The sequence below is a fragment of the Beta vulgaris genome, chromosome 5, assembly GCF_026745355.1.
Source record: "Beta vulgaris subsp. vulgaris cultivar EL10 chromosome 5, EL10.2, whole genome shotgun sequence".
Taxonomy (NCBI): domain Eukaryota; kingdom Viridiplantae; phylum Streptophyta; class Magnoliopsida; order Caryophyllales; family Amaranthaceae; genus Beta; species Beta vulgaris.
The window spans coordinates 51,775,652-51,847,740 of NC_079206.1; the positions used below are offsets into that span (position 1 = coordinate 51,775,652).

At 37.4% G+C, this 72,089-nt stretch overlaps 2 protein-coding genes across 5 annotated transcripts; one reads left to right on the forward strand and one right to left on the reverse strand.

The window, feature by feature from the left end:
• Nucleotides 1-4,222: 4,222 nt before the first annotated feature.
• On the reverse strand, nucleotides 4,223-39,969 carry LOC104908221 (transcription initiation factor TFIID subunit 2). 4 transcript variants are annotated; one of them, XM_048644407.2, is made up of 25 exons: nucleotides 39,612-39,962; nucleotides 37,251-37,584; nucleotides 34,529-34,674; nucleotides 34,372-34,438; nucleotides 32,409-32,608; nucleotides 32,017-32,170; nucleotides 30,969-31,053; nucleotides 30,798-30,889; nucleotides 29,898-30,023; nucleotides 29,739-29,792; nucleotides 25,995-26,063; nucleotides 25,665-25,762; nucleotides 25,220-25,564; nucleotides 25,052-25,139; nucleotides 22,586-22,711; nucleotides 22,448-22,504; nucleotides 21,002-21,081; nucleotides 20,862-20,904; nucleotides 18,009-18,095; nucleotides 10,444-10,533; nucleotides 8,909-8,967; nucleotides 8,730-8,820; nucleotides 8,475-8,640; nucleotides 7,621-7,804; nucleotides 4,223-5,844 (listed from the first exon to the last, which is right to left on the reverse strand). In XM_048644407.2, exons 1-25 carry the CDS (start codon nucleotides 39,734-39,736, stop codon nucleotides 4,281-4,283), a joined length of 4,530 nt encoding a protein of 1,509 aa, XP_048500364.1. In that variant the 5' UTR covers nucleotides 39,737-39,962; the 3' UTR covers nucleotides 4,223-4,280. The 4 variants fall into 4 exon arrangements, 3 of the variants coding, with proteins under 3 accessions (XP_048500364.1, XP_048500366.1, XP_048500365.1); XR_008969552.1 differs by lacking the exon at nucleotides 4,223-5,844 and adding an exon at nucleotides 7,405-7,478 and having other exon boundaries at nucleotides 7,557-7,804; nucleotides 39,612-39,969; XM_048644409.2 differs by lacking the exon at nucleotides 39,612-39,962 and having other exon boundaries at nucleotides 34,529-34,691; nucleotides 37,251-37,389.
• A 5,729-nt stretch (nucleotides 39,970-45,698) lies between these two features.
• LOC125497707 (uncharacterized) lies at nucleotides 45,699-49,004 on the forward strand. Its single transcript, XM_048645371.1, has 2 exons — nucleotides 45,699-45,923; nucleotides 48,357-49,004. The coding sequence occupies exons 1-2, from the start codon at nucleotides 45,699-45,701 to the stop codon at nucleotides 49,002-49,004; spliced, it is 873 nt and encodes a 290-aa protein (XP_048501328.1).
• The last annotated feature ends 23,085 nt before the right edge of the window (nucleotides 49,005-72,089 follow it).

A 72,089-nucleotide genomic window follows, 5' to 3' on the forward strand; every position in this document is an offset into this window, starting at 1 on the left:
ACTTTCACTGAACTAAACTTTAACCATCTTTTTATTACTTTAATGGAATAGTTATTGGACCGAGTTGTCTCACTAAAAACAGCTTTCACCTAGGAAGATGAAATACGGGCGCGATTCCGTATTCCAGAATGACCTGCGATATCGAGGAACCTTTGAATAAAAATAGGAACGGTGATCAATCCAATTTTCCAGAAAAAGCCATGGCGCGCTCACCATGTACCCCAACTCATGATTGTCCAACTTCAGACGTGCACAGTCTAAAATTTATTACTATCTACGTTGCATTTTTCATGATTTACAAATTATTACTTGTTTGACACACAAGCAATACGACCACATATAATCAAACATTCACAACTTAATTCTTTTTTATCTTAGGATTAAATAAGTGATCATACAATTTACAACCCAAGATTAATTCCTTCTTATTTCAATCCTTCTTATTTGTTGAACCTAACCAACAACCAACTTACCTTTCGAAGATATATTTTATCAACTTACCAAATAAGGCACACAATCCTTATAAAGCAATGAAAATAATAATATAAGGGAACACATGATTCAAACATGATCCAACTCAATAAATATATTAGTTTCCCCATGTGAATCAATAACTAAAGTTCCCAACCAACATGCTTGCATCAATATTCCATACAAACATGATATTCAACTCATAATTAAATCTGATAATCAACATGTTCGCACACATGCATAATACATGTAAAATCCAATCATAATAGAAATCACATATGAACTTACAAAGTTCCTATACATGATACTACAATTTTTCCTTCATAAAATCATGATACTACATCACATAACACATAGGTATGTATGTACCTTGTGTAAACAAATTGGTAGGCCACCTTTAATCACCTTAAATCACCTACTGAGTAATTTCCATCTAAAACAACCAATATAATTTGAAATCAATACTCAAAATAAATTCCAGGAACTTTAAATTACGTTAAATCCCCTTTAAAAATATTTAAAAGTTGCTTTTATCATTAGAACTTCAATTATTACTTATTTTACCCAGCATAGTACTACTATATTAGTCAATAAAATCCATAAAACTCCATTAATGACAACCTTTCTGAAATTCCAACAACTTATAAATTATTATAACTCCCTTTAAACTAACTTAAATATGCTTAAATTCATAAGTTAAATCAATTTCATAGTTTATAACATGCTACTATGATTCATGCTTTGATAATTAAAAACTCAATCTAAATATAATAATCAAATCTGAAATTTTATTCTTTCAATACATAATTTATGTGATTACAGATTCATCATCAAAACAGTAAATTAGAGTTACTAATCATAATTAGTACTAAAACAAAACATAAAAACATTATTTTTAACCAAAACTTGAGGAGGAAGAAAAGAATTAAACCAACAAAATCAAATGGAACAAGGAAGGAACAGGCGCCGGCCTATGCAGCAGCAGCAGTAAACAGTCGGCGATGGTGTGGTGATTTCGGTGTTGTGAGATTTCTTGGTGGAGAAGAGAGTATTTCTTGAAGAAGATGAAAGTAAATAGGAAGAAGAAAAAGAAAACGTGAATGGAGGAGAAAGGAATAGATGACCCTCAGTTTGGGGAGTATGAGGAGAGAAAAAATTTGTGTGGGTAAAATAATTGGGTTCAAGGTATTTATATGTAGGCTTTCCTTTTGGACTTAAGAAAAGGTAATTGGGTTTCAATAGAATTTTATGATGAATAGTGTTGTAGTCTAAAGATCAACGACTCTAAAACGAACATGTGGCTTCATCTAGCCCGTACACGTGTCCCTTCCCTGCTGCAGAAAGTACAGGGTCCAAAAGGCAGATGGTTGAAAATACAATTCTCAGAATAAGAATTGTACTAGCCCACCTTTCTGGCCTAGTTTATACTTAGGCCCAGCATCTCAAAAGGGCATTTGCATAAAATTAGATGATGTGTACTCTCCAATAAATGCTTGCCAAGTATCATGATTTTATTGCTTAGCCAATCAGGTGCTCCCAAATCAGGTACATCAATTATTTCAGATACTATAAATAGTCCTTGAAATCAGGAGAAAAGTACGTTTTTCTGGGTAATGTACTATTATTCTATCATAAATTCTCTCTATCTCTCTACTTTCTCTCTCTAAAAGTTTCCTTTTCTACTCCTTATACATGACTTAGCTTCGGATGGGGATATACCACCCAAACCTCCAGGGTGGGTCCCTTTTTGCAGGTTAGGAAGCATAGCTCAGGTTCGGGTTATTTGAGTCTGGGTGTTGTTCCACAAGTCTCCTATTGAAGAAGCTATTGTTGGGAATATAAATATTTTACGAAGTTCAGCAATATGTAACATTTGTCGCCGTCTTTGGGGAGACGCAACAATGATTGATTGTCACTCATCTAACGTTGCTAGAAACAGGAGTTTCGAAATTCGAGTAGAAAATACGGTGGACGATGAAAGGCCACCGAGAGGAAGAGATAGGCCCCCAGCTGTTGTCAATCTCTCTAGACGGAGCAGGGAGCCTGTCATCCAGGAAAATCTAGAGCGTCTAGTGACAGATGCCCATCTGGAAAACGTCTTGAATGACTTTCAGGCTAGGATGGCTGCTGTCGTTAAGGAGGAAATTAAGAATAACGTTGTTTTCCAGGTTAATCCAGACCCATCTGCTGTAATTCCGCCAAAGGGACATTCCCAAGAGGGTCGACCAGGAACAAGCAGGCCTCCTCATCAAGAAGTGTCTAGACATGTATCGAAAGGAAAGCAGTCGGCGGCTGGTGAGGAGCGGAGGAAAATGGATTGGAAGTTGGTGGTCTGACCTGGGGACAACTTACCTCCTAGTGGTCGCAAAATGGAAACAAACGTTAGGGATTATCTAGAGGCAAAGAAGGCAGCAACTCTGCAGCGTTCAGCATCGGGGTCCACCCCCTACATGAGAGACCCTCCATTGAGGCTGTATTGCAAAATTGCAGGAAGAAATCTAGGACCATCTGCCATCCAGCCAAGGCAAGAAAAAACTATATTGCAACCTATGGTGTATAAGCGTCCAGGCCTTGCAAACACCTCTTCTAACCCTGTCTTACGGGAATATCATTGGGAGCACATACCCATCGAGGGACCGTTGGGGGCACTCATGATTAATTGGCCAACTCTATTCTCGGCCAACTCCATTCCCAAAGGTTAAGCTACCCGCGATAGAACAATTTGATGGGACTACTGATCCAGACGATCACCTGTCGACATACAAGCATCAAATGTATGTTCAGGCACTAGATGATGCTACCTGGTGTAAGAATTTTCCAACTACTTTGAAAGGGGTGACGCAAAAGTGGTTCCATAATCTTCTCCCTAACTCGGTGAATAACTTCACGGAGCTTTGCTATTTGTTCACCAGCCATTTCATAGCAAATCGACAGGAGCATAAAACTAGCATGCACTTGGGGAAGGTCATCCAAGGACCAAAAGAGGCTTCAAGAAGTTTTGTCAAGAGATTCAATCTAGAGGCATTGCAGATTCAGATCTGAATGTAGGAGTGGCCTTTGACACCTTTATCACGGGTTTGAGACCAGGAAGTTTCAAGTTTGATCTTGTAAAGAAAAAGATCACCACTCTTGCTGAAGCCTTTCAGGAGGCTGAAGTGTTTATCCACGCAACAGAAGTATGTGCAGAGGCAAAGCACCTAGAAGCAAAAAAGGATGAAGAAGTTGTTCAGCCAAAGAAGAATAATCCCAAGAAGGCTGAAACTTGAGCATTGACTTCCATGACGACCTCATCCAGGAGAAGTAAAAGAAGTGAACCAAAAACTGTGGCGGAACCTATAGAATTCAGTAAGGATCAATACTCATTCTTATGGAGATAGATACAAGAGTAAATATTGTCACTTTCATGAAGATTGTGGCCATGAAACAAATGAAAGTAAACATCTGGAAGATTTGGCTCGCAAAGGGAAAATGAATTCATACGATATAAGACGACAAACGCATCCTCAATGAGATCACCAAGAAGAAACAATAAATTAAGATTAACTTGCCATTGACCCAACAAATACTGATGGCCAAGGAGAATATGAAGCCACTTAGCAGATTCATATTGTTACAACTAGGGACAAGATGCCATGAATTATCTTCCATTAAAGCATTAAATTCAACTGCTAATGCATTTTTTCCAGACGAGTATCTAGATGCATGAGCGAGTACTACTGCCCTTTTGAATAATCGAATTGCATCACGAGAGTAAGAAACAATACATCTAATATATTCAAGATTTTATAATGATACAAATTTTAGAGGCTTTATTTTCGAGTCTTTATCTTAATTCTTAGTTTGTGGCCTGAACCGCCGGAAGGCGCTCCTGGCTTACTATCACTTGTCTTCAATACTAATTTTGGCCCATTCAGTTCATTAGTTTTAAATCTTACAGTGGCCTCCCGGTGTTCATACTCATCCCTACTCGACAATATCGGCTCTAATGGGATCTCCTGATCCAAAAGTCTATTCTGAACACTATCATTCTTAGCCATAGACACCGTTGACATGGCCATTCTGTCATTGTTGAAAAACCTTTTCTCACTTGCTATTCTGCTGCGGTCATCACCTGACACAACATTCTTTTCCTCCAACAATTTTGCCCTTTCCTTTTCCTTTTGCTTCTTCTCTTTCTTTAAACGCTTCCTTTCCAAATATTCAGGATCATCTCGCTTTCTTTTCTTTTCCCTGTCTTTCTTCTTCTCTTTCCGCTTCCCACGCGATTCAGGATTTCCGGTGCTATGTGAAACGACATCAACATCATCAGCTGCAACTGACAGTGTCTGTCCTAATATAGGTTTCTGGACCTCCTTCTTCAGGAGGTTATGTTCATCAATATTTTTGGGTGATAAGCAAACATCAGGTTGTTTTAATGCTGGAATGTTGCTGGAATCAGCAGTGCAAAGGAGCTGTTGTAGTTCTGGGATGTTGCTGGAATCAGCAGTACACAAGAGCTCTTTCCCAAACTCATCACCTTCTCCCCTAGCTATTTTGGCACTCCCAATACTGGCTGTCATATGAGACCCACGACCCTGGCATGAATTTACTTCTTCAGTCATTTGATTGCTTAAGCTGACAGCTTCTGTTAAATTTCTTTGAGGTGCATCAACAGAAACAGAGCTGCTAACCACCGGATCGATTTCATTATGACCAGCCTGAGATCTTTCAGGGGCCAAATTGTCAACCTTTTCACTTCTGTTAGAGGCTGTTGTTTGCTTGACCCTGATTTTAACAACTGAAATCTTTCGCTCCTGACTAATGGAAATCGTATCAGCCTCTCTGGAAACTTCCTGAGTAGGCATTACATGCACCTGACTATTGGAAAGAGTATCAGCGTCCTTCAGAGCTTCCTGAGCCGGCAATAAATCAACCTCACAATTTGAATTAGTAACTGCAGCTTTGATATCTTCCTGAGCTGGTACTAAATACACCTGACCATTTGAATTAGTAATCACGGCTTCAACAGCTTCCTGAGCCGGCATTATGTCCACCTGACTATTTGAATTAGTATCTGCAGCTTTGACAGCCTCCTGAGCGTCTCCTGAAATTTCTGGAGCTGGAACAACATGCACCTGAATGTTTGAAACAGTATCTACATCTTCAAAAGTTTCAACTAGCATTTTTTGCTCCTGGCTGTTAGAAATCGAATCATCTTTGCACAAATCTTGAACCACCAAACTATCCTGGAAAGGGCTCTCAATTTCAGGAGGCAGATCTGTAGGCTTGATTTGATTGATAAAAGCTAGGAAATTATTTCTCTGTTCACTGCAAATCTCCGCATAGCCAGTTTGACGCATGTGATCTCTGGGAATAACATACAGAGTCGGGCGCCTGAAAGTAACCGAAAGTGTTAAATGTAATTTAATTAACAGATATATATGTTCGTAAAGAACAGCCACCCCCTCCCCCCTTGAGGGAAAAGAAATGACAATCATATCAGATCCAATGCAAAATGAGTAGATATACAAACTGCAAACATAAATTGCTGTCAGTGGCAAACTAATTGCTCCAAATAACTTTAAACCTATGTTACTCCGACACCCTCTTCCACCTCGAGTGTCGCGTGTAACTCGATACGACGCGCGACACGCCTGGGAATGGGTGTCGATACGCGCATCCATAAAGTGTCGGCAATTAGAGTTTGGCAAAGAAGGAGAGAAAATTCCAGATCTAGGGTTCAAATGGTAAACCCTAGATCTGGAAATTGGATATGTAATTCACCAAATCAAGAGCTAAATTGTTGGGGCTTTTATTGAGGATGAGGCGAGTCGCTTGGTGTGTTTTCTAAGTGTTGGATTGCCTGAAATTTTTTCCGGCGAGAGCAGACGGTGGCGACAGTGCCACTGGTCATGCAACTTCAGTCTTCACTCCATATTTTCTGTTTCTCGAGTGATTGAGTAATGAGTTGGTGGGTGATTTTTTTTAATAAAAGTTAGTGGCTGAAATACAGTTACACTTTTCAACTTCCTCTTTCTTGCTTTTCTCACTTCTTGACTCAGTAGTCAGTCCTTTAACTTTTGCCAGTAAGTTATAGGCTGATTTTCAAGAAAGTACAAGTATAGGTCCCAAGGTACAAAAAAAAAAGAAAGTCAAAAAGAAAGGAAAATAATAAATGTTTCAACATTATTTACATTTTATAAGAAGAAATTGATTCTTAGTCTTATTTTCTTCTAAACTTGATACTTGTAATAATTTCTTTTCCTTTTTTTATGGAAAAAATAAAGTGTCCAGAAATTTTTTTTCGACACTTTAACTGATAAGACGTGTCGAAAAAATTGGTCAAGACACTCACTTGACTGTGTCGGAGTATCGACCAAATTTTTGGAGTAGAGTGTCGGATCCTCCGATCCCTACTCGGATACGACACCCATATCCGTGTCGGAGTAACATAGCTTTAAACTATAAACTGTAGACACAGTGAAGCCTGATTTCTAGCGTAGCAACATTAAGACAAAGTTGCTCAACGCCGTCTAAAAAGGCTTTTGCACAGGAAGAGAGACGGAATTTCTAGTCAAACAAGATCATGCAGGCAAATGCCAGTAACAAAAAGTGAACTCTTATCATAGTTGATACAGAGCACCTCTAAGCATTTGCAAAGAATGATAAGTCCAATGATATTAGTTGCAATTTACAACAAACTTAAATGTACAGAATATAAGGCAGCAGCAACTCAAGCAACAAGCAACAAGCAACAAGCAAAATGCTTGTAGTCAAATCAAGATGAAGTCTTGCACAAATCACAGGCAAGTAGAGGGATTAATTACAATCTAAAATTATGAGATGTGGCATGGTACTGAGACAATCAGAAACTGAGATGTGAGAAGTAGCTAATGCTGAAGTCAGTGACAAAAAATGATTAACTGATGGGAAGAGACAAATCAAGTCACAGATGGAGAAGCAATCAAAACCGCAGGATAAAGGCAAAAAAACAGTAGGCTTGTGGTAAGCTGACAGGCCTTGTCAAGGTTAGATAATGTTTTTCCTGCACTTGCACATTTTGTATGACTAGAATTGTTGGATTTTACTCACCTCCCCTTGTCAAGGTTAGATAATGTTTTTCCTGCACTTGCACATTTTGTATGACTAGAATTGTTGGATTTTACTCACCTCCCTGACAGGACTTGTAAAATGCAGAACAAGTGATGCCGCAGAAAGACATTGCGAAATGCTAGACGGCTTTCCAGCAAGCGAAGCAAGGCCACAAGAGTTTGGCTCTTCACATCATCACTAGATCCAGACCCGGCACTGATTTGGCTCAACCGAATCATATGTATACCCAATTTGGCTTGTCCTGATATTAAGAAACATAATAATATAAAATTAAAAATTGAACGTAAGAAAAAGAAAGAAAGAAAGGGAACGTGAATGGAAAAATTTGAAGCTCAGAGAAGCACAGTACACAGAAAACATGCAAAACTCAATGTCATACCGAAACGCATAACAAAGATGGATGGATTAACCAATAAGATATACCCACCAATGCTGTAATGAACTAATGATGTCATACAGCACTCTCCTTCGTCCATAAGTCTAAAAAAATCAATTTTTGGCTCAAAAATGCTCGAAAATGATAGTCATGAGTGATGTGACTGCATTGGTAGCAAATTTTAACCTACTGAATATTATAAAATAAAATCAATTATGTCTGTAGACGAGCTTTCTCCAGGATCATAAAACAGATTCAGTGTCAAGCTACTGACTCAAAAGTGATAGCCATTCCTAAAAGCTCTAAATCCTGATGCAATACAATAATAAAAAACCCACCTTTTATACAATTACAAACAATAATGCAGTGGATAATAATATGATAGTTTATCCCACCTAGAAAGTATGAGAGCTAAAGAGACTTGCAAACATAAGTCGAAAAAAACAGAGTGAGCAATTAAATTACAAAGTGACATCCAATAGAATCTAAAATGGTTAAGTGTGAAAGCCTGTCTGAGAATTAGAAAACATATGACCTCTTAAGGATGATTCTTCCTCCAAAAATCTGATGAACAACAACAATGCTGCATCTATGCCTTTAGAGTAAAACTCAATATCGAGAAGGGCTCTCCTAGCCTCAATCCTTACTTGCCACGTTGCCTTGCAATCCTCAAATGGTTTGATCAGTGCAAAAACATTATCCTGTATTAAGTTCAAAGCATTAATTAGAGCTGGGGAGTAATAGGTAGGAAATCACTATTACACAACAATACACATGTCAAATTACTCACAAGAGGAATGAAGTCTGAAAGCTTCAACGCCATTTGCGTTATAGTTCTAATGCAAGTGATTGTCAGAATGCCATTATAGCTTGGCATCAACCTGATGCATTTCATTGCATAGTACAATGTTAAAACCAGGTATTATATGCACAATACCAGCACCGAGGATAAGAGCAAAAACAAGTTACCTATCATATTGCAGCAGCCGGTCAATCCGCTTGAGCAGAGACGAAAGGCAAGCTATGTTCTAAAAATCAAAAAAGAGCTATAATTATGATCTTGATACTGAAAAGAACGTGATAATAAAAAAACGAGATCGAAACTATTTGCAAATAGCAAAAGAAACAGAACTAGGTCAAGCACTCAGAGGCGGATCCGGGGCAGATCTAGTGCGGGTTCAGTGGGTTCAACTAAACTCACAAATCTGGGGAAAAAAAAAAAAAAAAAAGAGAGCGACAAGAGAGGTAAAAAAAATCCATACAAAAATCCGGCGCCTCGTTTACTCAGTTAAAACACATTTGGTTTGATAGTATGCTGGCTGCGTCAAGTATCTATCACAATTTGGTTCAACTCCTACAAAAGCTATCTTCTATTGTTTTCCTTTTCCTTAGCTTGTCTTTGTTTTTCCGGCAATCTCTATCACGCACAGGGAGTTCACTTTCCTTTTCTTTTCTTTTTTCCCCTTTCTTTCTATAGCTTAATGTTTTAATTCCCCTAAAAGAAAAGGCTTACCTAATTTTGTTTTCTTTTCTAGTTAGTTTTAACTTATATGGAGCATTTTTGCTCATTTTGTTGAATTTCTTTTTTGAAAAAATTAAACCTGAATCTACCTAAATTTCACCCATCTTTTAAAGTTCAGATTTATCATGTCAATTTTTTCTTATCTTTTCGGTATTTTGTTGTCCTTTTCTACTTCTGTATTATTGAATGCATAAAAAAAATTTTATACAATTGCTAAATACAGAATGAGAAACATACGCTCATGTGTTTATGGTCAGTGCTAATCTACTTAAAATCTGAGATTAATCTTAGCTCTTGTCGGATAATACTGACAAATAAAATGAAGGATAATATATGTTAGTAATTGATTTTAATATTTTTAAGTAATAGTGGGTTAACTTACTAGTAATTGGTTGTAATTTGGAATTTGGACTAGTGTATTGGAATACTTAATCAACATATCTTACTTTTTTCTCGAATGATTCCGAACCCACGCGGGTTGGATCCTGGACCCACTACTTCAAAAACTCCACCAAAACAATCCAGCGACTACATAAAGTGATAAAACTAAAAAGCAACCACCGAATTTGGCAATAATGATGTCTACTAACAAAAGCTTAAATTATTTTCTATGGACCTAGCAATATTGACCTATTGCTATTTTCTGAACTGAATTACCCAAAACAAGAACCAACCTTGACCTAAATTCGATGGATACCCAAGAAAACCCATAATGAACAAAAAGCAAGCTATAGCTATAAAAGACCATAGCCAATAGTATTTCCCTCCGGCCCTACAAGGATGCTCCATTTACTTTTTTGTTGTCTACAATAAAATATGCTACCTCCATTTCTCAATACATGCAACATTGGAAATTTTGCACGAATCAAATGCTAAAAAGTCAATAGTGCACTGATAGTAAAAATCGGGAGAAATAATGGAATGCATGCAGAGGCATAATACAAAAACAATGATATTACAAGGTGGGAGGGAGGAACCAAACCTGTTGTCCAAATTCAAGTTCTCCAATTGCTTCGACCAGAGAAGCCAACCAGAATACATCTGAGTAAGGATTACCACTGTTATCATTGTACTGCAACAGCATCAGAAACATTACGAGTATCAGAAGACACATCAAAACACATTAGCTGCAGTAGCTTGTAGGCATGCCAGTGTGATCATTCTAGACAATCATGGATATGGACACTTCGGCACTTCATTTTGGGAAAAAAGTATGGAAATTGGTCATAGAACAGCTGAATTGAACACTAGGAGTCTAGGACAAACTACGTTGAGGACAGCATGCTAATTCATCTTTGGGCCTTGATTTTTTTACGATAACAGAGATGACGACTTAAAAGGCCAGTCAACAACTCACCATAATATTTCCAGAATTACTTAAATTTTCATATTCAGTAATTTACTGCCTAGTCTATTTCTTTTCTCTATTCAGTTATTCACTGCGTATTATATTTCAGCTCAGATTTATGTTTCTATTTCATATGCATGCTTATGCTGCTACCTTCACTCCAAATTTGCCAATATTCTCAACAGCACAGTAGTCCAACAAATTTCTCAGCATTCATAAGTTTCTACAACAATTTCCTCAAAATTGCATAGCTGGAACTATAGAACAGAAAAGGTCAAAGCAAATATGGAATTCTTACAACTTACAGGCACACAGCAAGGATATACAATCATACAATCGATAGAAGTAGTACTATAAAACTGTAATAGCCTCACTTAAGCTAAAATTATTTTATAAATAAGGATTATTAATGTTATTAGCGTACTAATCAGTACATAACCTATTGTGACTTTCGGTGGAATAAAAAAAATTGTGAATGGCTTCTTATGTGGATTTTTGTCCATATTGTGAATATTATATATTATTCTGTGTTAAGCTACTTGAATTATGAGTTAGGAGAAGTCATTTGTGAATTATGTTAAGAACGTCAAACATCATTCTAAAGTTCTGAGATTTTGAGCTAATACGGTATTGTGTTTGAGATAGATTATGTAATTATGATTTAAGGGCTAATTGAGCCAAAATGACTTTATTCGGGTATGATACATATATTGGGGATCTATTTTATGAATACTAAAGGATTAGAGCATAATTAAAGAGAAATTAAGGGCTAAGAGAAACTAGAGAATTCTAGAACATACTACAATTATAAAATGACTAAATTAGCCTTGTTAATTAAGCCAAATTACAAAAATAAACGTACACCTAATTTTCGATAAATACCCATGAGGGGAACCATTGTTTCCTTCACCTAAAATCATCCAAAAAGATTGAGCCCAAATCACTTCTTCCCTTTCCCCTTCATCACGCAAAAGTGGCGAGCAAGATCCTCACCCTTCTTCTGCCAGTTTTCTTGCTTTGCTCTTCTGTAGTGTATGATACCGGGAAAGAGATATCTCAAGCCATCTAGGGGGAATTTAGCTAAAAATCCAAACAAAGGTAAGCCATAGTAAAACCAATTGTTTCTAGGATTTTAGCTTAATGTTTTTGGGATAAATCTTGACTTACCTATACATGCATATCATGTCTAAAGTTGTGGAAGCTCATTTAAGGAAAAAAATTAAGTTTTGAATGAGAAAAGCTTGAGCTGTGATCATTAGTTTAAGGTACACAAGGATCATCCCTTAAAACTCTATTCTTTTAGTTTAAGTCTGTAGCAATTGATTTGTTGAAATTATGTGAATCTTCAAATATATAATGTGATATAAACCCAATGATTTATACATAGATTGTAAGTGACTACTCTCGAAGTCTTGCATGTGAATTTTTTGTGATGATTTTTGAATTACAACCCTTACATGTTAAGTTCCCCTAAATTGATCGAACCTTGTTGTTATGAGCCTTGATTATTGCTTATTCATGACATGATTATGAAACAAATTCTTGTTTTGTTTTCCAATCATATGCCACGCACAACCTAAGTTTAATTGGTAAAGAGCACCAAAAGAACTGATTTTGCCTAGCTGTTCTTCCAAACTAATCAACCATTGTTTTCTTACTTCATGTTATTCTTTTTAACGTCTACTACACACTCTACAGACCCAATAACTTATCCACATACCAAACCCCTAGCTAAGCATATAAATTATAATATAATCTCATGACTAAACCGTTACACTTTGACACAAAACCAAGAACCATGAATTTGATATTCTAGGATGCTCGGACTCAAATACGTGTCGAAGTGTCGGACCCTTCAAATTCAAATTTTAAGGATTCGTAGACTCGTTTTTGAAGAGTCCAAATTTTGGATATGAACTTGGGGACACGAGATATAGGTACCCCAATAAAACAGTCCTCTTTCTAAAGGGAAAAAAAATAAACCCAACAGAAATGCAGAAGTATCAACTCTCTACGTGCCAGCTGGTTTCAAATTTCAAACCCCCCTAGTTGTCCCCTGTTCTCCCTTATCTCTTTTTCCTAAAGATAAAATATAATGACCAGTTGTCCTCATCCCCCCTTTCTCTCTCTTCTTTATAAAACCTCCATTTCCATATCTTTTTTACTTACATCCCTCCTATCCCACTGTCGAGCTGTTCAATAACCCCTCAATGGCTACCAAAAGCTTGAGTGACACTCTATGCTCAGAAAATGCCACGTCCACTTTCTCTTCCCCGCGTCGACACTGGTACAGCGGGGTGGCTGGCCGAGTCGGAGCTTCCCAAATGATATTTGGTTGTCTTCAAGAGTCTCAGGGCCCAGAAGTGCATGATAAATACCACCAAAGCCCAATACGGCCGATGAAATTAAGTGAAGTACTCCAGATACAAAGTATGGAAAAGTATCTATAACTTCCCCATATCATTAACAACTTCTTTGTGAAACCTCTACATATAGCCATATTGTGTTAGTTATCTTTTCAACCATCCTATGTAGCGATGGTGTTTCCCTAAAACCTCTATTGTTAGTCACTTTCAAGCAACGGAGAGACTTGACATAGCAGGCTTTATTTTCCGGAAATTATTTTGATAAGTTAAAGTTTAATATACAAGTTGAGAGAGTTGGTTATGAATAAGTAGTTAAGTAAAGTTTTCGAATATAAGTATCTTATTTACATAAAGTTTCATTTTATAAGATAAGTAGTTGCTTACCAGTGATGAACAACATTCATTCAGCGCGTATTGTTCATTGTGTGTTACGGAGTGGGTATTGCTTATTTGATTAGAGCCATGACCTAAAAGTCTTGCAAACAGAGTTTGAAAATGTGGGTAGATGTCCCTCAAAAGTCTAGAGATGTGGCTTATCCCTCTCACCCGTGTTCCTTCCCTTAGAGCTACGTCTTGTGATAAGTTTTAAGATTATTATTTGTGTTATGTATTGAGAATGATATGTAATATCTTGAGATAAATCTTGGAAATGACTCTCGAATATATAACGTATTGTTATAGAAGTTTATTGAAAAGAATCAATGTATTTCTGAGCACATATAAACGTAATTCTGAATAAGTATAAAGGTATCTCTGAAGACTATGAAGCATGGGTACGGCTCCCAGGTACCGAATCCCGTACCGGGGACGGGGACGTCCTGGGTACGGTATGGATTCGCCTGGGATTCGTACCCAGAACGAATCCTGAGGCTGGGTACGGGGGAATCTTTCGGGGACGGCTGAGTTAAGTTTGGGGACGGGGCTGGGGACGTGTATTTCAGGGGGAGCCACGTACCCAACTGGTTTAATGAACTTTGAGAGGCCCAATTTTATTTTCTAGGGTTTTAGAATTTCGAAATTTCCAAAATTCTCTCTCAACTCACCTGAACTGGGAAGTGCGAAGTGCTTCGCCGCCTCGCCGCGCCTCGCCGCCGCGCCGTGCTCCGTTCACCGGTCTTCTCGCCGGTTTATCCTCTTTCGTTTCTTCTCTTTTGAAGCACTCGCAGAGTCGCAGTGGCCACTTTATTCTCTTCTCTCGTTCTTCTCCTTCGAAGGTCGACTCGCAAAGTCGCCGGTTTTCTTCTCCTTCTAACCTCGACTCGCCGGATTCTCTGTTCTAGGTAAGCTTTTTCTAGTTCTCTCACTTCTCTGTTCTCTTCGAGTTGTATGAATTCTACTTGACTACTTCTGCATGTTTGTTTTTTTTTTTTTTTAATGTGTTTATTAGTTATTAGACTTATTACTAGCATGTTATGACTTAAAGTTTGGGTCTGTTGTTTTTTCCTTTTTTTTCTGTTTTTGTTTGCTTTTTTTTTTGGGAAGAAATGCAGTAAGGCAGTAAGTTGGTGTTTTGGTGAGTTGGTGACTTAGTGTTAGATTGTTAGTTTATTTAGTTTAATTGAGTGTTGATAGTTGAATTGTTGTTGTGTTGATTCTGTTTTGATTGTTGAATCATGAATGGGGTTGAATTGTTGTGTTGAGTGTTGTATTAGGAAAAATATGGCATCCCAATCTCAACAACAAAGTACTAATATTGGTAGCAGCACGGGTAGTGGGTCTGGTGCGGAATCAACGCAAAGTGAGGGTTTGCCTCCATTGTGGAGGTTTGTAACAAGACTTGAAAAACAAGGGGCGGTTGGTGGAACATGGAAATATAGATGTAATTTTTGTAATGAAAATCGAACGTCTAGTTATTCTAGAGTTAGAGCCCATTTGCTTCAAATTAAGGGTCAAGGAATTGCATGTTGTAAGAAAGTGTCTCGTGTTGATAAACTTGAAATGCAAAAACTTGATGATGAATATGAGACTAAGAAACAAGATTCGGGCCCTAGGGAAGTTCCTTTGCCTAGTGAATCTCTTTCTCATTTGGACTCCGATTCTACATTCAAGAAAAGAAAGTCTGAAAAATCACCTATTACTAGATGTTTTGGGATTGAAACTAGGGATCAATTAATCCAAGAAATTACAAGGATGTTTTACACAGGAGGGTTGCCATTTAATCTTGCTAGGAATCCACACTATATGAGGGCCTTCACTTTTGCTGCCACCCATAATATAGGAGGTTACAAACCTCCTGGTTACAACAAGCTTAGAACTACATTACTTGTACAAGAAAAAGCTAATGTAGAGAGGCTTATGATACCATTGAAATCAACTTGGAGAGAAAAAGAGGTAACAATTGTGACTGATGGATGGAGTGATCCAACAAGAAAACCTCTCATTAATTTCATGGCTACTTCTGGTAATGGTCCAATCTTTCTTAAAGCTGTGAATTGTTTTGGTGAAGTGAAAGATAAGTATTTCATTGCTAATCTTATGAAAGAAGTCATTCAAGAAGTAGGCCATCAAAATGTTGTGCAAATCATAACTGACAATGCAGCAAATTGCAAAGGGGCGGGGGAGCTCATTGAGAGTGAGTTTCCTCACATTTATTGGACACCATGTGTTGTTCATACCCTTAATCTTGCTTTGAAGAATATTTGTGCGGCAAGGAATGTGAATAGCAATCATGAAACTTATGAAGAATGTAGTTGGATCACAGAAATCCATGGAGATGCCATTCAAATTAAAAATTTCATCATGAACCACAACATGAGATTGGCCATGTTCCAAAGATTTTCTCCTCTTAAGTTGCTTTCCGTGGCCGATACTCGCTTTGCCTCCATTATTGTGATGCTTAAGAGATTTAAGCTCATCAAACGAGGTCTTCAAGCCATGGTTATAAGTGATGAGTGGACTTCTTATAGAGAAGAAGACATGGGGAAGCAAACTTTGTGAAGGAGAAGATTGTGAATGATGATTGGTGGGACAAACTTTCTTACATTGTTGATTTCACAAGGCCTATCTATGACATGATTAGGCATTGTGACACCGATAAACCATGCCTTCACTTAGTGTATGAGATGTGGGATTCCATGATTGAACAAGTGAAGCTTGAGATTTACAAGAAAGAATGTCGTCCTCATTCGGAGTTTAGTCCCTTTTTTCATGTGGTTTATGAAATCTTGGTAGCTCGTTGGGCAAAAAGCAACACTCCTCTCCATTGTTTAGCCCACTCCTTGAACCCGAGGTATATATATTCTTTGGCATTCTTTTTATCTTGTTATATTTATACACAAATTTATAATCTTTTTTTTTAAATATTGAAGGTTCTATAGTGATGAATGGCTACTTGGAGCTCCATCTAGAGTTGCTCCTCATAGAGATGGTGAAGTATCTCGAGAAAGAATGAAGTGCTTTCGTAGATTATTTGCACTTAGTGATGATGTTGGTAAAGTAATGGATGAATATGCACTATTCTCTATGAAGAGTGGACCTTTTGAGGATTTACTTGTATTGAAAGGATGCATTCTATGGATCCTAAGAGTTGGTGGGCAAACTTTGGAGCTCAAACTCCTCTCCTCCAATCTTTGGCATTTAAAGTGCTTGGGCAACCTACTTCATCATCTTGTAGTGAGAGAAATTGGAGTACATATTCCTTCATTCACTCACTTAGGAGGAACAAGCTAAATCCAAGTCGTGCACAAGATTTGGTTTTCATCCACAACAATCTTCGCCTTTTATCAAGGAATTCCGAAGAGTATTGGGAGCTTTACACTAAGATGTGGGATATTGGTGGAGATGCATTTGATTCATTGGAGGATGTTGGGTTTCTAGAGTTTGCGGAACTCTCACTAGATGAGCCGGATTTAGAAAATGAGTTGCTTCTTGAAGATTGATGTGTTGCCTTATCTAAGCTTTATCTAGTTTAAGACATAAAATTTAGTTGTTGTTTTATGTTATTTTTAACTTTGAACTATTTATGTATGAATGTTTAATTTAGTTTTTTTTTTTTTTTTTTTGCCGAATCCATGCCGTACCCGTTTTTTGCAATTTTGATTTTGCCGTTTTCCGTCCCCGTACCCGTCCCCGTACCCGTTTCCGTGCAACCTAGTCTGAAGAAGTATCAATGAATTTTTGAGCACATATAAATGGATTTATGAAAATTATGAGTTTTCTGCATTGAGAGCTTGAGTACAATTAAGAATTGGTTACGTAATTTCAGACACCTTATTGTTTTGGAACCGGTGGGACTTATGTACCACTGTAAGTTGACTCATTTTCTTCTTTGAAACTGTCATGATGGGAGCAAATTCATCTGTTTGCAGGATTAAAGAGAATGTTGAGATTAGCTCTGTGCAAATGTGAAGTCGTGATCAATGTGTTCAGTTTCGCTGTTATGAGATAATCTAATGTATACAGTGATTATGGCAGGTCAAACTTATGTACCACTGTAAGTTGACTCATTTTCTTCTTTGAAACTGTCATGATGGGAGCAAATTCATCTGTTTGCAGGATTAAAGAGAATGTTGAGATTAGCTCGTGTGCAAATGTGAAGTCCTCATCAATGTGGTTAGTTTCGCTGTTATGAGATAATCTAATGTATACAGTGATTATGGCAGGTCAAACATGTATTTTTGAGTTATACTCTTAGTACTAAGTTATGTTGTAAATTGTAATAGCTACTTTTACTATAACTTACTTCCGTAATATGCTTGGATACTATAGGATTTCCTAACTTTCCCTAGAAGGGAAGGTGCGAAAGTCGCCCTAACCGTTTTTCTATTTAGTAGTTTAATTCCACAATTTAAAAGTATTAGGTCTTATATATCATAAACCAAAGAAGAAACTAACCTTCAGGACTTGCAAGACAAACTCCACAGCTTCTTTTGGGCTTTTCTTGTCCGCAGTTCTCACTGTAGCAACAGCATGAGGAATGGCCTGAAGAAAAAAAGAAAACCAAGATGTTTAAAAATGGAAACAACAATCTGTTTATGGGCCAAAGCGTAACCAACCTTCTGCTATAAATCATTAGTAATGCAGGTGACAAGCAAGACCATGCAGCTTTGGCAAGAAACTGCAAATATCTGGGTGTAATTATAAATTTTTGAATTGCGAAATTTGGAAGAAGGGCTTCAAATAAAGATTTAAACATGGCTCACTCCTAAATTAAGCAAAATTCACATGAAAGGTTCCACATCCAATACCATAATGCATGCAAACTCGTAATATGCTGTTAATATCAAACATTACAGATGAGGAGAAGAGTCAACCACCTAGTTATAATGTAAAACATCTATCACCATCAATACTCACTACCTATAATATAAAACGATATCATGTTTGATGTAATTCGTTCTAATATGTTTCTTCTAATACATTCACTTTTGATGATTCTATTTACATGTTACAAAAAGAGAGATAGTAATGGTTAAATAGGTATATTAAAGACTGTCAGATGTCAAATAGAGCAAACAGATTGAGATGGAGGCGGAAAAACTCCCAACACAATAACATTTTGTTTGGATGGCAAGCATAGAAGTAAAGGTAGGGGAGCAAGCGAGAGGGAAGAGAGAAAAGTGATCTTGCATCTTCCTTCCATCTCTTTCCCTTCCTCTCCTTTACCCTCTGGATTCCCGTATACAAACAGACTATAGGACTCCTACACTAACCTACTCCATTTCTGACCAAAACATATTTAACCAACAGATACTAATATTTTGCAAGGAATTATCCCAAGCCACCAGTTCCAATTACATACTAGAAAGGGTAAAAAGACTCACTAAGTGATAGAGGGGTAACGAAGAGTTACGATAGAAGATTCTTAAGAGTTGGACTAAGGAGCAAGGTAAGAAAAGATTCTTTAGCACAAAAGAAGATTGTAGATAGAGAGGGAGCACTCAAAATTTGTAGAGAGCATAAAAAAATACTTACAGAGAGCTCACCTCTCGAATGGAGCATTTGTTTTGAAGTAGTTTCCTTGATTAGTAAAACAAATCTATTCTCTTAGCTTCTTTTTTCAGTTTTCTTTTGTCTTCTGAAGTGGGATCTAACCCCTTAGCATAACTGAAGGACTGAGTTACTTACAGCGTTCTCAACTTCTCTCCCTAGCAGAATACCTACCACCTGATTTGAACCTAATCAGTCCCGCCCTTAGTTGCATCAAACTAACCAAAACATACAAGAATTTAACCAAAAACCACCCCTAACTAAGAGGTATATTCTCAATCATATGCGATACATTGTCTTGAACCACCCTTGAACAGTTTTGATTCAAAATCGTTAATTTTAATAAATTAACATAATTCAATATCAAAACTTTTAATTTACATTATATGCATACATTGAATCCTCATTTAATCTCTAATTTAATCAAAGGGATATGAGAAAGATAAACATATTTGGAGGTAAGAACACAAAGGTGTTGACGATAATATTCATTTAATGAGAATTAGAGACAAGGGATGTTTAGCCATAAGTTGATAGTTTAGCATGATATCAGGAAACTTTGGCCACAAATTCCTGGTTTCTATATCAGATTTTCATAAGGTTGGCTTTCCGTAGATATAGTAGTTTATTGAAAAACAAAAAACATGGTAGTTTATTAAATTCCAAACATTATTTTAATCTTTCTCTAATTTTCAAAAACATGGTGCTTTATTTTAATTTATTTTTAGTTATGGGTGGCTATGGGAATAGACTCTTCACTTGGGGGTGGTTTTTGGTTGAAATTCCAAACATTATAGCGTTCACTAAAGCATCTAGTTGTTGCCTTTATAAAGTAAAATCCCAAACAATTGCTGCTTGCATTCGAAGTAGATGCCAAGATGTTCAAATATGCTGTAATACTTCTCTCTTTCTAACTAATCCATGGAATACACCAATTAATCTGAACTCTTGATGTTCACAAACTAAAGGCTTTGAAAATTAGATGTTCCACAATCAGTGGAAGTTTCACATATACACTATAATTCTATGACGATAATAGTTTTCCATAAACACTCTAATCCAATATGATGATGATCCTTTTCTGATTTGATTTAATATAACTGTTTGATTCAAACTTGTTAACTTTTTCAGGAAAGTATATATTATTCTTTGGAATTTCTCAATAAGTTCCTTCGTTAGTGTATATAAATGTATATATGTTGCATATAATATAAGTATATTACCCATGGATCTTATTTTAAAGTATATTTTTCAAATTGTAAAGCCAAAATTACTGTCAATTTTTGCAATATATTAAAAAACAAAAAACATGGTAGTTTATTGAGATCCAAACTATTTTTTTACCATCTCAACTCTAATAATCAATATTGTTAATACAAAGGAAATTTTATATTTATAATTATATTCTATGACGGGTTTATACTCCAACAGAAGTTCCTCATTTTTTTTAAATAGTTGGAAAATTTGTCCATTGTCACTTTTCGACTGGTATCCTTTTCAAACAAAAAAAAAAAAGGTTGTATAGTTTATCTTTTTACACATTTTAATATGTGCTATAGCTACCTCTGGCCAAATTTCAATGTATTTTTACTTCATCAAAATGACGTCATGCCAGGCCATCAGTTCCTGACTACAGAATAATGGTAGAGTGAATGAACAAATAAAGCCTCATTCCAGGCCATCAGTTACCGTGTAAATTATTGTTGTAATCAATACAAATATTGGAATTTGATACATCATCCTACCTCATAGCATTACCTCAAGAACAAAGTACTCTGAGAAATCATGAAAGTCATTAGGCCTGCCATGATGTGAAAAGGAAATTTCTGCAGTTAGTAGCATTTTAGTTACAAGTAAACTATTACTGCAATACTGAACAGCTGATGCAGAAAGCTTACTTGGGCAGTCCAGTGGAAGGGTCAAACCTTTTAGCTTTATAGAGATTAAAAAGATTACGCATACCAGCCCAACCAGTCTCCTGCAGGCAAATGGCATGTTCGAGATCAGCAATTAAGAAAAAACTAATAAGAGTAATAACGGTAACGGTAACGGTAAGGGTAACGTTAGCGGTAACAATAACAATAACAATAACAATAACAATATCAATAATCTGAAATAAAACAATATGCCCCTCTTTGGAACAATGGCCAACTAGAAAGAAAATCATAGCAAGCAATATAGTTCTTGGCAACAAGACGGACAAGAGACCGTCCATAGAGTCACAGTCAAGACCAAGCTACAGTAAGCTAGTTAACACGGACTTCAAATAAGAAAAGACTACTAAACATAACCCAAACGGCAGGGCACACAGGGCATTCCGTATCTTGAGCAAGCTTCAAAGCTGCTGAAGATGCCATATCAACCTTACAAGTGTCCCCCATCCCACCATGGTGTCAAAACAAGGCAGCATCATATAACCATATTGCATAGCCTGAGTCGTAAAGGTTTTCAAATCTACCAAAACAAGACTACCCACATTATAAAGGTGTAAAAATACCACATTTTAGGCGGGTTCAAGGGTTATCTCATGGCCTAAGCTGATATTTGGTGGTACGAAAACCACATCATCCCCGTTTCCACGTCACCGTGACATTTACCGCGATCATGACCTGATGACCATATCTGCATTTTCAAATTATGCATCCCACAACTCTCTCCAATGCTACATGAGCCTTTATTGACCTCAAATCCTCAATTACGTCCAACAAGTCAATCAATAATGATAAACATTTTTTTAAAACCTAAATCTATACTTATTTAGAAAAAGAAAAAAGTTATAAATTTAGGAAATTATATTTTAAATATGTATTTAATGTCAGAAAAAATAGTGCTTACTGCGACCTCTTTCTTATAGAAATTCTATTGTAATCGAACAAAAGCTACACTAAAGAAGAAACTACGTAAATGTCAGCTTTGGCTTGTATGTTTGGAGGTTTCTGTCATAAGAATATAAGTACAGAACTCAGGTTGTGTTGCATTCGTGTAGCACGAATTTTAACAAAACGGAGAACTGTGGAAAAGGGGGAAGATAACTTTGTCACATGCTCTCAAAAAAAAAAAATGCACACTCCTCTCAAAGAAGTACAAATATTCTAATACAGAGAACAAAATTTGTGAGGGCTGAACAACATGGCAATAAATAAGATCATTGAATATACAGATTGCAAGCAACTACTGCATAATACCACATATCTAACTATACCTTTTGAGACAAAAGTCAATAAAAAATTCCTAGAAAACTACTTCAGAAGAGAAGTAACATTACAACAGAAAAGTAATCCAGCCTCCACCAAAATTCCACTTAAAGAACCCTTAATTTTTGTAAGAAGAGAGGGTCATTGTACCTCTGATGCAACCTTTGCCACTACAAATGCCGCTTCTATTCGCACTCTCCAGAAGGCCTTAAAATCAGGTAAAAAAAAAAATGATATTTATGAATATAATGAAGCTAATCGGAGATGGGCAGTAAGATAAGTATTAACCTTGGTGTCAGCAATGAAATTAGATAGAGCATTGATAACAGGAAAAGGGATATATGGTAACTCCTCCAATGTTGCAATTGCTTGAGCTTGAGCGACAACATCTCTGTCCTTCTCCAACTGATTAATCTGACAGAATATAAATCTAAATTTCAGACTTCTCACAATTCCGAAAGAGTCAATGATTTACTATTCTTTTTTTATTATTATAATGGACTAAATTGTATTTGCTGACTAATGAGCTTGTTATCTCTAGTGAAGTAATGGATGATGATTTTATCTCACACCACAGGAAAATCAAGGTTATACACATCCCACCCCCCCCCCCCCCCCCCCAATACCCCCGAAGAAAAGAGAAAATAAAAATTAAATATAGAAAAAGCCAAGCAAAAAACTTCTATATAAGCATTAATATCATGTTGATATTCAAGAAAAAGTTGAAAAGTTTCTACCAGGAAAGAAAAGCGAACACTCCCTCCCTGTTCTTTTCACCTTAAAGTGCAGAACAGTGATGAAATATAGCAAATGAATTAATTTAGTTGACTGTGTAGAGAGTGGTTGACTATAACTAGGATCATCTAAAAGAAGCAACCTTAATGGTATTCTCCTATCAGTAATGAAAATCGGTCAAAATAACTAAATTTGGTTGACTAAGTCATTCTAACACATGAAACTAATGAAATCACTGGTATAGCAATGTTCAATGACTCTTGTGTCACACAAACTCCACCAAACAATAATCCCTTGCCAAAAGCAGACTACAACTATACCTCCTGCTATTTCCAAAGGTTGTTGTGATGAAATTAATGTTCCAAGTTCTATTACTTTTGAAGACATTATCTAACTAATCCGCCAATCCAGGAGGATAGTTTCTTTGATATCACAAGTATGCTGATCTCAGCATCACAACAATAAGGGTTTCACACCCAATTACAGACATGACCGTGCCACACGATAATGGGGACATATCGTAGAACCGTAGTTCATTGCGCTGTTGTGTAAAGATTCTCAAATTACATGGTATGAATTTTATCTTGGTAATTGAATGTACTATTGGCTTCTATCTGGCGCATATGGATAATCATGTGACATCATTTTACGATTAAGAAAAAATTTGACCCCAAAATAGAGTTCACTGGGAGCTTGAAGCCAAATTCTTGAAACTTGGGAGTACCTCGAATAAAATCAGTCCACTGCCTTGATAAAAGTAGAACTAACTTCCCCAGTAGAAGAATAGACGTCTTTCATTGCTCCATTGTCTTCAAAACAAACAACACTTCCAAGTTTCAGATATGCTCATGGAATTAAAACTCTCCGGCTCCGTTACAGAACGGCTTTTCTGTAACGGAATTTGGATTTGCCGTTCCGCGAAATCTCGTTATGGAACGCCATACTAAAAAATAAAAATCACATACTTCTCACCGTGTTGTCTGTTCCGTAACGCGAACTCTCCGCGCTAGAACGCTTTTATCCCCGTTACATCCGTTCTTTTCAAACATTAGCCAAAAATATTTTATGATTTAATTATATAGCTGATAAAACAGGACATTCTGATAGATTTGATTATATTATGTTGTAATAATGCTTCATAAACTAAAACAACGCAAACAAGGTTAGAACTTATTATTGTGATTTTTTGAGAAAATTCACGTGCGTCAGCCGCGAAACGTTATATTTCCCCGTTACAAGCCGTTCCCACGACAACGCGAATGCAGGCGAGTTTTTTTCCCAGGATATGCCTGCCTATGAAGCTCTATTATGATCTACTGCACAGGATACTACCCTCCCATATCCATTGCAAATCTTGACCGAAGCTAAAATATTACTCGGCACCTCAGTTGATACACAAAATTATCTGCCAATCCAAAGTTTTCATAAACAATGCATGACAGATTGAAGGATTAGTCAATTGATTTAGTAGCTCCAAAGCAACTCCATAAGTATACATAAGGATAATTGAGCATCCTTCTGGCTTTTTTAAGATGCCTGTGAAGTGTGAACTTCTTTTCTTTTTAGAATTTCAGTACACGAAAATAGATGAACAACCTTCGATGCCAAGTTGCACGCAGGCAACTGTTGCTACTAACTATTCATTTTTGCACCGACTAAATAACTTGAATGAAAATCAATCAAAATTCAAAAGAAATTAAAGGTGTGTTTGGTTGGGAGGAAAAAAATTTCCAGGAAAATTATTTTCCTAACTGTCCTTTGTTTGGTTTGGACCAGATCAAGGGAAATATGGGTTGAACTTCATTTTACAAGGGTGAAAAATTACTTTCCCTAGGGATGCAAGGGATGCCACACTTTCCCCAACTCTACCAAACAATACGACATAAACAAAGAAAATTGGGTTCAAAGGGAAGTTACTTTCCTTGCAGCCTCTGGAAAATGGTTTTCATGGAAAATAACTTTGCATTGGATATGTTTTCCGTCGAACCAAACACACCCTGAAGCTTTCAAAATTCTTACCCACATCTGTACAGGCTGGTTGAAGTGAATTTCAGCAAGATATTCCATCTCCGGGTCTGCTCTGACCCATAACAACGGTGATTCTGTACTGCAAGAAGCAAATCTATAATAAGGCAAAAGGGTAACTGATAATCAGGTCACTATATCAGAATCAAGTAAATAAAGTACCCAGAGCGTATGTCCACAGTTGTAACTGTATCACCATTTTCGTCAGAGCCATCAGGTTTGGAACCCTTTTTAGGCTTTTGGAGACGTTTAGCAGCAAGTCTCGAATGACATTTTATTTCTAATAGCTGCCATGCATCACCAGCCATAGGTAAGAGATGGTCATGTGTACCATCAAGCTCGTGAACCTTGATTGTCATCATACCAGGCCAGCCACCATCACCTTCCCTACTTTCAGAATCGATGTTATTGCTAGGAGCAGGTGTAATTGCACTTAAAGTAGCCGTGCAGTCACGAAAGGCAGCCAATTCAACCATATTTTTGCGTTTATTGTACGAAAATCCCATCCTTCAATCATGAAACATTTGCTAGGGCTCAGAAAGACTACATGCAAAAAGCACTATTATTCAGAGAAAATAATAAAAAAGTTAACAAGGAAAATATATACCTTACAATAGGGCAGCCACAAGTCTCGACCCAGCGATGGAAAAATTCCTTAAGAAAGGGGCGCTCAAGATTACCAAGCTTATTGGCAAAATGCCGAAACTGCAAAAACAAAAGCATAAGTAAAAAATATTAATCATCATAATAGCAACTCAAACAACATCAACTACCACACAATAAATGGACGAAAATCCAACAGGTAAGTACATGTAAAGTATCTACACATAAGCTAGAGGTGATAGCCTAAGCCATCACAAAAAGAATGAGGTAGATAACCAGAGTAACTAGGCGGACAGGTGATAGCCCATGTTAAATCACAACCGTGTATGATTACCTCCTTCGTACTCAGCGTCCTCAATGAACGTGTAGCATCTTGAGCACGAGAAACTATTGTTCGCAATATCTGCAGTAGTAATTGCAAAGCAAAATTAGGCCAAGACTCAACAAGTTGGCAATAAATCACTTAGCAACTCCGTCTGAAGTAAGTAGGATGTAAAAATCAACCTGCAAAATTTAAATTCTCAACAAAAATGAAACGAGTTACCCAATGTACACTAACAAATACCATTCTCCACAAGTGCTTTCAAGTTTCAACCAAAAAGACAAAAAACTGCATGCACCACATTAAAATTAGCACAAGACAGTGGCAAGCCAAGACATTCACAGACATAACTGGTTTTACTGTTTTAGACAAAGCTGCAAAAAATTACATCCCAAGTAGAGATTATGAAATAACAGAAAAAGAAGGAAAAGGAAAATGGTGAAAATCATAATTTGCGAAACAGTTGAAGAATGATCATCAAAGTCATGCTCAAACACCTCATTTCCATTGGGAATAACAATGGTTGCAGTAGCAGCTTCAAAAAATACCAAAGTCTGAACCAAAAAAAAAGCTACAAATAAATTACACAAGTACATAATAGAACCGATACAAATGGACAGAAATCCTTGACATCATTGATCTAATAATTTACAACGGAGGCAGTCCTAATGAGAAAGTACATAAGAGAGAAACAGTTTCTTAATGTGCTCTTTCAGGAATACACAAATAATGATTTCAGCGGATGATATTGATCGGTTTTGAGGCGGGTCATGTCAATTACCAACTACTGCAGGTTTAGGTTCTTCCTGGTCATAAAAGTATTTGGTCAGGTATGGTCGAGTTGGACTGAATTGGGTATGTTGCTTTATCAAATTCTGGGTCACTTCAGTATAATATAGTTCGGATTTTTCTCAAGTAAACTTGCTTTTCCTCAGCATTATTGTAAAGGACACTTTATTGTACCCTCTTGGTACTGTACGACTCCGTTTTGAGTCGACCAATGATCTTTTGGGTCAACAAATCAGTTATATTACTCCTATGATTCAAATTCTATCATATAATATTTGAAACTCTATCATATATGCAGTATACTTCTCCCTTCATTTCTTTACAACCTACACACTTTACACATCTAGACTATTCACATACTTCACTTCATTGAAAATTTATAAATGAAAAAGAAGTAATGGGATCTTGTTAGATTCGTCTTACTAGATATTCTGGTAACAGCCAAATTTTGTTAACATTACCTTATCGACACCTAAAGACATTAATGTCAAAACTCTGCATTGGCAAGCGTAAAATTAAACAATGTAGATTAACAAGGAAAAGAAAAAACAACAAAATTTGTATTAGTTAACTGATAGTAAGAATTATTTTAGCTTAAGCAAAACTTCTCTCTCCCGAACCCTAAACACTATCTCAAACCCTAGTCACTATCTCCCAAACCCTAGCCTCCAATAGTGTTCTTGTAGGGGGCTTTTGCCCGTTGTTATACTGGTGGAAAGCCCTAAAATTTGTTATTTTCATTGCTTTATTCTTAGTTTTATTAGTTTGTAGTTTAACTCTACAAACTGAGAATTGTCTCTCCCTCGTGTTGTGAGGGTTGTCTTTATCAATATGATAGTTCTATCTACTCTCCTCTTGAGAGTCTTGTTTGTTGTTTAGCTTGGAAGTTTGAAGATGTGGAAATCGTACTGATTGATTGAAGATCAAAAAGATCAAGATGAAGGTCATATTTGAATTAATTATTACAAAGAAGATGGTGAGTCATCAAATTTCGTTTATGATTAGAATATTACCATATTAACAAAGTGGTTCTAAAGCGTTTATATTAGTGAATTGGATCAAGAATCTCATATTCTAAAATATCTTTTACATACGGGTTATTATTTTTGTCGATATCATATGGCGATTATTTAATGGTAATTTTTCCTATCCCCTTCAAATAAAATAATTTAACTTAAAGAAATGATATAGTACAAATCAACCCACTTATACCATTTTAAAATAATTATATTGTAAGTAATAAATACAAGCTTATAAACCATAAAGTATAAGACATTTACGACTTTAGTTGGTCGGTAAAATTCCATATTTTGTAAAAATAGAAAAGGTAAGGAAGGTTAAGAATTTATGGAGAGAAAATTCATTTCATATCCGTTATGGAAAAAAAAAAGGATCTCTTGAATTTCAAGTATTCTGTTATACCAAAAACGATATTCGAGTGGGGGGGCCAAGTATGTGGAATTCAATGACTATAAGTTAATTCTTTCGGAGTAGATGTCTCAAAGAAGGAAAAAGAATTCTCAGATTGATATCAGGTGTAATAGAGACTCGAGGTAAGTTCGGTGTTAAAATCAGTTTCTTGAGTTCCCATCAATCAAAAGAGCCCCAAAATCAAGAATAAACATCAAAGCATGAGGATGTTAAAGAAAGTACAACTGAATAAACAAGAAAAAGTTGAAAAACAGTACGAGAGATGTTAAAGAATATAAAACGAAATAAAAAATTGAAAATCAAATATGAATTGAGAAACTGAATAACAGACAGCTAAAAAATAAATCACAGTTAAAAAGTAAAGGACAGCTCAGCATTGAAAGGGTAAAAGCAAAGGCCAGATTTATATTTACTTCAACAGAGGGTTGGGCAGACTGCAGAGGGTAAGTAAAAACTAAAAAACTATTAACATGTGATTTTTTTTCTCACCTGCCTCTAGCCCCTAGGAAGGGAGACAGCGAGAGACAGGTTAAAGAAAACAGAACATCGAAGGAGAGAGAAGCAAGGGTACTAGGCAAATCTGAAGAGGGAGGTCGGAATGCCGGCACGGCATTTGTCTAGTTGTCTAGACATTTCGGCAACCTCTGTCATAATACATGTAATCAGCGCCGTCCAATTTTGACTGGTCGCAAATTAGGGTTTTTTTATTTAGGGCCCACTGGCCATAGTATAGCAAAAACATGCAATTACTTGAGGGGTTTATGTCGAATGAGAGCATTAAAGCTGCATAGGACTTAATTAGTGAAAGTTGATCAAAATTTCTGTTTTTTCTCAGATTTCCGCTGTTTCTCTCGTGTTTCTACATAAAGCGACCAAGGCGTTGCGCCTGGTGCCTCGCCGGAGGCGGTCTGAGGTGCGAGCCTTGAAGCGCCTGCCGTAGGTTGTTACCCCCGACTCGGATGAGTTTTCCTTAGCACCTGGACTTTGCCCTGTGCCTAGGTGCGCCTTGGGCGTGCTTTTTAAAACTAAGGATGTCACCTTGGGTTATCCTGAAAAATTCCGATGATTATGGTCTAAAATGGGAAGCCATGTGCCGCACACCCATGTAAAAGTGTACAGTACCCAAAGAACAATGAGGACTCCAAGTAATATAAATTAGATCTGAGCTAGATGCTCTGAAAAGCTACACTAGTCCATGTGTCCAGAAACTAATAACTTGAAATAGACTAGTAAGCTGAGTTGGTGACCACATCATGACAAATCAATACTCATCAGGAAAGCTTTTTACAAATTGATGTGGCAGCAACTCTAAATCAGCAACCTCATTCATCTCATAAGCATCAAAACGCTAGTAATGGCAAACATTACATAACTCAAAAAAGGGCAAACGTACATTAGTGATAAAATTGTGCAAAGTGCAGAACCAGCTATACTACTGCAAAAAGTTGCTCTAACAACATTAGGGCAATGCTCTTCAATGTAACACCCTGAAAAGAATACTAGAATATCAATAGAAAGATTTTAGCAGCACCATACCCCTTTAAACAAGTCTGGACCCATTTGCTTCTCTAACATTTGGAGGATAGCCACCTATGATGAACAAAAAATCACATTAGAAATGCCAGATATGGCTGCAAATGCTAAATAGCTCAGTAGGTTCAATCTTATCAGAAATAAAATACCCAGCTCACTTACAGACTTCCACGAACGAATTCTTCCATAAAGACCAACTGACTGGGTACCATACAGATCTTTTGGAGAGCCAGAAGGGCTCAGAGTTGTTGCGCCACTGTCATCAGTCTTGCAAACAGCACAATTTGCCTGCATTCACCAACGAGAGCTCAACTTCAAATCACAAAGAACACATTTGCAACTTCAATATGGGTGGTAGATGTATCTTGTTATATACTGAATGCTGAAAACAATTTGGAGGCATTACTGTTTCACAAGTCTTCTCAATTTTGACATTAAATATCATTGTACTTGACTGTTGGAGAGGACTAGCTCACGTTTAAAAACTTATTAAAGCAATAGATTATATATCTTAATAGTTACTCCCTCCGCCCTTTATTAGTTTACACCTTTTGACTTTTCATATTTATCGATGTAAAACTTTGAGTAATAATATCTCTAATTATGTATTTGTAAAAATTATAAAAATTTAATATTCCAAAACTACACATTGAGACGAATCAAACAATATCAACATGATTATATTTTCCTTACATATAAAGTATAAATGACGGTCAAAAGTAATAAAGATGAATAGAAGTATAATAAAGGACGGAGGTAGTATTTACTTATACTCAGTTTCTAAGTTGTGTTTAGTTTCTTATTGTGTAGGCCCTTAGGAAACCAATGTCTAGACTACAAATATTGTATTTAATTCTATTTTGCATACACAATCATATGAAGGCAGAATAACACATTACATTTTACCAAAATATATCTTATTGCTACGGCTTTATTAAAAAAACTATTCAAAAAGGACAGTTAAGTGACACGAGAAGATAAAAATTTATTTGCCGTGACATCATAATGAATGAAGCGGAGAAGACCAAATGAAGAGCTCTACAGTGACAACGTAGCACAAACCTTATAACGTCTGTATCGTGCCTCATTATTTCCCATAAATTCTTTAATATATGTATCAGTCAGGAAACCAGCAAGGCCCTCAACCAACCACTCTGCCAACACAGCCAAAGGGTGTAAGCTCAATGTCTGGACAAATTCAAGCACACTACTGATTTCATAGCAGCTACCTACCATCATTTGGTGTCTCAGGAGTAATATACACACCAAACCACTGCCTTGCAAGGGCATAAGCAAGCTTAATCCTTGTGTCTATGGCCTGCATGTTATAATATAACTCATCAAGATAAAGCATGAGTGAGCTAAAGGAGACCACTTACATTCCCTATAGATGAAGATTCTCAAAAACATATCATAAAATAAACAAAATCTGAAAATGAGTACAAATAATAAGACCAACTAGCATCAAAACCAAAAGAAAATGAGAATCTCTATCTGATAGTACAATATTATATAATCTAGTCAACTGTCCAGTCTAACGGAATAACATCAAAAAAAACAAAGTTCTTTTAGCAGGATTTGGCAGATATATGTAGAATTGTCCGGCTATTAGAGCCTTACACCCAAGTACAATTTTGATGGATCCACTTGGGGTCAGGTTCATGTGCAGTTCAAGGTCTGGTTTCCCGATTGGATCGGGACGGTTTCTCTTTGCCACAAACTGACCCGTTTTTAACCGGTTGGTTTCTCGGTTTGGACCGGCTTTTGGTTGGGCAGGTTCAGGGCTGGGTCGGTCTGAACCTGCCCAGTGGCCATCTTTTATGGGAGACTGATTTGAACCTGACTTTGAATCTTGAGACACCTAGAAAAACTTAGTCTACATTGAACTTTGTGAATATTGCAGCGGGATTTGACAAATTAGAAGATATTCACTTCTACTTCTTCATTGATTTCAGAATTTGAAACATGAAGATCATACTTGAAACAATACGTTTAACATCTTATCTTGTTATCTGTGAAAAAATTACAATAATCTGAACAGCTGCAGTGGCTAGAACATAAGTTAAAGGCCACATATATTATTATCACAATAGTAATATAATAATGAATTATAACAGCTAGCAGTAACAGTAATGATCTACAGCATATGTCATGGTGTGATTTCAGAAACATACTACAGAACAGCTTTTCTCTAAATATGTTTACAGTCCTTGAAAAACTATTACATATCAGAAGGACTTGATTTAAGTCCATCTTATAACCATAAGAGGGAGCTGCTAACCTGATCTATAACCTTCTCATCAAAAAGAATTTGAGAACTAAAGATACTCATTGAAGCTCCCAAAGTCACCGAGGATATCACCATCTGAGGAGCTATGAAAATTTGCTTGTATGACCCAAATGGAAAATGAGATTTAAGGTAAACCTCATAATGTCTGCCAAAACAAAAGAGAAAAGAACAGTGCATTACAAAGGATGAAAAGAAAACATAACATGTCTTTTCCACCCAAGCTTTCTTCAGCAATGGGAAATAAGGATTAAAATATCACAAAAGTTGTTGGCCTCATAATTGGGCGATGCCTTCGCTGCTGCGAGTAGGCATCAGGACAGAAAGAGTAAGCTAACTTCAACATAACTCCAAAGACAACTTTGTACTGGCATAACGAGACTAACCTGAAAGCACTATGAAAAAACCCAGCAGAATTCTGAAGTTTCAAAACATTTCCTGGTAAACACATGTGCGAAAGAAGGCTATTATGATAGTCCGGAATAATTTGAAATGGTGCTATTGCCAATGATATCCACCGGGCAGAAACTGGAACATCCAATTTATAGACAAAGGTTTTGCGAGGAGGATCATCCTTACTCAAAACCTACACCAAAGTAATTATTACTTATTAAACCCCAGGATAATTACATTGAGAGCCTTTGCATAAAGAAATAACTGCAATAGATATGCAAAAACATGCCAAACTTCCCGAATCCAAACACTAAATCAGCAACAGAAGATGGAACGTACTTCTCTTGGAGGACCAACCGTGCTAACTAATTTTCACTCAGCTGATAGCATGATTGAATTTAAGGTCTAAACACAATTAGATATTTCATTGCCTGTCCCTTTTAAACTTCTACCAAAACCCAGTCCTCTTTCTTTGAGGGCATACTTGGATGGGGGTAACGGTGACGAAATATGAGAAAAACAATAAGAAAATAAAGGTGGATGGAGGTAGCTGATACATGGGATGACAGAGTTATTGCGTAAGGAGGAGAAACAAGAGAAATATTGCCCTAATTTGGGGGGAAATAAGACCCCACCCAACCTAGGGTAATGCATACTCCAAAAAATAAGCATAAGATCATCATCTCTCCCTCAGTCCTTTTACTTATATTATCACTAGACCTGTCAATCGCGTCGATCAGGTCGGGCACGAGATATTTTAGGTCGTGTCACTTGAGGTGACAGGTTGAAGAAATGCTCGACCCCAAACCCAGAGTTTTGAGTGGTAAATCAACGGGTCTTTTCTATTTATATTGTTCTCTCCTGTTAAAAGTTTACATGTCTTGTTTTGAATCTTGACCGACAAAAGCTACTATTATTCATAAGATCATTAGAAGCAGACGAAAAAATTGTTACATGCCACATGGACAAGCGTAACTGAGCTGCCAGTGCACTAGGCGGCTAGTCCCATAATGAAATACAAATTCTCCCTTTTTGACCTAACAAATCGGATCATGCGATAGTTCGAGCCAGGTCCAATATTAACCAAGGATTGAAGTGGTCCGAAAAAGCGACACATGGTTGATCAATGCCAAATCTGCTACAAATGGTGAAGTTCATCACACATATCAGGCTAATATATAGGCAGCCCAAACTCATACAAATTTGGTTGAGTCGGACCATACTTGATGAGTTTTACTTATTTGCAAATATAATCAAAAGTGCAACATATGACGGCAGAGAATATAACAATATTCTAGAGTAACTCATAACTAAATGGTGAGAACTTAGTTTTAAAAGGGGCAAGACGTAACCAGGCGCAAAGTGCAAGGCAAAGGCACAATAAGCACGAGTATCGAGTAATTGATATAAAAAAATGACAGCCTCTTAAAAAGAGAAATTCTTCACATGCTTCTAGGGAACAGCAGTAGGGTCTAATAAGGGTTAAAAAAATATAAGGTCTCCAAAAGAGCCAGTCTGGCTAAGGCCCCATTTTTCTGGACTGAACTGAAGTGCTGAGGTGAACTGAAGTGTGCTGAGGTGAACTGAAGTGTGCTGAGGTGAACTGAAGTGAGCTGAGGTGAATTGAGCTGAGATAAACTGAAGTAAGCTGAGGTGAACTGAAACTGAGAAGAAACTAGTTGGACTGAACTGAAGTGGGCTGAGGTAAAGTAAAACCGCAAGTAAAACTAGCTGAACTGAACTGAGCTGGGCTTAACTAAAACTGTGGCCAAAAGAACAGAGCCTAAAAGCATCACTAAGACTAAAAATGACTCGTCCGACCAAAAGAACCACATTATATATGGTCTCCAACGCCACAACATATGTACATGACAGCAACTGTCATCATATTTTGCAGCATAATCCAGATAACATTATGAAATACACTAAACTAAGAAAGGGTTTTGAATCTCATACCTGATAAAGTAACCTTCCATTGCTTACAGCAACAAAATTATGAGGAACAGTAAACTCTAGATCATAGCTGTAGAAAGTACATGACACATAGCATCAATTATATCAGCTCCTGTAAATTGTAACATCAACAAACAAGTAAACAGATTCAACCAGTTACCAGCAGCGCTGTAAACTGTCGTCCATACAAGGAAACCAGCAGTGTGCACGCCTTATCTGGCTATTCGTATGTAATACATCATCATCAAAGTGCACTCCTGCCTCTGCCTTCTCCACCCAATAGTCAATTCTAATCAACTTCACATTCTGCACCCAACATTAACCTACATGAGAGATCACAAATAAACACCTCATTATACAGCATCTTATGACAGTACGAATCAATTGATACTATAAAAACAATAGGTTGACATATGTCATAAAGAGAACTAGTTCAAAACTATTGCTCTACTATACAGCGCCATCCAAGAGAAGAAGCGTAACCATATGCCAGATAAATGTCCTCTAAGATCAGCTCGACAAGAACACACCCCATAAGTCAAGCTTTATCTCATTCGGAAATCCTGCAAACGGGAATATCCCAAAGGATAATAATCATTCCCATGTCTCTAAGATCAGCTCAACAAGAACACACCCCATGAGTCAAGCTTTCTCTCATTCGGAAATTCTACAAACGGGAATATCCCATCCAAAAGGATAACAATCATTCCCATGTCTGGATACATTTACCATCCTCCTAGGCACCATCAGGACGAGTCACTTTAAAAAAAAATCATAAATAGAATCCATTTTCTAATGCAACCTATTCATAACTTTCTAAGACCCTGAAATTCTCACAACCCTAATCATGGTCCAAAATCTTGGGTGGAGGGAGAGAGAGAGACTTGAACACATCAACTAAATTCCTAATGGCATGTTCAAACCTACACATCTCATCATGTACCAATCCCTTTTCATGTCCCACCACCAAGGGTCAATAGGATAAACCATTAATGTATTATAGCCACCTCACAAGCAAAAGATCCTTGACCTGACCAAAAGATGAGAGAAGCATTATGTCCCAGAAAGCTTTGTAAAGCTCAATGCTAGTGAGAAACTAGATATTTGGAGGCTACACAGGAAGCTTTGGCCTCTTGTGTACATCTAATTTGCAGTGGGGGAAATATGAATAATCACTTTCAATGACAATTGACTCCTTATTGTAGAAACTTATAGCGCTATTCATATGAAGTGGCTTGAAGCAATGCTATCTTAGAAAAACATTTAAGGCACAGGATAAGAAAAAGTATGTGGAGGATATCAGAGTTCTCTGTTTTCTAACTTCTAAGCAACTCGATCGACAAGAAATGTAGATCTTCCCAGAAATTGGTGTCCAATAATATATTCACATTTCTTTGCAAGAAAGGGTAGTATTCCCCGGCTTCTCTTTCGGCCACATGCTCATGGGGAATACCTTAGCACATATATTTACTTATTTAGGATGTAACATAAGATTGGAATTCTTTATTTATCTGTTCTATTGACTTCTATGGATTGCAAAGTCCCCCTGTTTGTAACTATCCTCCATTGCTGAGATATTTATAATCCCAAAAATAATACTTTCTCCTTTCTTTATAAATCACTACATTTCCCTTTTATGGAAGTTTACTATTCATCACTACATGCCCATTTTTATTAACTTTTCGCTCTCAAATATCTACTACATGTATTGAAGACCAGTTATCTCCCACATATCTCTACTTTTTTTCCATTGCCTTAATATGTGTGCCCAAGGCATATGTAGTAATTAATAAATAATGGAGGAATTAGTATAGAATTGATTTTGAATGCACCACCACGGGCAGATGCAGATTTTAAAATTTGGGGAGCACCAATTTATTTTTTGAAAAAACAAAATTTCATACTATGATTCTCCTATTGTTTTCAAATACTCAAAACAAATTCCACGCACCCAACACACAACTTTAACCATTGATATTGATTATTTATGCTAAAAAGAAGATGAAGTTCATAAAGATTTAGTATAATACAATGAGACAATTCCAGCACAAATTAGATATTAATAACATTATTTTTATATATATGTAATATGTTTGAAGTCATAGTACCAAATTCTATTAATGATTTAACGTTAAAAACACTATTACTGGTTCCTTGAGAAAAACAAATATAGAGCCAAAAGAGAAAAAAATTGAACAGATAATCTACATTCTATTAGATCTCAGGTGAAGTCCACTAATCAAAAAAAAAAAAAAAAAAAAAAAATAGAAAACAAGTATGAACTATTTAAGGAAATTAGGCCTAAAAGGCTAAAACTACTGACTACACTAACAAACAGGAAATTTGCACTGAAGTTCAAAAAGAAATAACAAAAATTGCTCTTGAAAATAAATGGCAAAAGCTTGAAAAAAAAACTGACCTGATGAGTCAGTGATCATGATCCTATTGCTGCAGCCTAGACTACTCTACTGCTGAAGTCTGTAACTTTTTCAGTTTTTACTTTTGAGGTTTTAGGAATTGAGTCAAGGAGGAGATTGAGCGGTTGGGCATAAAACGTACTTTACACAACTGCAGCCTTTATTTTTTCCTTCTAAGTTTTTTTCTCTTTTTAAAATTCAATTTTATCTTAAGAAATAGTGGGGGACACATGCCACCCATGACTCCAATTTGAGGTAGCAGCAAGCTATTCTCCTTTATTTCACTTTTCCTGGTTTTTTTTTTTTTTTTTTTTTTGGGGGGGGGGGGGGGGGGGGGGACAAGTAAATTCGATTTACAGTTGCATCACAAACCAGAGAGCCAACTTATGTAAAAATTAAACCACCAGTACATACAGGGAACTTCACAGAACATAACTCATCTAAAGCACAACATTTAAAATAAACCTGCTTCACTTCGCCATTTATTTGACCCCCATTTTCGAGATTCGGTTGTCCCTGTTGTTGGTTCCCTGAGTCAATCGTCTTACGGCAAAGAATCAGCAAGTTCGGAACTAATTCTCTTTCCAGAGCCGATATATAAGTCACACCAGCAGCATCTGCAGCAGAACTCACAGATGACACCGAACACCACCTGTTCTCAATTTCAACAGGTTGATAATGTGGGAAAACATCAAACTCTGCTGGCTCCCCATCCACGGTAACTCTTTCAATCTCCAAATTTTCAGCATGCAACCCAATTATTCCACTATCAGGGACGGCAATGTCCAGCTCGGTGTAACTAAGCAATCAAAAGAACGAGATCATGTCAGGAAAACATGATAAATTAAGGCATTAACCTCTTGAACAGAGTCAAGAGACAAAACTGAATTCCACCCAATTAAATGATAAATAAACGAAATGGGTTTATTTACAACTAATAAGCTACTTCGGCAATAAGTAAAATCATTTATCCCACTATGACACAACACCACTTCCGAAAAATAATAAACATTTGCTGGAAATCTAACCAAGTATTAAAAAAAAAATCTTTAAAACAAGGAACAGAAAAAGAGGAAATTTTCAGCTCAAGATACAAAATATCTAAAGATGCCTGCATTCAATTGCTTGCAACTCACAATTTTTTCTTCCCCTGTTGGTTCTCTAGAAAAAGGATGAATGTGACTTTCAGGTATCAAAAGTACAAGTCACCTCAAAAAGGCAAATAGAGTGCTAGGCATTACCAAAAAATACAAAGTGCAAACATGGACTCATTGAGTTCTTGATGAAGGTGGGAGATGAAAATCAACTACCAAGGTCAATGATATCACTGATGGTCCCTCTCTCAATCCTTATAGGCCACATATAATCAATGATTTGCAGGGAATCACAGGCCCATTTGTTTCACAAACAAAGGTAGGAAAGGAAGAAAGGTAATAGGGGAGAAAGAAATCATGATTAAAGAACTTAAGAAAAACATCCTTGGTTCACTTTCAAGTATAAGAAAACAACCCCACCTCGACCCAACACCCTCGCCTCCATTCACAAACACAACGACCTTCTCCTACTGATCTCCAACTCCTCTACCAAACACCAACTTCTTCATCTTCTTTCCTAATCTTTTCCCAACATTCTCTTCCTCCAACTAGCCTTCCTCTTTCTCTTATTCCCTCTTGCAACCAACCATCAACAATGGTGTGATAAAATGTAGTAATGACTGTGGTCTTATAGTGATGCAATTCCACCTTTGTAGTTTTAAATTCAAAACTTTGATGGTTAAATTTGACCATAAAGTCCTTAGTTATGCGGTCTAACAAATCTAATTACAAGATCACAAAAATTTACGGTCATATGGTTTCCACTTCTTCCTTGAATTTGTTCTCTCATTTTTTTGCCTATCTGATCGTGGTTTAGGTGGAAACTGTAAGGACGATAGGAGGGTAGGACAGTGGAGCAGTGCAATGTGCGGCGTGGTGATGCACTGCACCAGTGGGACATGGGGCTTTTGGTGTGACATATTAACAATTAGGTGTAACTTCGGGTGGTAGCAGGCTGTTGGTGGCCGATGATGAGGGTGGTGGGAGGTTGACAGTAGACAGTGGATGAGGTGGGTGCACAGGGGGACTGATTGTGGGGCTTGTGGTAGAGCTGGGTAGAGATTGTGTTGTATTGGTGAGCACAATCACAAACATCAGTCCAAGACCCTAAGTAAATGGCGGACAGGAAAATCTACGCATCTAATATAGGCACTGCTATACTTTGAATTTTCCTTTCCTTTGTTAAGTACTATATAAATATATAACGTCAAAGTACAGCCTAGATTTTACCTTAAAAGGCATAAAAGGACTAGCAAGAACTTTAAACATCAAGTTGGAAATGCATACGAAACAATTCCAAGTCTTAAACTACAAGCATATGTTCTGCTAATTGAAGTGAGTATCCTAGTTAAAAATCAACAATATTATTATAAGCTACACAGAAAACCATATCAACATTCTCCTAATCACATGCTTCAAGATATACAATTCTTGGAAGCATACTTGCTTGACAGCTTGAGACTCTTTACCACACGTGCACATGAAACTGTAAACCTAAATTGAGCATCGATAACTAAGAGCAACGAAAGGGAACATGATAAATTTCTAATCCGATACTTGAAACTAGAACCTAAATTAAGTAACAAATTCAACTATACAGTTCTTCTTTCCTCCTCATACAATTAAACTCGACCGAATTAGGGATTGAAGCTTCTTTCAGCATAAAAAGCGAAAAAAGAATCCATAAACTAGGGTTGAAACATGAATTTAGCAAATGAAATCAGAGAAAAACCCGTGAATTCGACGATTATTGATGTCGATAGAAAGACAGAGCTTCTGGTGAAGAATTAGGGCTTCAGCGGAGGAAGAATCGGACTTGGAACCTTCATTTTTGGGCGGTTTTCGAGGTTTCGCCATTTTTGTTCGTCTTGAATTTCTCTATCTTCCGTGTGAGCTGAGCGCGGGATCTCACAAGCTTCCGGTTTAGGGGAGAAGAGTGAGGAGAGGGGTTGAAATTTATAGGAGGACGGGATGTTGTCCGTTGCGAGGGATTCAACTCAAGCTACGATTTGTTTGCAGATTTGGAGGACACCATAAAGTCAGAGTCGACGATATATTATTGTGCACTTACACTTTATTTGCAACATCGATGGTGCATATGCGATTACATAGAACATGATTATTATTGATGAATATATGTATATTTGTGTTTTTTTTATTAGTATTGGTATTAGAAGACACAAGAAAATAAGTAAATAACCACCTAATACCAACCCACACAACAAGTGATACTCCACTAATATTTTTGCTTTTTCCGTGGGTATGAATTGCATTGTCATTCCATGCAGCTTATCTGATAGGAAAAATTATTTTTAATAAGTTAACCTTTGGGTCAATTGACCAATTTGGTAAAAAAAATTAGCACCTAACGACAATTTGGTAAAAAAAGTTAGCTTCGGTGACAATTTGGTAAATAAACTTAGCTTCGGATAATAAATTGGTAAATAAACTTAGCTTCGGACAAAGGCATTATTGAGAACTGGATGATGTGTACTCTCCAATCAATGTTTGCCACGTGTCATAAATCTATTGCTCAGCCAATCTGGTGCTCCTAAATAAGGGTGACCTCAGGGTAGAACAATTACTTCAGACACTATAAATAGTCCTTGAAATCAGGGGAAAGGTACGTTTTTTCAGAGCAGTGTACTGTTATTCTGCCATAAATTCTCTCTCTCTCTACTTTCTCTCTCTAAAAGTTTTCTTTCCACTCCTGATACTTGACTTAAGCTTCGGAGGGGGAAGTATCATCCAAACCTCCAGGGTGGATCCCGTTTTGCAGATCCGAAAGCGGAGATCAGGTCTGGGTTTGGATTCAGGTGTTATTGCACAAGTCTCCCATTAAAAGAACCTACTGTTGGGGATAGTAGTACTGATTTAGGAGATTAGCACTCGGTAACAGTTGGCGCCGTCTGTGGGGAGACGCAACAATCAATGATTGTGACTCATCCAATGTTGCTAGGACAGGATTTTCGAGATTCGAGTAGAAGATATGGTGGACTATGAAAGGCCACCAAGAGGAAGAGATAATAAGCCCCCTGTTGTTGTTTTTGTCAACCTCTCTGGACGAAGCAGGGAGCCTGTCATTCAGGAAAACCTTGAGCGTCTAGTGACAACTGCCCATCTGGAAAACGTTTTAATGATTTTCAAACTAAGATGGTTGTCAAGGTAAACACCAAAGTCCCTAGTATGCATACCCCTAACTTGATAACGTACCAAGAAGGAAGACAAATGACAAGAGTATTGATCAACATACCCCAACTACTAAAATATATTGTCGAGACACTGTTAACCCAACATACTTCCAAACTCGGATAATACCGCTTACCGGCAACCCCACAATAAAACTCTATAAACCCTCGTAAGGGTGAGGAACTTCCTCCTTTCAAAATCTTAACTTGGTAACATAGAGAAACTCCCTCCTTTCAATATAAGTCTCATAAATAATCTCATAAACTCTTTCAATATTGAGAACAATATAAGTAGTTTTGTTTTGGATTGAGTTGAGTCAACTCTAGGTATATGATAATGATAAGTGACTTATACTATATATATATATATATATATATATATATTATATATATATATATATATATATATATATATATAATATATATATATATATATATATATATTATGTATTAGATCATCTAAACAATATACTTAATAAGCAATTATCAAACCACTATCATAATTCGATTACTACTACTTCTACATGTAAAAGCAATAATACCACACTAATAATTTATAGAATATTTTATCACTGTTATCAACCTCCATTACCTACCCTTACACGCATACAACATTACCCGCATACAAGACCACCAAAACATCATGAAATTGCAGCAAGAATAACTTCTAGTATACAACTCCGAATCATGTAATTCTTGTGTCTAAATTCATTAGCTTTTCGAGCTCTACAACTTTCATGAAGGAACTAAGGCCTAAAACTGACTGTATCATTGAGAAAATTCGCCCAAACAACAGCAGCGAGCAAAACAGAGCAACAACAACAATTGCAACCTCAACAACAATTAACACTTAAAGGAACCACTACAAGATTAATCTTTCTATGAACATTACTCATATTGAATCAGAAATTAAACATGAATCAATTATATAAACATGCTAATATAGAAATTTGCCCCAATTCTATTTATTCAAGAACCCTAAACTAACAACATACCCAAATTCGAAAATACATTAACTAAGTCGAATTAAACATGAATCACAAACCAATTATACAAATTTCGCATAGTAGGAATTTCCCCCAATTCAATTTTGTTATGAACCCTAATTTATAAAAACCCAAAAATCAGATAATCAACCAATTACGGAATCAAAACTGAAAATTATGACTTACTTGATTAGGGGAAGTAATGAGATGAGATTACTTTATAAGAAGAACCCCAAAAACCGCTATTGGATTTGATTCTCGACCCGAAACCGCAAGTCCAAAACCCAAAAATTTTCCTCTTTGAGAAACCACAAAAAAAAAAATCGAAAATATTGAAGCTAAATGAGTGACGAATGATATGTGGTGATGGTTGATAAATATTTTTGCAATTTTAATGGAAATCTTTGGTTGAAACAAAAAGGTAGAAGAACTTGGAAGGATAGTGTCGTGGATTTCTTCAACTCTTCTGCTCCCCTTTTCTAACTTTCTTTTCTTTCTTTTTTTTTCTACTTTCTCTCTCCTAGTTTTCTTATAATATAGTCATATTTATTAGATAGTAAACCTAGTGAATCTAGGAATTTGTTTTTGACCACTTCAAAGATAAAGTCAAAGCTAGTAAAAGAAATATATTTTTAATAAAAGACATCTGAAATTATTTTTCTAAAATTTTAATGCAACTAATTACTAAACGTGTATAAAAATACAGGGTGTTACATTTTATTTCCATAAGAATGGAGTATTGATCTTTACTTAATTCTATAGGTTTCGCCGATGCTGCTGGTTCACTTCTTTTACTTCTCCTGGATGAGGTCGTCATTGAAGTCAACGCCCAAGTTTCAGCTTTCTTGTGATTGTTCTTTTTTGGCTGAACTGCTTCTTTAGTCTTTTTTGTTTCCGGATGTTTTACCTCTACACATACTTCTACTGCAGCCTCCCGAAGGGCTTCAGCTAGAGTGGTGATCTTCTTCTTTACCAAATCAAATTTGAAACTTTCTGGCCTCAAACCCCTGATGAAGGCGTCAAAGGCCACTCCTGCATTCATATCATGAATCTGCAATGCCTCTAGATTAAATCTATTAACAAAACTTCTTAAAGCCTCCTTTGGTCCTTGGATAACTTTCCCCAAATGCATGCTAGTTTTCTACTCCTGCCGATTTGCTACAAAATGGCTAGTGAACAGAATACTAAGCCCCGTGAAATTATTCACTGAGTTAGGAGGAAGATTATTGAACCACTTTTGTGCTACTCCTTTCAAAGTAGTTGGAAAATTCTTACACCAAGTGGCATCATCGACTGCCTGAACATACATTTGATGCTTGTATGCCGACAGGTGATTGTCTGGATCGGTAGTTTCGTCAAAGGGTTCTATCGTGGGTAGCTTAACCTTTGGGGAACAAAGAAGACTCCATGATTCTGGCCGGGAATGGAGTAGGCCAGTTAATCTTGAGTGCCCTCGAAGGTCCCTCAGTGGGTATGTGCTCCCAATGATATTCCTTTAACAAAGCATTAGAAGAGGTGTTAGCTAGGCCTGGACGCCTATACACCATAGGTTGCAATACTGTTTTTTCTTGCCTTGGCTAGACAACAGATGGCCCTTGACTCCTTCCCACAGTTCTAGATGGTAGCCCTAATGGAGGATCTCACATGTAGTGTGTGAACCCTGATATTGAGCGTTGTAGAGCTGCTGCCTTCTTTGCCTCTAGATACTCCCTAGCATCCATCTCCATTTTATGACCACTAGGAGGTAAGTTGTCCCCTGGCCGGACCACCAACTTCCAGTGCATTTTTCTTTGCTGCTCACTAACCACCGGTTGCTTTCCTTTTGAGACCCGTCTGGACACTTCCTACCGAGGAGGCCTGCTTGGCTCTGGCCGACCTTCTTGGGACTGTCCCTTAGGTGGAGTTACAGTAGCTGGGTCTGGATTGACCTGGAAAAACAGCATGTTATTCTTGATTTGCTCCTCAACGACAACAACCATCTTAGTTTGAAAATCATTAAAACGTTTTCCAGATGGGCAGTTGTCACTAGACGCTCAAGGTTTTCCTGAATGACAGGCTCCCTGCTTCGTCCAGAGAGGTTGACAAAAACAACAACAGGGGGCTTATTATCTCTTCCTCTTGGTGGCCTTTCATAGTCCACCATATCTTCTACTCGAATCTCGAAAATCCTGTCCTAGCAACATTGGATGAGTCACAATCATTGATTGTTGCGTCTCCCCACAGACGGCGCCAACTGTTACCGAGTGCTAATCTCCTAAATCAGTACTACTATCCCCAACAGTAGGTTCTTTTAATGGGAGACTTGTGCAATAACACCTGAATCCAAACCCAGACCTGATCTCCGCTTTCGGATCTGCAAAACGGGATCCACCCTGGAGGTTTGGATGATACTTCCCCCTCCGAAGCTTAAGTCAAGTATCAGGAGTGGAAAGAAAACTTTTAGAGAGAGAAAGTAGAGAGAGAGAGAATTTATGGCAGAATAACAGTACACTGCTCTGAAAAAACGTACCTTTCCCCTGATTTCAAGGACTATTTATAGTGTCTGAAGTAATTGTTCTACCCTGAGGTCACCCTTATTTAGGAGCACCAGATTGGCTGAGCAATAGATTTATGACACGTGGCAAACATTGATTGGAGAGTACACATCATCCAGTTCTCAATAATGCCTTTGTCCGAAGCTAAGTTTATTTACCAATTTATTATCCGAAGCTAAGTTTATTTACCAAATTGTCACCGAAGCTAACTTTTTTTACCAAATTGTCGTTAGGTGCTAATTTTTTTTACCAAATTGGTCAATTGACCCAAAGGTTAACTTATTAAAAATAATTTTTCCTATCAGATAAGCTGCATGGAATGACAATGCAATTCATACCCACGGAAAAAGCAAAAATATTAGTGGAGTATCACTTGTTGTGTACAGGCCTCCTCGGTAGGAAGTGTCCAGACGGGTCTCAAAAGGAAAGCAACCGGTGGTTAGTGAGCAGCAAAGAAAAATGCACTGGAAGTTGGTGGTCCGGCCAGGGGACAACTTACCTCCTAGTGGTCATAAAATGGAGATGGATGCTAGGGAGTATCTAGAGGCAAAGAAGGCAGCAGCTCTACAACGCTCAATATCAGGGTTCACACACTACATGTGAGATCCTCCATTAGGGCTACCATCTAGAACTGTGGGAAGGAGTCAAGGGCCATCTGTTGTCTAGCCAAGGCAAGAAAAAACAGTATTGCAACCTATGGTGTATAGGCGTCCAGGCCTAGCTAACACCTCTTCTAATGCTTTGTTAAAGGAATATCATTGGGAGCACATACCCACTGAGGGACCTTCGAGGGCACTCAAGATTAACTGGCCTACTCCATTCCCGGCCAGAATCATGGAGTCTTCTTTGTTCCCCAAAGGTTAAGCTACCCACGATAGAACCCTTTGACGAAACTACCGATCCAGACAATCAACTGTCGGCATACAAGCATCAAATGTATGTTCAGGCAGTCGATGATGCCACTTGGTGTAAGAATTTTCCAACTACTTTGAAAGGAGTAGCACAAAAGTGGTTCAATAATCTTCCTCCTAACTCAGTGAATAATTTCACGGGGCTTAGTATTCTGTTCACTAGCCATTTTGTAGCAAATCGGCAGGAGTAGAAAACTAGCATGCATTTGGGGAAAGTTATCCAAGGACCAAAGGAGGCTTTAAGAAGTTTTGTTAATAGATTTAATCTAGAGGCATTGCAGATTCATGATATGAATGCAGGAGTGGCCTTTGACGCCTTCATCAGGGGTTTGAGGCCAGAAAGTTTCAAATTTGATTTGGTAAAGAAGAAGATCACCACTCTAGCTGAAGCCCTTCGGGAGGCTGCAGTAGAAGTATGTGTAGAGGTAAAACATCCGGAAACAAAAAAGACTAAAGAAGCAGTTCAGCCAAAAAAGAACAATCACAAGAAAGCTGAAACTTGGGCGTTGACTTCAATGACGACCTCATCCAGGAGAAGTAAAAGAAGTGAACCAGCAGCATCGGCGAAACCTATAGAATTAAGTAAAGATCAATACTCCATTCTTATGGAAATAAAATGTAACACCCTGTATTTTTATACACGTTTAGTAATTAGTTGCATTAAAATTTTAGAAAAATAATTTCAGATGTCTTATTTTAAAAATATATTTCTTTTACTAGCTTTGACTTTATCTTTGAAGTGGTCAAAAACAAATTCCTAGATTCACTAGGTTTACTATCTAATAAATATGACTATATTATAAGAAAACTAGGAGAGAGAAAGTAGAAAAAAAAAGAAAGAAAAGAAAGTTAGAAAAGGGGAGCAGAAGAGTTGAAGAAATCCACGACACTATCCTTCCAAGTTCTTCTACCTTTTTGTTTCAACCAAAGATTTCCATTAAAATTGCAAAAATATTTATCAACCATCACCACATATCATTCGTCACTCATTTAGCTTCAATATTTTCGATTTTTTTTTTTGTGGTTTCTCAAAGAGGAAAATTTTTGGGTTTTGGACTTGCGGTTTCGGGTCGAGAATCAAATCCAATAGCGGTTTTTGGGTTCTTCTTATAAAGTAATCTCATCTCATTACTTCCCCTAATCAAGTAAGTCATAATTTTCAGTTTTGATTCCGTAATTGGTTGATTATCTGATTTTTGGGTTTTTATAAATTAGGGTTCATAACAAAATTGAATTGGGGGAAATTCCTACTATGCGAAATTTGTATAATTGGTTTGTGATTCATGTTTAATTCGACTTAGTTAATGTATTTTCGAATTTGGGTATGTTGTTAGTTTAGGGTTCTTGAATAAATAGAATTGGGGCAAATTTCTATATTAGCATGTTTATATAATTGATTCATGTTTAATTTCTGATTCAATATGAGTAATGTTCATAGAAAGATTAATCTTGTAGTGGTTCCTTTAAGTGTTAATTGTTGTTGAGGTTGCAATTGTTGTTGTTGCTCTGTTTTGCTCGCTGCTGTTGTTTGGGCGAATTTTCTCAATGATACAGTCAGTTTTAGGCCTTAGTTCCTTCATGAAAGTTGTAGAGCTCGAAAAGCTAATGAATTTAGACACAAGAATTACATGATTCGGAGTTGTATACTAGAAGTTATTCTTGCTGCAATTTCATGATTTTTGGTGGTCTTGTATGCGGGTAATGTTGTATGCGTGTAAGGGTAGGTAATGGAGGTTGATAACAGTGATAAAATATTCTATAAATTATTAGTGTGGTATTATTGCTTTTACATGTAGAAGTAGTAGTAATCGAATTATGATAGTGGTTTGATAATTGCTTATTAAGTATATTGTTTAGATGATCTACAATACAATAATATATATATATATATATATATATATATAGTATAAGTCACTTATCATTATCATATACCTAGAGTTGACTCAACTCAATCCAAAACAAAACTACTTATATTGTTCTCAATATTGAAAGAGTTTATGAGATTATTTATGAGACTTATATTGAAAGGAGGGAGTTTCTCTATGTTACCAAGTTAAGATTTTGAAAGGAGGAAGTTCCTCACCCTTACGAGGGTTTATAGAGTTTTATTGTGGGGTTGCCGGTAAGCGGTATTATCCGAGTTTGGAAGTATGTTGGGTTAACAGTGTCTCGACAATATATTTTAGTAGTTGGGGTATGTTGATCAATACTCTTGTCATTTGTCTTCCTTCTTGGTACGTTATCAAGTTAGGGGTATGCATACTAGGGACTTTGGTGTTTACCTTGTCTAGTGAGCCTAGCTAGCTCATTGGATTTTTATTATCTACTCACGGATTACGAAAGGCCATATTTGAAAGTTTTACAGAATAGTTCAGAAAGAAAGAAAGATCGTATTTGAGGTTATTAGAAAGTTAATTATATATATATAATCTGTACAACTTTTAAATGAATTTGTAAGATATTCCTCTATATCTTACCTGCACATTGAATAGTTTTGTTTTATTACAGTATTAAATCTTGCTCAGCCTTTGGCTGATATTACAGTGTTTAATGTGTAGGAACTTGAAGATAGTTAGCTCTAATTGGGTTAAAGAGTGCGTTGGATCCCTTTTGATTTAATAGGACTTTAAAAAGATTTCCGCTGTTATTTATTTAACTATAAGAATTATGTTCTAGTTTGTAATAATTAATTTACATTATATTTAGTTGGTCTGTAATAATTAGTTAAAACGTATTATTTATTATTTTAATTAGAACCATTAGTCTTGCGATTATTATTAATAATTATTGCGGCGTAGCACCTTTGGATTTCCAAGTTTATTTATATTAAGTTGTTTTTAGAAATATTGGAAATTCAGGATTGTTACATAAAAGATCAACATGAATTAAAGGCGCCAGCTGAAATGAAAACTCCCTATAGTAATATGGACAAGAGCAAATATTGTCACTTCCATAAAGATTGTGGCCATGAAACAAATGAATGCAAGCATCTGAAGAGAGCCCTGGAAGATTTGGCTCACAAAGGGAAGATGAATTCATATCTGCCCCAAGGGGAAAGAAAGTTTCAAAAAAGGGATGATTGTCAAAGCAAGAGAAAAGAAAGTGAAAGTATTGATGAGGATGTGGTGTTTTTCATATATGGAGGTTTTGCAGCAGAAGGTCCAACCAACCGAGGGCATAAAAACTACTTAAGGGAACTCAGCCAGATCATGCTTACCAATCAAGCAGAGTCTGACCCCTTTCCAAAGGTAGTCATCAGTGAGCTGGATCGTGGGAAATTGAGAACCCCTCATGACGACTTCTTAGTTGTGGAGGTGAAGATTGCCAATTTGTGGGTACGAAGGATTTTAATTGATACCGGGAGCTCGATGGATATCATAAGCGCATACTGTTTGTCAAGATTGAAGTTGAATGAGAATGACTTAGTCCCAATCCATCACCCCATAATTGGGTTTGGAGGAGGAGTAATCCACCCCATGGGAACAGTTACCTTGCCCTTAGGGTAGGGGACAAGGAAGCATCCAGCACGTTGTTCGTTAAGTTCGTGGTGGTACGAGATCTAACGGCTTACAACGTCATTCTTAGACGACCCACCTTGAACCACATCAAAGCGGTGATTGCTATTTATTTGATGCTAATGAAATTCGAATGTGACGGGGGGAAAATTGGATCACTATATGGAGATCAGCAAGCAGCAAGAGAATGCTACCTTACTACTTTAAAGCCTTCATCATGGAAGGGAGGAAAATCAGAACAGTTAAAGGCAATATATAATGAGGCGATCGAGATTATGAAAGGCCAGCTGGATGATCTGAAGACTGTGGTGGTTAGATCTCAAACGAAGTTCCCTCAAATGAGCAAACCGTCCATTCTCTTGCCGAGCAAGAAGAGGAAGAGTATAGCCATCAAAGAAGAAAAAGCTTCGTCAGAGGAAGTGATGGCCATCATGGGAATTGGACTAGAGCGGCCAGAACCGGTAAAAATACCAATGGAAATCTGCTTGGATGAAAGACGTCCGGAGAGGACGCTGAAAGTTGGGTCTGTTTTAGATCCAAAGATAAAGGACGAGTTGATCAAGTTGTTGAAAGAATTTGAAGATGTTTTTGCATATACTGTAGAAGAAATGTCGGGAATTGATCCCCAAGTTGTCGTTCACAAGCTGAACATATATCATAATCAAAAGGAGAAAAGACACTCGGGTCTGGCCAAAAATCAAACCGTCGATCAAGAAGTGTAGAAGTTGTTGAAATCCAAATTCATCCGAGAGACTTATTATCCAGACTGGATAGCAAATGTGGTCATGGTCCCTTAGCCGAACGAAACCTGGAGGATATGTGTAGACTATAGTGATCTAAATAAGGCTTGTCCCAAGGATAGTTTCCCCCTGCCAAAAATAGATCGGATAGTCGATTCCACGACCGGGCATGCTCTATTAAGCTTCATGGAAGCCTATTCTGGTTTCCATAAAATTTCGATGTGGCCAGAAAATCAAGATAAGACCTCATTCATCACTAAGAAGGAGCTCTATGGTTGGCTGAGGATGCCATTCGGCCTTCGCAATGCGCCAGCTACCTTCTAACGGCTAATAAACACTGTTTTTCAACCTCAACTGGGCGAAACATTGAGGCTTATATTGATGACATGATCGTCAAAAGTCGGGAGGAGCAGAATCATATTGATGATCTTCGATAAACCATTGTAACACTTAGAAAATTCAAGCTGAAGTTAAATCCTGAAAAATGCGTGTTCGGAGTGGTGGGAGGAAAGTTCTTGGGATTCATGGTCGATCAGAGAGGGATTGAAGCAAACCCTGACAAGATTCAAGCAATTCTAAATATGACATCACCGTCCAAAGTCAATGAAGTTCAACGTCTGACCAGGTACTTGGCAGCCCTACGTCGCTTTCTTTCTAAATCTGGAGATAAATTTCATCATTTCTTCTCTACTATAAAGAAGAAGGCAAATTTTAGTGGACGGAAGAGGCAGAGCAAGCTCTCCAACAGTAAAGGAGCATCTCCGACAGTTGCCTCGCTTGGTCAGCCCGACCGAGGGGGAGAAACTGTTTGTATATTTGGCTGTCTCACCTCAAGCGGTAAGCGTAGTTCTCCTGGCTGAAAGGGAGTCGGTGTAGGTCCCCGTCTATTTTGTAAGCCATGTGTTGAAGGATGCGGAATGCATATGCTCATTAGTAGAGAAGTTTGGCCTAGCGCTTCTCATGGCCAGCAGGAAATTGAGATCATATTTTCTAGGCTCATAACATACTTATCTATACTGATCAGCCCCTAAAGCAAGTTTTGTAAAAGATAGATGCTTCTAGACGAATGCTCAAATGGACAGTAGAGCTGAACATGTTTGACTTAGAATTTGAGCCCAGAAAGGCAATAAGGACAAGCCTTGGCTGATTTCATCGTAGAGCACTAGAGCTAAGCTCTACTAGAGCTTACTCGACCTACAGTTGAGACAGTCCAAGATCCGGCTGGGGGCAGAAGGCATTGGACACTTATGGTAGATGGGTCTTCCACTATCAATGGCTGTGGGGCTGGGATAATTTTCCAATCGCCAGAAGGGGACAAATTTGAGTATGCTCTCAGAAACTCAAGGCATCAAATAATGAAGCGGAATATGAAGCACTTCTAGCAGGCATTAGAATGTGCAAGGCAGCTAGAGCCTTGGAGATTGAGGCCAAAACAGATTTCTTGTTGGTCGTCAGTCAAGTAAATGGAGATTTTGAGTGCAAGGAAGCCTCCATGAGTAAATATATGTAGTTAATTCAAGAAGAAATCAAAACCTTAAAGCGGTTTGTGCTTGACCAGGTTCCAAGATCTGAGAACCATCAGGCCGATGATCTTTCAAAATTGGCCAGCTCGGCCGAAGGAGATGTGCCACGAACTGTGTTTTAGGAACTAAAACCAACAAAAAGCATTGATCAAGAACAAGTCTTATTTCTCAGCCGAGGAAACGTCTGGATGGATCCCATTATTAAATTCAACAAGACAGGACGTCTGCCATCTGACCCATTGGAGGCGAAGTATGTGAAGGCAAGGGACAAGTGGTTTGAGCTCTGGGATGAGAACCTGTACAAGAAAGCGTTCAATCGTCCACTTCTTAAGTGTATCACGAGTGAGGACGGGTTGGACGTTTTACAACAATTGCATGAAGGAGCTTGTGCCTCTCGCATTGGGGGAAGAATGTTGGGAGAGAAGGCATTAAGTACTAGGTTTTATTGGCCCATCTTAAAGGAAGACGCCCTAGTTTATGCCAAGAAATACGACAGCTGTTAGTGGCATGGCAATATACATTAAAGCCGTCCAACTACCTGACCCCAATTTTGTTCCCACTTCCCTTCGCCAAATGGGGGATGGACATTTTGGGACCACAATTTGAGACGCCCAAGCTCAAGGACTGGTTGACCGGGTAAGATATCAAAGCTCACTTTGCGGTCATAGCTCACCCTCAGGCAAACGGACAAGTAAAGGCATTTAATAAGATTCTCTCAAGTGGCATGAAAAAGAAGTTGGATAATGTGAAAGGCTTATGGGTTGAGGAATTGCAGTTGGTTCTATGGTCTATCAAAACTACAACCAAGAACTCAACTTGGGAGACCCCATTTATGCTCGTCGTCTATGGTTCTGAAGTCGTCATGTCTATTGAAATAGAAGAGCCCACTTTGAGAGTCATGTTATATTCAGAAGAAGTCAGTTGGGCTGCCCTTCGCACGGCCTCGAACCAGGTTCCAAAAGTTAGGGGCAATGCTCTATTAAGAATGCAATTGTATAAGCTTCAAATGGCGCGAGACTTTAACAAAAGAGTGGCCAAACGACCGCTAAAAGTAGGGGATCTTGTCCTGAGAAAAATGGAAGCAGTCGGCCGAGCCAAAGAAGTGGGAAAACTCACGCCAAACTGGGAAGGACCTTACAAGATCGTCCAGAAAGTTTAGAGTGGCACCTTTCGTCTTGAAACCATGGATGGCCGGCCAATTCCTCAGACTTGGAACTCAGATACCTTGAAGAAATACAATACTTGATGTAATTAAAGTAGAAGCTTGTTGCTCTCTACCAAAAAGTGCTACAACACATATATGAAAAAGTAGATATGTATACATGTATCTTGGCTCTCGGCTAAGCAAAACTCATATAATAAAAATTTACTTTCGCTCCATGATTATCTCCTTACTTGTTATGCCTTACTATTTAATTAGGGGCATCTTACCACCGGCCAAAAGGTGGTCTAAAACAAAATAATAAGTAATAGAGTAAAGAAACGTGGACGTCCAAGTAATAAACACTATACGGACAACTTCTTTAAAAGGCTTGTATTAGGAGATCGGCCAAACATGTTACAAATCTATAAAGTTTGAAACATGAAAAATGCCCTCAATTGATAAAACTCCAAAGAGTAGACATCAATCTCCTAAAAGGAAGACGACCAGAATTAAGAAACTTTAGTAAATGGATCTTACTTTCCGTCAGAAGGCCACTTAAGTAATAGCCACCTTAGTAAAGGAATAAGTTATTACAAAGGAAAGTAAGACGGATTTCACATATCCTAAGAACGCTTTTGTAACACCCCCAAAATCCACACGCGCCTACCACTGCTGCGTCGCGTCGACTTCGGGGGCGTTACCGCCGCGATGGAACGCAAGGCATAATAAGAGTTAACGATAACTTAAAACATCATCTTGAAAACTAAAATGCAGGAATTAAAATATAAATACAACTCGGGAATCATCAATGACCCCTTTCATTCAAACCACAAACCATTTATATAAGTCTTAGAAAAACCAATAATACTCATTTCAAAATGCTTTAAATGTAAATAACAAAACCTAGTCCCCGTATGCTCGAGATTATGCAGCAACACCAGCACACCTAGTCTGCTCCCCATAGTAGCATCAATGGTTCATCGCAGTTCATCAAACACATAATAACACACAATCAGCTATGCTGATTTTTTAATGAACCATCGAATACATATAAGCATAAATGATGCACACATGAACAATCTTAAGCATGGTGCTACATTATTTTACATCCTTTAACCTTTATATCTTTAATCTTTAATTGGCATCGAACGGGCACCGTCATCTTACTAGAATCATACGGGCTACTGAATCCTTAACAGACACTAGGTCTGTTAGATGAAATGCAAATACGGTTTTGTTCCGTCTCACACCCATCACCTTAGTATGCATACCCCCAAGATCGAACGGAACCTTCCGCCTACTTGAGTGTCAAAAATATAAGGACACTACTGTCGTCACAGTAGGCCTGCGTAGGAGCGTAGGACAAGTCCCACACTCCCCCATTGTTCATCACTTGTAGGGAGTCCAGCTACAAGATATTGCCATAATTCATTTTAATATTAACCATTCATTTCATAACCACATATAGTCATTTACCTGTTCTCTTAGTTACAATGCTCAAATCGTATCTCTTGTAACACTCTTGTTACACTATGGATACATAGAATCATTACCTGTCCTTTAGTTAAATGCTCGAATCATATCTTTTGTAACAACCTTGTTACACTATGGATACATAGAATCATTTACCTGTCCTTTTAGTTACAATGCTCGAATCATATCTCTTGTAACAACCTTGTTACACTATGGATAGATTAAAAATGCTCTTGTTTATACTAAAATAGAATTACGCATTCCAATGCAACATATCGATTTCAATTACAAATGTCTAACCAGACAATCTCAATCAATCAAACGTTCCCTATCATGCTTCTAGGTTCCAATAACATAGATTGCAACCTAATCATGATACTAATATTTGGGATTAAACTGGTACGCGTACGTACCTTGTAACGGAGAATTTTCGCTGTCTTAATCGAACGTTCCGCTTATGAAATTGGGACCTAAACCGTTAAATAAAAGCTTTAGTGCTACGTCTGTTAATAACTACTACGTAACTAAGACTATACGGTTTAATAATTAATAAACGATAACTAAACCCCTTGTTTATGAATTTTCGTTACTTTTCTATTATAAAGTGTTTAACGTCTTTTAGAAATTAAGGCTAATGAGCATACTAATATTAGTTAGTGTCATTAGTCCACTATCTTTACCAAACCAATTTAAATTATAAGTCCAACCATGTTTTATGTCCAAAATCTTATGTCCAAAAGTCTTAGGTCCGATCCAGTATTATGTCCAAAAGTTATATCCGCAATTATAGTCAGAATAATAAAATGAACTCATTAACTTGAATTATTAATTAATTAATTATAATTTAACATAATTATGAAAACATAATTTATAATTAAACTTAATATAATATTTCAATATATTAAATGTTTTATACCGTTAAGCTCGCCGGCAACTAACTCCGGCGACCAACCTCCGGCACACGGCCAAACCCTGACGAAGGCTCGCACGTCGCACAGCAGCACTCACAGCACTCGCTCGCGCACCCTTTCGCGACCCTTCGCTCGTCGCACAACACGCACAGCAGCAGCAGCAGCGGGCCTCGCGCAAGCTTCGTCGCTCGCGTCCTGCTCGCTCGTCGCTCAGCCCTCGAAGCACCAATGCTTCGCACTTCCTTCGCACCAACCCGCTCGCCCGCACAGCCTTCGATCCAGCCCTCGACTCCACTCACTCGCACAATCCGCACAACACTCGCACTACACTCGATCCCTTAGCCTCGCTCGCACAACCCTCGTCCCGCACCTGCACCGACACGCTCGCAGCGCCTCGCCCACGCGAGCCTCGCACAGCAGCCCACTGCGAGAGAGACGAAGCAGGCGAGAGAGACGAAACAAGCGAGAGAGACGAAGCAAGGGAGGAGAGGAAGAATCGGTGAGGGAGAGGAGACCAGCGAGAGAGGAGAGAGAAATTGAGAGAGAGGGAGATGACGGCTGAAGAGGAGAAAGGGAAAAATTTAGGGTTTCACAAAGTTTCTCCTCTTACTTTCCCTTTTTATACCCTTCTAAAAGTGGTAACCTTAGATCGGGTGAACTCGGTTTAACCTTTATAAATCCGAAATTAACACAACCGACTCATATTAATATTATTATATTCTCATTATTCTGTAAATAATACTAAATCCTTTTTATTAACTTCTTTATATTTTCTTAATTAATACGAATTAATTCTCAAAATACGGAGTATTACAGCTTTACCTTGCAAAACTTGTCACTATTAAGCATGACCGTTCTCCTTCTCAGAACAAAGATAATTTACCAAATTCACTTTGTCCAAGAAGGGGGGGGGGGAGAGAGCCAATACATAGTGACTGGACCAAGGACGAATAACTTTGGCACTTGGGTGGTAAATTAAATTTTGGATTTAATTCGTCCAGTTTGGATAACATCCGGATTTTGGTTATAAGTTAATCGTCTCTTCAATCAAAGACGAGCGACTTCTACACTGGGATGATTAATAGAATTTTGATTCTGATTCGTCCATGATTATTCTAAACTGGATAAAGAACTGAGGCACTTTATAAGAAAAATTTGGGGATAGAGACAATAATTGGAAAAGTGATTCTATTATAAAAATTCAAAGAGGATTACAACCTAGATTATAAAAAAGAGAAAAACTAAACTAAGTAAAAAAAAAAAAAGGCCTGCGGCCAAGGTATAATAACAATGGGCTCCAGGACTAAGCATTTTACTCGGGAGGGAGGTTGGTGTCGTCAGCCTGAGTCTCTGTGTCGGCCGTTGCCTCCTTCTTCAATTCATGGCTCATTGCCTGTAGAAAACTATTTTCTGTCCTGAGCTGAACCATCGGCAGAAGGGCAGCATTCCTCTCATCCGTCAGGGCCAACTTCAAAGCATCCTTCTCGTCCAGGAGCTCAATTAGCCGGATGAGATACCTTTTGTTGGATGACTCCAGTTCGGCTGAACGCCTCTCCCAGGCCTCCCTCGACTGGCGATGCAGAATTTCCTGCTCAGTCATGTCGTGCATAGCCTTGTCCCCAGCTGTCGTCGTATCCCGAGCGGTTGTTTATTTTCTTTTCTGAGCAACCTTGCCCAGTCTTCTGTTATTATGCTGCGAGCAAGAAGCTAAAAAAGAGAAGGAAGATAAAAAATGTCAAAGACGATCATAAAAGAGACCAGTTATTTTACAAGTATAAAAAAAGAACGTCATGGAAATAAATGTTATACCTCAGCAGCCAGTTGAGACATGTAGCCTACATGCCCAGATGAAGTGCCTCTCAAGCCTTTAATATAAGGCTCGGGAAAGCACTTGAAGAGCTCTTGCTTGAGCTTCTCGCGGTCGGCCGAAGTCATCCTCGCAAAAGCGGTTGAGGATTCATCGTTCGACAAAATCGGCGAAGCGTCAGGAGCTACTTCAGCTGCCCCTTTGCCTTTATCTGAAAGAGGAGAGTCATTAGTATTTCGGATAGGTATGACCACTGTTAGTCTGTTGGACAGACTCATTGGACGTCCACCCACACGCAGGGTTATAACGATGTTGGAATAGTAGGACTCACCAGGAGACCGAGAAGGTAGATCTATAGGCAGGGGGCATCTAATACCAACTATGCTACTGGCCCGGAGAAAGCCAAGTCGTCCTTAGCCACGTTCGGCTGAGAAGTCTATTCTCCAGCCCCTTCGGCTTCGTCTAGAATAACAACCGCGTCCGGTTGTTCAGAGGATTTAGGGGGCGCCAAGCCGATCTCACTAGCATACGGTACCATTGCCGTCTCCTTCACCGTCGGTGGAATTTTGACCTTCGATAAGGTAGGGCGATCTACTTTCTTCTTTTCGGCCGTGAAGCCTTTGGATTTCTTTGGAGAGGAGCATCTCCTGTTGTGGCCAACCTCTTTTTGGTCATTTTTCTGAAAGCCAAAAAAGGGCAGGTGAGGAACGTAAGCGTTAATTGAAGAGATTCGTCCAAAGAAAAGTAAAACATTAGATTAAGATGAAGCTTGCCCAAAGTATGAGGAGTTCTTGTCCAAGGAAGAATGGTTCGTCCAGGAACCAACAAAAGATTTGTTCCCAGATGAAGCCTGGTCAAACAACGAAGCCGACCTCAATAGCTTGGTCGCCTTCCATCCTGTAGCGAGGACCGTCCATAAAAAGCAAAAGGAAGGTTTCATCCAAGAAACAATTAAAATACTGATTCTCTGACGAACCTCACACGAAGAAGTAGAGTGGCCTTAAAAAGTTTGGCCGCCTTAGGTTTGAAGCAGGCTCCGTCCAGAAGAGGTTATTGCATTTTTTGGACGTAAGTTGTTATAGCCTAAAAATCAACGGCCATTATAAGTAAGACAAGTGGCTCCATCTTGTTCCTACATGTGTCCCTTTGCTGCTCCAAAAAAGTACATGGTCCAAAAAGGTGTAGGGCCTAAAGTACACAATTCTGAATAAAATGATTGTACTAGCCCTTATTTTGGCTCAATTTGTACTTAGGGCCAGCATTTGCAAAGGACTTCTTTATAGAATGGATGATGTGTACTCTCCAATCAATGATTGTCACGTGTCATAAAACTATTGCTCAGCCAATCAGATGCTCTCAAATTAGGGTGACATCAAGATACAACAGTCACTTCAGACACTATAAATAGTCCTTGAAATCAGGGGAAAGGTACGTTTTTCAGAGCAGTGTACTGTTATTCTGCCATAAATTCTCTCTCTACTTTCTGTCTCTAAAAGTTTCCTTTCTACTCCTGATACCTGACTTAAGTTTCGCAGGGGGAAATACCACCCAAAACTCCAGGATGGGTCCCTTTTTACAGGTATGAAAGCGGAGCTCAGGTTCGGGTTTTGGGTCCAGACATTATTGCACAATTCTCTTATTATAGAACCTACTGTTGGGGATAGTAGTATTAATTTACGAGTCTAGCACTATGTAACAGAAGTGGCTTAAGGAAGCTAGTCGGCCAAAGGATTTTAGCCGGCTTGCTTGCCAAAACCTAGTCCGTCTAGAGACTAAAAAAAAAACTCAAATCCTACCAAGGTATCCGTCCTCTTTTCAGAGCCGTATTTACTATACTCTTTCCACAGCGAGCTGATGAATTTAGACATGCTTTTGTTTCCTGTCCAAGATTTTTTCAGGACGGCTTTGGCCGCAGCTGCAAATGAAAAATGCATTGTTATTAAGTTACAGTCACTAGACGAGGCCATTACCTAGAAAACTCGAGAAGTATACCTCTATCCCCGGCCTGCCGCAAGCCCGCGGCAACCAAACGTTATCATCATAAAACATCTCTTTGAAGGGAATCTAGTTGGACGAACCCTAAAAGGATGACTTATTTGGAGTGGAATACTCCACAATTCGGAAGTATTCTGTCAGTTCCTCGGCTGAGTTATCCTCCAGCTCTACGTAGGAAGTCGTTCGTGCAATATTGGTAGGAGCCCGGCTAGAATATCGGTAGCGCCTAACCACTGCTTCGTTGAAGGCCTGGACAAATAAGAACTCTGCCTTCCATGCGTGCATTTTTGAAGTTTTTTCCCAAGATATCAGGTAGCCGTGACGGTTACAGACGCTGAACCAAGCTCCGTCTATCGTTTTAGGGACCTTGGATACATAATGTATCTTAGTAAAGGCGCCAAAAGAAGGGTTAACACCCTTCTCACAGACGACCAAGAATGTTAGTATGTGCTGGCAAGAGTTAGGGGCTAGTTGGTTGTGGCCGAGGTTGTAGTGGTGAAGAAGGCAGCTAATAAATGGGTGCAAGGGAAATCGTAACCCTGCGTCCAGAGCCACCCGATAAACAGCGAAGTGGCCGGATGCGGCACTAACAATAGTATCCTCCTTGCCTGGCAAAATGAAGGAATACCTCGGCATATGTATTTCCGAGGAGAAATGCCTGAGGTCTGAACCTACTCGTCCTAATCAACTATTGTTAGCTATAATAACCCTAGGGTCAGACAGAGGACCTAGGCGACGTCTTATCTTGGAAGAGGTGGTAGAAGGCTCGTCCGAATCATTGGACGGGTCAGATGAAGCCTCTGCCTCATTGGTCTCGTCCACCGTCATGCCTTGCCCGGACGGGCTGGCCTCGGAAGACCTCTTAGTGGCTCTCTCCTCCTAGACGCTATCGGGAGAAGGATTTATGTTTGCTAGCCGAGCGCTTTGAACTTCGCGCCCCCTTCGTCATGGATTCGGCCTGTTGACGCCTCCATTTTTGAGCTTGAGGCCGGGAGATTTACTCCACGTCTTATGCGAGCAATTTGGTTGACGCGCGCCAGATTACCATGCACAGGTAAATACTGGGTCATCCGACTTTGTCGTCCATGGCCATAAAAATAAAATGCATGTCCAGCCATAATAGGCCCAACTCTAGAATGTGTCGAAGATGGAAGGCTCTCTGTTCTAGGGTTAAGGCCAACCCTTAAGCAGCCGGGATTGTTCGATGAAGAGGACGAATCCATTTTTTATTAAAAAAGAATGAAAAGAAAAACACAAATTGAAAATTAAAAGAAGAAAGGGATACCTGTTGGAATTACTTGGACGGTTGAAGAAGGTTATTAATATCTTGGACGGATGCTCTTTCTCTCTCTAAAAGTTCAGTAAAAAATTCGGCTGAGTCTCTCTCTCTAGAGAAATTCTCTCAAGGTGTGAAAGTGAATTCAGAAAGGACAAGGGTCTGTATTTATAGGGAGGTAAATATGACCTTCCCATCTAGTGAAGATAACTGTTGCGTTCAAAAAACCTTTATGGGTTGACCTGTTGAGACCGGCAGTTTGGCGCCTTCTTGACTTTGAAAAGGTTAGGGGGGTTCTCATTGGTTAAAAGAGATTTCCAACCGTCTTGGTGCCTAATGGTAAAAAATTCTCTTTTAATAATAATAATAATAATAATAATAATAATAATAATAATAATAATAATAATAATAATAATAATAATAATAATAATAATAATGATAATGAAATAATAATAATAATAATAATAATAATAATAATAATAATAATAATAATAATAATAATAATAATAATAATAATAAATAATAATAATAATAATAATAATAATAATAATAATAATAATAAACCCTAACTTCTTTCATTCAGCCCTGAGATTTTACCCCAAAGAGTTTTACCTCTCCTCCTCTTTTCTCTTTTATGTCATTTTATTCTCCAGCCTTTTGGTTCTTTCCTCTACTTCTCTCTCATGGAGTACTCTACTCTCCTCCTTACGTCGACCGAAGTTCGTCGCCTTTCCCTTCACGTCGCCGGAGCTTTGCGCTGCTGCCGGAGGTCGAGCGGGGTTGCTACTGCATGTGAGTCGTGGTTCGTCTCAAGGGAGGTTGTCGTCAGCCGCGATTGTTGAGCGAGAGACTGCTAGTCTCGTCGCGGTTCGGGGCTCACCGGTGGGGCTGTGTGGTGGTCGACTTTGTCGGTGGTCATTCTCTCTCTTTTCTTCTTGAAATTAATTTATATAATCTTATTTGTTATTCTTATGTATCTTTGGTTAAGTTTTGTAAGTATAAGTAAAGTACAAAATTGGTAAAAGAAATTCGATTTATAGTTATGTCGTAGTTCTTATGATAATTCTATTTTTTTTCAAATCTGATTTTTGTAATACTTGTGTATATAATGGTTTAAGTTGGGTTTGTAACTAAAGTATAGTAAAGTTAAAGGAAATCAGATTCTTGATTATACTATTAGTTCTTAGAATGATTTTAATTCTTAATTTTGATTTTGTTACACTTATGTATATTTGTGTAAGTTTTAGGATTTTAAACCAAGTATAATATAAGTTACCAAAAATCAGATTTGCAAACATATTATTAAGTCCTAAATATGTTAGTTTCAATAAGTGAAAAGAAAGCTTAACCAACAAGAACATTTATTTTATTATTCGAAACACTAAGTTTTGCATAGTTAGTTAAGCTGATTTTTATTTTAATAATATCAAGGACTTAGCACTGAAATACTTTTATTATTTCGATTAGGTCCCTATTTCATAAGCGGAACGTTTAAGTAGTCAACAAAGATTCTCCTTTAGAAAGTATGTACGCGTACTAGTTCAATTGGATAAGTTAGTATCGTGTTTAGGTTATAAATTCTTTCATGGGAACCTAGAAACATGATAGGGAACAATGGTATGATTATGATTGATGAGATTATTTGGTAACATGAAATTGATTGGAAATATGTATGTGTTTCCTGGTCGTATGACTTGTAAATTGGATTGCATTATTATTGGAATGCATAATTCTATCATATCACAAGCATGAAATGAGTTGGATTGGAATCCTATGATTTATTGTTGTAGCAAGGATGTTACAAGAGGTTGCATAAAATAAAGAATTAAGCAATGTATCTAAGAAAGAACATTAAATAATTATATGTTTAATGTTATGTGAATGAATAACACTAAGGGGGTGTTTGGTATGATTAATGGAAAGGGAATGGAAAGGATTTGGATAAGGAGGGGAAATGGAAATAATAATTGTTACCTTTACTAGTTGTTTGGTATCATAGTGGAATGGAAACAATTGAGAGGTTTATGATTGAGGAAGGAAACGTGATTTGTTTCCACTAGTTTGATAAGGGTAACAAATGGGGGGGATTGTGAATCCCTCCGGAAACGGTATTTGTTACTTAACACTCATACCAAACAATTAGAAATGGAAATGCTTATTTGAATCCGTTTCCTATATTAATTTTTTCTATACCAAACACCCTCTAAGAAGGATATTTGGTGATAAACTTGTAGTTGGAATCCCTATAAGCAATGAACAATGGGGGCAGTGTGGGACTTGTTCTATACTCCTACGCAAGCCTACTGTGACGACAGTAATGTCCTATAAATTTTGATAACTCAAGCCCATTTAAACTTCTTTTCCAAATCAAATTAGTATTTTAAACAATTTTCAAAGCATGCCTAAATAAAATATTTTAACTTCCTTAAATCCTTAAAATAATTCTTTTGACTCTCAAAATAGTCAACCTTCTTTAAATAAAATAAATCATTTCAAACTAAATTATGTTTAAATATATATATATATATATATATATATATATTATATATATATATATATATATATATATATATATATATATATATTATATTAATATAATATATTATATATATATATATATATATATATATACACTAAAATATATTTATAAATTCCATAAAATTACGGGGGATTACAATCAAAGAGTTCAAAATTCAATTTTAGAACATTTGAATTCAAAATACCAAAGCATAAATGTGATCAATATCTATCCTAAGGTCTCAAAACACCAAGATCAATGGATAAACTTCTTTGAACATCACAATCACATTAACAAAATATTTAAACCTAATTCATACTTTCACCCTAACCCTAGATAAGAAACTACTCACTAATCATGGATTTTAAGCAATTAAACATGAAATTTATGACTAATCTTCTAAACATGATTAAGATATTATTAATTTAATAGAAATAACAATTATGAGATTATAAGAATGGAGAACTAGTAATGACGAAGAACAAGAACACCATGACAAGATGGAACAAATACTGAAACTTTGAAATTAAATTGAATAAAAAGTACCTTCGAAGTTGTAGGAATCACAAACTATGATATAGCAATCTCAAATCTTTGACAAAACTAATGTGTTTATCTCTCTAGTATGAACCTTAACAATACTCTCTAAACTCTAGAATAATAGCATAAGTTAAAACTAAAACAAAAGCTCGTTCTCTTAGATGCCTCGAAATTCGATTTCTTTTGCGGATACGAAAGGTGCGGGCGCACCAATCCTCCTGCCTCAAAACTGAATCAGTCGTCAAATGCTTCGGGAGCACCGTTGTGAGGGGTGCGGGGGCACCAAGGGCGCAACACATGGTTGGTGTGGGCACACCATGCCTTCTGACATTTGGGCTTCAAAACTTTCAGATGGTGCGGGTGCACCTCAGTAAGTGGTGCGGGCACATCTCATTACTAGTGCGAGTGCACCAACTTTTCTACTCTGGTCAGACAGTTCAACTTAAAACACGCATAACTCTTTCGCTGTAAATCCAAATCCAGCATATGACCAGTCGTTGGAAAGCTATCAAAATAATATTTCACCTTCCTTTGGAATTATATTCATTAGATATGTGGTTTGAAAGTTATGTCCATTTGGAGTTCTCTGTTCAAGATTCTATTGTGCAATGTGCTCCTATGTGCGAGCGGACATGGGGAATGGTGCAAGCGCATCATTTCTCAATGTGTGCTTTGTTTTCATTGCTACCTTTGCCAACTCTACAAATTGTAGCCATCTTAGTAGTTTCACCTATATTAAGAACATGACAAAACAAGATGAAAGCAAATGTACTAGAAATTCGGTAAAAAAATGATTGAAAATCTAGCAAAATATCACTATGATCAAGTGAATGAAATAGAAGGGGAAAGGGAGGAGAAAGAGGGAGGAAAGTGGAGAAAATAGGATCAAAATGTGCTAAAAATAGTCCATAAAGTGCGTTTGAAACGCACTTATCAGTTGACCTATATGAACCATTGATATTCAATTGGGAGCAGAGTAGGTATGTTGTTGATGCTGCATGAGTTCGGGCATACATGGGATACATGAGTCCGCGCTTCCACCTAAAGTCTGTTAAGTATGTTAATTATGTGTATTATTGCTTATGTGACGTACGAAAGTTAGAAGACGCTTGTGAAACATTGGGACCTAGAAGTGCAAAAGATCATTGTTAAGACTGAATACCTCAAAGTTTCGGGACGAAACTTCCTTTGAGGGGGGAAGCCTATAATACTCCGTATTTTTGGAAGTTATTATTATTAAATATGAAAATATAAAGAATAGAATCGAAAATTATTTTAGTATTATTTACAAAAAATAATACATTTTGGGTAAGCTTACAATTATAATTGAATTACACAACCTATTTAGTATACCTAATTATATTATAGTTCGATTTATTTTAATTTTGGAATAAATAAATTAATCAAATTTAAGATGGCCACAATATAAATTAGGAAAGGAGATAAATAATTAAAGAAAATAATAAAAAAAAAATCAGAAAACCATAATCTCTCTCTCCCTCTCATCCGTTTCTCTCTCAATTTTGTTTCTCTCTCCCTCTCAGCCGTTTCTCGCTCGAATTCTCTCTCCTCTCACTCTTTCTCTCTCGCCGTTTCCTTTCTCTGAACCACATCGAAGGTGTGGGAGCTAGTGTGAGGGTCGAGGCGAGCGAGTGTGAGCGTCGAGTGCGAGGGTCATGGTTCGAGAGTTTTGTGCGAGTGTCGAGGACATCGAGGCTGGGCGTGTTGTGTGTGTGGTTTTCGGGCAGTCGAGGTTGTGCGTGTTGGTTCGAGCGAGCGAGTGATACTCGTGGTGGTTCGCTATTGTGTGTGCGAACCAAGGAGGGGGTTCGAGTGCTGGCGAGGCGTGTGCGGTCGACTGTGGTGTACGAGAAGGCGTGCGAAGCTGTCGAAGGTCTGAGGGCGAGACTCCGAGGGTGTGCGTCTAGAGGTACGAGGCTCGAGTGTGGCGAGCGAGTGGTGCGAGAGTTGGTGCGAAGTCGCACCTGTGAAACTGAGGTTGTGCGACGAGTTGGACGAGGGTGTGACGGAGGTCGGACTGTGTGTGCAACGAGATTGTGCGACAAGGGTTGTGCGCGTCGAGGCCACGAGTGGTCGAGGCTATGATACCCTTGTGCATCGCTGCCGAAATCACGTTGCCGGTGATTATCGCCGGCGAGTCTATCAGTATAAAAAAATAATATGTATGTAATATGATTTTCCTTTTAGTACTTAATATTGTATAATTTGATTTCTATTGTATTAAGTTGTAATTTATTTAAGCTGTAATTTGTAATACCCCGAACCTAAATGTCGTTTTATTAATTATTAATTATGTTTATTAGCGTAATTACGTTCTAATTTTCTTTAAAATGATTACGGTTAAGATTATTTTCTAAAATAAATATATTTACTTTAGTTATTGTGAAAAGCGATTTAAATTATGATAAATGATTTTATTTACAAGGTAGTTTATCTCTTTAATATTTAGATAAAAGTCAAAGTTAAAACACTTGAAAATAGCAAAATTTGACTTTTTGACATCAAAGAAAATGAGAAAGAAAAAGGAATGAAGGGAGTTGTTGTTCAGCTTTCCCCAAACCCACACACAACCGACCACCACCTCCCCCTACTTCCCTCCTTGTTCCCTACTCTAAGCTCTCCTATGGTGAACCACCATTCATCCTCTAACACCTTCATTTCTTGTCTCCAAACAATTGCCCATAAATATACAGAGGAACCAAGCTTGAAATCAGGAAACTAAACCCACAAAAATTCACAAATTCTTCTCCTCCCTCTCTCTCCTCTCTGTTCGGGTCCCACACCAACACCACCAGGTCTGCCGCCAGCTCGCGCGACGCGACAGTCGCCGGCCACCTGCCCGACACTCACCGACCACCAGCGCAACACCGGAGTGTCGCCCATATGTGCTGCACCACTGCAGCTCCACCGCGACGCAACCCCCCCTTGTGTTTTCTCTCACCTTGGTTCGCTGCTGCTGCTCCACCAACGAACACCACCTTCTGCCGCCGTAGTGCGCTGCCGAGCCTCGCCGGTGTTCCCCCCTGCTCGCCGGAGCACAGCTTCCCTTCCCTGCCACCTCTGTTTCGTCCCTGCTCCAAGTGAGCAGAGGTACTACACCCCCATCCTTTCTTTTAATTTCTCCCTAAAATTCTGATTTCATGTTTATAATGTTAACCCACTTGTTACCCAATTGCTAAAGTAGTGTAGTTAGGCCCAAATTAGTTAAACCAACCCAATTGAATTATTGCATGTGTATTATTTGGACTCAAATCAGATTTTTGTAATGTTAATTGTGCTATTTAGTTAATTGTTGGGCTATTAGAGTTTAAATAAGACTTATTTGCCAAATTAAACTACCTACTTTATTTTATTCCTTGACTTGTTGGGCTAATGGATGTTTAAGTTGTATTAAATTAGTTTTAATGAAGATATTTGGTCTAATTCTTTTAAATTGGGTGCTTTATTCTTATGAGTAAGTTATGCTAAACTAAATATTTTACTGTAGGAAATGGTTGTAAATGGTTTATGTTAGATAATTTCATTAATCAGTGTTGATGGCATTATGTTACACTTAAGATGTATTTATTAACTATGTCAGATTATCATTATATTTGAGTGATTTGGAAAGCTAAGTGTATCATTGGGCTAAGGTGAAGATTATTTGGAGTGGAATAATGTTTAATGACGATAGTCAATCATGCGAACTATTTAAGCTTATTATATGGATATGAATGATTATGGGATAAATATGTCTTGCATTTTATAAGTGAACGAAACGTGTGAAAGGATGACTCTTGTTCTTATGAATGACGCATATGAAATGTTTACTATGATGAATGTTCATGTATTTTGAATATGCAAAGTATGCCTTTTACTCCTAAAATAATTTGAAAGTATGAATGACTCTTAAATAATATGAAGTATAGATATTTATGCCTTTGTTATGCTTTTGCTATGATTCTGAAAAACATATAAAGTTATGAGGTGTCATTATAAATTCCCGAATTATGCAAAGGTTTATGTTATGATCATTCTGAAACGATCTGAAAGTATAGGATGTATGACTTAGATATGAAATAGTTGTTATGTGAATGATCATGTTTATCAAATGATTTGAGGCTATGTGGTACGATGATCATGATTTTATAAACATATGTGTATGATGACACTATGATGTTAATGATGTTTCATGATTATGATTACAATGACGTAATGTAATTATGATATCTATAAGGAACGGAACATGATAAAGTAAAGTGGAAGATGGTTCTTGGCAAGTATCCGGGCACCGCAAGTGTCACCTATGATGTGACCGCCTGACTGTTATGTTCAAAATCCGGACACCGCAAGTGTCACTTATGATGTGACCGCCTGACTGTTATGTTAAAAATTCGGGCACCGCAAGTGTCACCTATGATGTGACCGCCTGACTGTTATGTTAAAAATTCGGGCACCGCAAGTGTCACCTATGATGTGACCGCCTGACCGTTATGTTAAAAATCCGGGCACCGCAAGTGTCACCTATGATGTGACCGCCTGACTGTTATGTAATGGAAGGCATTCCATTTATGATACTTGCCAAGTTACCAATGTGAATAAGTAAGATGGAAAGTTAAGAATAAAGCTTATGATACGATATGAAGTAATTGTGATGCTTTTTATATGTTATGTGTAACCTTCATGTCTAGCAATTATGCATTCCCGTATATGTTATGAAATGATGGGTTCGAACATGTGAATATGACTTTGTAATGATATGACTATGTGATGCTATGACTCGATGAATGCTCATGAGTGTTATGGATAAGCATGTTTATGAAGTATGGTTATATGAATTATGAATCTATAATGATTTATGGTTATTGTACGAAAATATGAATATATGCAAGTTTGTAAAAGTGGATGGTTCTGCTGGCTTGGCATTATGAACTGAACTGGCAAATGGGTAAGTTACAGGTGGAGGAATTCTGGGATATACGAATGAAATGGACCAAAATGGTCATATGAGAATGTTAATGTTATGTCCAAAACCTGTACTTGCCAATGAACTATGATCATGCAAATGTTCCTTGTCAGCAGACTATTCAATGATGACGTTTTCTAGTAGTATTTCCGAACAATTACCAATACAATGTATGGTTTATGATACCCTTCTTTATGTTAAACACATGATCTCGCCTGTTATATAGATTTGGACAAAATTAAGCCACAATATGAGGTACGGTATTGATTGTAGTAAGCTATATGTGTTGTTATGAGTTACTAGCAAAAGACTAAAGCAACAAAGTTGTAGAACATTATCATGTTATCTTAAATTCCTGATGAGAAGTTGATATATGAAAGTCATAAATAAATGTACTAAATACTTATAAAAAGGATTAAAGATAGTGATATGATTCTCCCATGCTAAGTTGGATTAAGGTGTGCATCGATGTTAATATTGCTATGTGGGTGTAATATGGTTATGAACAATGTGAACATGATGATGATTACATGAGAGTCGTAGACACCAAAGCATGTCTTAAGAATGTTTTACGGGTTAGTACTCAGCGTTGTGCTGATATGTGTCAAATGTTTTGTTTTGTCACTTCTGTGGCCTGTCACTTTGGTGGGTGGCAGTGTTACAATGGTTTCAGGTTGAAGTCATGGAGCACTCCTTCCAAGGTAGAAGCAGTTAGCCAGTTACATGCTAAGAGTTCAACTATGTTGAATTTATGTTTCTTTTGAGGCGAGGACGTTCCACCTTGTATTAGATAATAATAAATGAGATAGTTTTATTTCTAGTGCTGGATGAGCAATATTGCTCCTGATTCACTTTAGATGTACTCCGCGGAAGCGTTGAGTTAAGGATTGGGAATGTTTTATTTGTAACAGGTTCCTCAAGCATTTTTCCCATTATGGGTTGACCAATTTACAAAGGATACTCTGCCGAAATTTCTAGGCGAATATTAGCCTATTATTAAAGTGTTTCTTTAAAGAATGTCAAACCTAAGAAATGTCCATGTAAGTTAATGTTAAATGTTGCCTTGTATTTTCCCTTAGTGGAAAATACGGCGGTAACGCGCCGACTAAGTTAAGGTTTTCCGCTGCTAAACTTGATTAGTTGACTTAATAAGGATAAGTTAAGTCGGGGCGTTACATAATTAGAGTAAATTATTAATTGATTAAGTTTGTAAAAATGATTTAAGTTTGTAAGTAAGGTATAAAGTTAGTAAAAGAAATCATGTTATTAGTTATAGTTAGAATGTTATAATAACTTGTTACTTAAATCTGATTTTGGTAGTACTTGGTTATAACGATTTAAGTGGAGAATGTAAAAGTAATTTGTTATTAAGCTAACTAAAATCAGCTTTGCACGTTGTTATTGGTTCTTAAAAGACGCTAAGTTCAATAGAGTTATGGAAGGAAAGTAGACTAATCAACAACAAGATTAGTTATATTTAGACTCCGAAATACTAAGTTTTATATAATAGTCACGTGTTGTATGTCAATAATATCAATGACGTAGCATTGAAGTATTTCCTTATTCGTTTAGGTCCCAATTTCATAAGCGGAACGTTTAATTAGTCAGCGAAGATTCTTCGTTACAAGGTACGTACACGTACCAGTTCAGTTGCAATTACTAGTATAATGGTAGGTTGTGAATTCTTCTATTGGAACCTAGAATCATGGTAGGGAACGATTGTATGATTGTGATTGCTGAGATTCTTTGGTAGCATGATCGTGATTGGAAATCGATATGTAGCATTGTTATGCGTAATTCTGTTGTATCATAAGCATGAAGGTATTGGATTTGTATTCTTTGATCTATGGTGTAACAACGATGTTATTACAAGAAGTAAAGAATTGAGTATTGTATCTGAGAAATAACATTAAATGATTATACGTTTAATGTGGTATGAATGGACAATACTAAGAAAGTATTTTGGCAATAAACTTGTAGTTGGATTCCCTACAAGTGATGAACCATGGGAGGAGTGTGAAACTTGTTCTACACTCCTACGCAGGCCTACTGTGACAACAGTAGTGTCCTTATGAATTTTGATAACTTAAGTAGACGGAAGGTTCCATACGATCTTGGGGGTATGTGGTCGGTCCTAAAAGTACCTTAAAATACCGCAAGTGTACGGGTCAATTAAAGTAAATATAGGGTAAGTAAGATATCATTTCCCACAAGGAGGTATAATCAACTACCAAATTATTAAGAGACACTAATATTATCTAGACGATTCAGAAATAGTGATTGGTGGTGATAAACTAGACTAATAAAATAAGAACTATACTAATTCTAACTCTAAAGACGTCAGACAATAGGTGTAAATCAAGTATAAGAAATGGTTCTAGGACTTAGATTTCGCAAATTACTAACTACAATGAAATATAGTTGTCGGATTAAAAGCTATTGTATTGCAATGATCGAACTTCATATGATATATTATCTCCTCTTCTAAGGTAGAAAACGTGTATTTATACTAATCTTACGCCTACTTCAGTGGTCATAATAATTAATATAAACCCATTACGAACAAAAAATTCATGTAAAATACCACCCCAAGTGTATAACTGTTCCTAAAATTATACTACTTGATGTTTAATAATCCCACGAACTAATATTGAAAATTCACTTCCGCTAATAATCCAATACCTTAAACATATAATCAACTGGCCAAATCAATTATTTGAAAACAAACCAAGATTATTAAATTGTAATAAAAATAAATCAATCCAAACAACTTAGTTCAAGTCATTGACAGAAAATAAAAAAACTACATCTAGACTCCGTTTGGTAGGGTGTAAAACGTTTTCCCGGAAAACTGTTTTCCTCCATTTTCAGTTTTACATTGTTTGGTTGGCAAAAGAGTGTAAAACCATTTTCTCTTATGGTAAAATTACTCTCCCAATGATGGAAAACCATTTTCCTTTCAAAATGAAAGGAAAACTGTTTTCCTTCTCTCTTTTGTACACTTTTCTCACTACCTCCTTACTTTCCCTTTCATTTTCCTTTCCTTTCATCATTTTCCTTTCATGAAACCAAACAACGGAAAACTAATTTTGGAATTGTGTTTTCCATTGTAAATTATTTTCCATGAAAATCGTTTTACACTGAATATGTTTTACGCCCTACCAAACGGAGCCCTAGTCCTAGAGCATGGAAATTTAGCTAGACATAACAACTAAATCAACCAACCTAATTTAGAATAATAATCTGAAACTAAACATAATAATTAATAGAATTCAATAACATAAACTAAGAGAAGAAAGAGATAAACTCCAGATTCGTATGAAGAATCAGATGAGACGACGCTTCGTCTTCTTCCTCGTGCCGTCTGTTGGTCGTCGCCTGTGTTGTGCTACCCTCTTCTGCCTTCTACTGCGTAATGCGTCCCTCTGTACTTCGCTTCCTCTGTTGCTGCTTCTGTATTGTGGTTCTGTTTCTCGTTCCGTCCTCCTTGTTTTCTGTTTTCTTTTTATTTTAGGGAAATTCTCACTAGTACCATCCAACTATCGACTTTTCTCAATGGTAGACATTTTTTTTATTATTTTCCCAATAATACCACTATATTTATGACTTTTTATTTCAAGTGTTTTCTTGTTAATAGAATTAGGCATTTAGGCTAAACTATAAACGTAACTAATAATTTTTTTTTTAAAAAGAATATTTACCCTAATCTAATTTGGCTGCCATACGCAATACCCAACACCAAAAATTCATCATCATCAAAATTGGACCTCCCTCTGTAAAAAAAAAGCCTCAACACCACCTTCCTCTGTAAAACACTCATCATCTTCCCTCACCCTTCTCTTCGTGTGTTGCAAACCAAATGAAAACCCCAATATCTTGCTTTGTTATACTTCACAAGTAAATCATTGCGAATTGTGCAACTATTTTGCGAGGAAATATCTGCAAAAGTTCTGGAATTCTTTTCGGTAAATGACGGTGAACATCACGAATTTCTGTTTTTTTTTAAATTCATGATAATTTATATGAAATTCATGAATTCAATTAAATTCATGAATAACCTGCCACAGTATGTTGCTATGAGTGTCTTGAAAGTCTTTTATGATTAGTTGTTGTATTGGAATATGTTGCTATGAGGAAGATGATTGTATATGACGGGCACTTGTGCATCTAAGTTATTAACGAG

What these genes read in the sequence shown, in the direction of transcription:
- LOC125497707 (XM_048645371.1), top strand. Translation starts at nt 45,699, where the DNA reads ATGCATTTGGGGAAAGTTATCCAAGGACCAAAGGAGGCTTTAAGAAGT. An exon ending in CAGTAGAAGTATGTGTAGAG is followed by an intron (nt 45,924 to 48,356) that starts GTAAAACATCCG and finishes TTGGAAATTCAG; the next exon opens with GATTGTTACATAAAAGATCA.
- LOC104908221 (XM_048644407.2), bottom strand. Translation starts at nt 39,736, where the DNA reads ATGGCGAAACCTCGAAAACCGCCCAAAAATGAAGGTTCCAAGTCCGAT. An exon ending in GACAGTTTACAGCGCTGCTG is followed by an intron (nt 34,439 to 34,528) that starts GTAACTGGTTGA and finishes TACTTTCTACAG; the next exon opens with CTATGATCTAGAGTTTACTG. An exon ending in GGACGCTGAGTACGAAGGAG is followed by an intron (nt 25,763 to 25,994) that starts GTAATCATACAC and finishes TTGTTTTTGCAG; the next exon opens with TTTCGGCATTTTGCCAATAA.